At 41.2% G+C, this 72,089-nt stretch overlaps 2 protein-coding genes across 3 annotated transcripts in view; both read right to left on the bottom strand.

Annotated features, from left to right (window-relative positions):
- Nucleotides 1–36,672: 36,672 nt before the first annotated feature.
- ndufa11 (NADH:ubiquinone oxidoreductase subunit A11) lies at nt 36,673–56,967 on the bottom strand. Its single transcript, XM_072593997.1, has 4 exons — nt 56,829–56,967; nt 48,824–48,916; nt 45,097–45,219; nt 36,673–37,272 (listed from the first exon to the last, which is right to left on the bottom strand). Exons 1-4 carry the CDS (start codon nt 56,905–56,907, stop codon nt 37,160–37,162), a joined length of 408 nt encoding a protein of 135 aa, XP_072450098.1. The 5' UTR covers nt 56,908–56,967; the 3' UTR covers nt 36,673–37,159.
- A 9,190-nt stretch (nt 56,968–66,157) lies between these two features.
- LOC140494618 (serine/threonine-protein kinase NIM1-like) overlaps nt 66,158–72,089 on the bottom strand; it is a 16,036-nt gene continuing 10,104 nt past the window's right edge. For both annotated transcript variants that reach the window (XM_072593996.1, XM_072593995.1), the window contains 2 exons: nt 69,919–70,187; nt 66,158–67,139 (listed from right to left, as the gene is read on the bottom strand). In XM_072593996.1, coding sequence (XP_072450097.1) covers nt 66,390–67,139; nt 69,919–70,187 — 1,019 coding nt within the window. In that variant the 3' untranslated portion in view covers nt 66,158–66,389. The remainder of the gene's footprint in view (nt 67,140–69,918; nt 70,188–72,089) is intronic.

Raw genomic sequence — 72,089 nt, 5'->3', positions numbered from 1 at the left:
CAGTTCTCTGTCCATGTCAATACATTCCCCTCGTACCATAAGTTTTAATTTTGCTTACTAATCGCTTGTGTGAAACCTTGTCAAAAGCCATTATTCTCAACATGCCACCTGTTCTCTTGCATTAAAATGGTGGAAAATTTTACTTGTGACCCCAACCCAAAGTCATTAATCACATTTGACCTTCTTAAAATTGGCGACTCGCTTGTCTTCCTCAATCTATATGCAGTCTTGGACAAGGAGAATGGGAAAATGGCTCTAATAAAGAACTGGAGGTCCTGCTGCTTCGATTGGTCCAGAGGAGAACTATCCTCTTTCGAGGGGATTGGCAGATGTGGTTCTGCCACTAGATCCTGGCAGCCTGGTCCAACGTTGCCACCCAGATCAGTGACATATCCATAGCCTGGAGGAAAGGGTAGCAGTGCCACAAGGAGTCAATGACTTCCTCCATTCTGCTGGGTAAGTATCACATCTTTTCTCTTGTCACCTCACACTCACTCTCTCCCTGCTACTGCATCCATCTCCCACCAAGGCTCATGTTCTGCTCCTCTAACAATTTCCCTTCAACATCTTCCTTCAGCCACTCAAATCCCCAAAGTCCCAAACGGGGGAAAATGGGAGGCCTCTGCACTGCCAACTCACTCTCCTGAGACATCTCACCCTTCTTCGACCACCCACGCCAGCACTAAAAACTATGCTGTCCACTTTCATCTCAACCCCTCCCTTTTCCATGTTACAGGAGAAAGTATCTCATGAAAGGTTTAGAGAAATGGGCTACTCTGCCAGCAGGCACCGCCTTGACCTCTGTGGATGAGAATACCAAGGTCTCAGATGAAACATTGGTGGAGCTATTCACCCACTAGCTGAAAGACTGGTGCCTCAATAGCAACACCAGGGTTAGAACATTTAGGACCCACAGGTTGGTAAGCACCTAAGTGCAACAGCCAAGGTGGACCAGGCAGCTACTCAAGCCCAGGAAGGAGAGGATACTGTGGTATCCTCAATCAGGGATGTGGTCCAGACGGAACAGCAGGAGCTGCAGAAAGTTACGTGGGAGACAACGGGCCTCATTACAATGAGGCTGGAAAACTGGCTGCACACGAAGAGAATTTAAAGCTTGAGTGAGTGATTATCTAGCTGCCTCCATGGACAGATTGGCAGCTGCCATGGATGGCCAAGGAGCACTCTCAGAGGTTGCTGGAATGGTATACACACCAGCACTCTATTGACACAGCCGTTGTTCCTCAAGACTAAAGCCATGGTGACCCGGGGGGAGGAGGTTGGAGGTGGGGGGTTGGGAGGGGGAAGGGAGGTGTAGGGGAGTGGAGCTGGTGTGGAATCCAGGCACTTATTCCAGGTACTTCTTCCTCATATAAAGACATGGCGATGCCAGGAGGCACCCAGACACGGGAGGACTAACCACGTACGGATTCCCACAGAGCCTTCATCTCAGGGTATTCCAGAGGGAGCCAGGTCCCCCATCTCCACCCTGCCTGACCACCCACTCCCCACACTCACCATGGAAGTTCAAACTGAGGAGAGCCTATTTGTCTCAGTCAAGGAGACGATCAGTGTGTCTGGGCCGTCCAGACACAAAGAGGCCCAGAGTAGCCCAACCATATCTCCAAAGCCAAGGACCAACTGATAGATAGTGAGAGGGAAAGTTTAATTAGACCTTTGAGGCATACTGGTGGCATGGGTGACATTGCACTGTACATTCTCACTACTCCATAACTGTTAATAACTTTGAAATGCATTTATTTGCTGAATCTCTAAAGATCTGAATAATCTAGCTTGTAACTATGAATAGAATCAGTGCAAGAATCCCTATAGCTTGGGTATGTAACCATGTCACCATGATGCCTAACTTCATGTTCATAGAGGATGTACCATGGATCAATGTCCACATTTAGAATTGGATGCAACATATGAAAGTGAAACAGCAAGCTGTGTATAGGGCTGTGGGCTCTGCTGGCACTATTGCCCATCTTGGTCAAACATTGCATCTTTTCCCTGGCCTCCATGAAGCCTCAAGACTGACCATGACTCACTTCCCAGACTGAAGAGGCATGGACCCCTGAGCGAGATCGCCCTGACCAAATGTCTGGCTGTGGGCAATCCTCTTGACAGCGCTGGGACCCCTTGTCAGGTGCTACCAATGGCTTCAGTGAGGCCTATCCCCATAAGACTTTGAGACATGGCTGCTTGCTTACTCCCCATGCATTGTGTTCACTGATAACATCTGCTTCAGGTGTGAGATTGATATGACACGGCATCATACAGCAAGATGAACACCCCTCCCCCTTACCCACTCTTTGATAGTGCACTGCTGACCAGCTGCCTGATCATGTGATTATGCTAATTGGCATGCATGGCATGACATTGCAGGTTTACTGAGAGCATTCAGTTAGTTTGACAGATGTGAGTGCTAACAGAGAAAAGCAAGCAGCTCTGAATTGTAGCCTGGTCCATTCCTTCAAGTGCAGGCTTGGCCCTGCACACCAAATTTCCTTGGAGCAACCTTTCGATGCTAAATGCTGGTGTGCAGCCCTGTCCATCCAAAGCATCTTGCAAGTGGATTGGAGAAATCGCAGGAGGATCCTGAGGGTGTTGGCAATGATCAGATACCAGTGCCCATAGATGACACTTGTGTACAGCTGCTGCCCATTGGTTGCGCCCTGAGATCCTGCTTTTTGATGAGGAACCTCAGCCAGTGGTGAGCTGACATTGCCCAGGTCCCTGCTCTGACTCTCATGTCGAGAATTTCTGCTGTCTAGTTTACTCACGGTCTGTGGTAGGATCAGTATTAATTATGTGAACACATGCGGTTAGTAAGGCGGTTAACAAACATTAACCCTTTCCATCGGCCTTTATATTAACACACCCAGGGAGACCTCGCCTTAACACCGTTTAAAAGATGCAGTGTATTTTCCCTGTCAGATAGCCCTCATTGGACTTTGTTCATGATTCAGCCACATTTCTCACTGCAACCCACATCACTCAGGCCCTTAGAAGGAGGAAGCCCATTGTGCCCCAAAATGTGATTCTAACTTTGGTCAGAGGCAGGAAACTACCATAGCTTTCCTGCCAGGTGAAAGCTGAAAATGCCCTCAAGGTCAATGTCTGGCTTTCTTCTGGGGCCCATTTAGAGCAATAGTTTTGGTTCAGTGAGACAGAACTTTGTCACCCACAGTCAGAACTGTGACAGCAAGCTCACAGAATAGACACATCATTAGTACCAGTAAGATTATGACTACTGCTCATTTTGGTAGTGTCAGCCTCCATTCTGTGGGAGCTCCTTCACTCTGGAGTCAGATGGTCTTTGTGTAAGCGCTATCAGAGACTTGAGGAAATAATGTAGACTGAGCAGTGCTGTGAGAGGAGGCTACTACAGCAGAAACATTATTTTATAGATTAAGTGATAAACTCTGAACTGATAAAAATCCCATGAAACTCTTTGAAGAAAATCAAAGCTATTTCCTTTGTTTGCTGGCCAGCAATTATCCTTCAGTTAATACCTAATGAACGATCTGCTTATCTATTTCATTGCTATTTTTGGAAATGTTCCACATGAAAACTGATTGTAGCATTTCTGTATAGTCCACCAATGACTACTCTTGAACATCGCTCCAATAACTGTAAAGAACCTCAGGACATCCGGAAGTTCTTAAAGGCATTAAATTAGTGCAGGTCCTTCCTTCTGCTTCAGTTCATTTTGTGATATATCACAGTATGAGATATGGTGTTGTCCATTAGTGAATGTGACCAACACCCTTGTATTGTTTACCACTGAATACTCCATCACTATCAATATGTTAATGTATTTCAGGTAGTGTAAGGGGTTTTTAATGGTTGTCATTTATTGAGCCCAAAGCCATGATTAGATGCGGAGAAAGTGAGGACTGCAGATGCTGGAGATCAGAGTTGAGAGTTTAGTGCTGGAAAAGGACAGCAGCTCAGGCAGCATCTGAGGAGCAGGAGTATCAACGTTTCAGGCATAAGCCCTTCATCAGGAAATGAAGGGCTTATGCCCGAAATGTCAATTCTCCTGCTCCTCGGATGCTGCCTGACCTGCTGTACTTTTCCAGCACTAAACTTGACCATGATTAGATGTGAATGCTTTCGTTGGATGTTGCAGCTTTACTATACAGCTGACTGAGGTATGGACACATATTAGATTCAATTCATGATTAGATGTGAATGCTTTTGTTGAATGTTACAGAATTATTATATAGCTGACTGAGGTATGGGCATTTATTAGATTCAATTCATGAAAGTTATGGTTGGACAAAAACTTAGCAGGATGTAAATGTGGAACATGTTAACAAGCAGATGGCTTTTGTTCATTAGTCTTACCTTACTGAATTACTTAAAGTGTTCTACTTACTAATCCATTTACAAAAGCATCTGCAATCTTTTGCCAGGCAGAACAAACTGTTAAGTGATAGACATCACTTGAGTAGAGAGTTTAGTGCTACAAGGCCTTGATCTCTACTGGGGAATATGGGCCTTCAGCTGCTATTCACTGGGCAGGACCTTCCAAGACTTTCCACATGGTGGCTCTAGAAAGCAGCAAGAAGTGAGGTAAGGGAATATTACACTTGGAAAGAATGGGAGGAAGTGGCCAGTGGCTGAAGGAGAGAAATCCCGATCCCATGTAGTTTCAAGATCCTCCATCGATCTTGTCAAGAAAGTAAGCTTTGCTGTCACTTCCAGGCAGTATCAAGCATCTAACAGTACCCAAGGAACATTGCAATAACTGAAGGTTGGGTAGCTACAATGTTTTGTTCTACAATGGATTTGTATGACAAAAAGTCAAGCCAGAAACATTACAGTCACCCATCATTTTAATTTTAGTCTACTTTAACCAGTTCAGTACAAATAAGTAAAGCGGAATTCTATTAAAGAAGTATCACCTTTAAGAGTCTTTAGAAATTGCAGACTTCAATGAATTACTTATACACATGGAATCCTCGCCTACATAAGGAGCAGGAAACAGTCCATGGCAGGATATAGACGTATAGGTATGTATCCTTACACAGTTTGGTGCATGCTATCGCATGGACTGGTTTTGATCACTTATTGATTTTTCCAGAGTATTTTTCCACTTACTGACCTTTGATTTTTTTCTGGCTGCAAAGGGTTGTAGGAGGAAATATTTGGTTGTAGGAGGAAATATTTACTCCAGTTATCGTGTATGGGGAAACCTTGCTGGAACAGCTGATCTTTTGTTGCCTGTCAGTTTTGTACACTCATCTATAACTGACTTTTCTCTGGAGGTTTCTGTTTGGAATGCTTTGACTTTATGTATTGTACGCTGGAGGATATGTTGGGGCTGACGAATTGCACTGCTGTTGGAATTATATTTTTGGATTCTGTTCCCTGATGTTTCAATTCTTGGCTTTCTTCAGCTCATAAACAGAAACTCAAGCAGGCAGCAGTGAAACTAAATATTCAGAATGAATGGAAAGCTCAGCCGTCTAGGTGAAGTATTCCTGAATCGTAAAATGAATCAAATGTCTGCATCAGTTTCAGAAATAATATCAAACCAGAGCATCACTGCTCACTTTTTATCATTTTCTGTAGGAGCTGAATCATTCAGGATTTAGATAATCAATATTGTCTTATCTGAAGTTTTGCACTTGCCCCTCTACTTCATCTCTAGCAATTGTCACTTTTACCAATTTCCCCTCTCTACTGACTAGATCCACAGCTACTCTTCAAGCACTCAATCGTCTTTTTTTCTACATATTCAAGAGATCCACCTTGTTGTTAATTACTGTTAATTCTGGTCTCCTTCCTATTGGAAAGATGTTGTGAAACTTGAAAAGGTTCAGAAAAGATTTCCAAGGATGTTGCCAGGGTTGCAGGATTTGAGCTACAGGGAGAGGCTGAACAGGCTGGGGCTGTTATCCCTGGAGCATCAGAGGCTGAGGGGTGACATTATAGAGGTTTACAAAATTATGAGGGGCGTGGTTGGGTAAATAGATAAAGTCTTTTCCCTGTGATCGGGGAGTCTAGAACTAGAGGGCATAGGTTTAGGGTGAGAGAGGAAAGATATAAAAGGGACCTAAGGGGCAACTTTTTCACGCAAAGGGTGGTACGTGTATGGAATGAGCTGCCAGAGGAAGTGGTGGAGGCTGGATCAATTACAACATTTAAAAGGCATTTGGATGGGTATATGAATTGGAAGGGTTTGGATGGATATAGGCCGGGTGCTAGCAGGTGGGACTAGATTGGGTGGGATATCTGGTCAGCATGCACAGGTTGGACTGAAGGGTCTGTTTCCATGCTGTACATCTCTATGACTCTATGGCTGTAATTACTGAATGCTGCATCTTCCACTCCATAATCGTGGCAGAGAAGACAGCACAGACGTTAAACAGGATCAGGTAATACAGTGAGACAGACCAAAGAAGATACAGCAAAAACAATATAGAAGATAGAGGCATAGCCTTGTAGAGACAACGAAGGGATAGAGTCATTAATGATCAAACTGATTACAGCTTCCTGCTGGATGCCAAGTTTTATTCATTCTAGTGTTTGACACCACAATACCACTCACTCCAACCTTTAGCAATCACCAGTGCAATACTGAGCAATAGAGTAACAAAATATGGAAGTCAATCCCAGTTTATGTTGTCCTGAAATTTGAGGTCATCACGACACTAATATTGTCTTCACCATCTCTAATGGAAAGAAGAAGATAAATCATCCTGTGTTTGTCCAGCTGATCAAATCATTCTTCCTGCACATGTGAGTGTGTGTGCGAAAGAGAGAAAGAGAAAGAGGAGAGAGAGAGAGTGTGTGTGTGGCTGGAGCTGCTTGATGAGGATATACCTCAGCTCAGTTGTGATTTCTTAATTCACCCAAACACTCAATGTCAAAGTTCATACATGAAGTATGGACACTTGGGTGAGGTTTCAGTGTGTTGTCAGCACTTCCGGGACAATTCAGTGTCTTTTGGAGAGGAAGGAAACAAAAGAAGACATGGGTTGGAAATGGAAGCAGCGGTGGAGTGAGGAATGAAGATTTATTCTGTCATATTTCATTGTTTTGTAAAGTTTGAGAAGTCCTTGATTTTGAACTAATGCAATAAGCAGTGACTTTATCACAAGCCAGACTAAATCATACTCGTTCTGACTTTATTGCACATTGAGATTTCTTTTCTGTGGAAGATAAACAAGTACTAAAACATTCCAGGAATTCTGTGAGCTTGGTATAAGTGCTTCCAGAACATTGAATCATGTAGCACCTGGGCTTAATAATGGTTCCCTCTATACCCCCTCAACAATCTCATTTCCTGTTTCTGAGTCAAGCACAGGTCTGACCACAAATAAGAAGCACTGATCTCAGAGAGCTTTTCACTCCACATGACACGTATTGCACGTGTACCAGCAACCTGTAGGGAAATCTCAGAAAAAAAGACCAAAAACATGTTTTTGTCATTGAGAAATCAAGGAGAGCCAAATCGCTTAATACAAGATGTTGAGAAGAATAAATCAGAACATAAGATACATTGGATAGAAGAATGGCAGAGAAAGAGAAGGACAGAAATGATTCTGCAGTTTTGAAAGTCTAAAGAATGAATTAATCCAGATTATAGAAGCAACATTGATTTCAACAGAGTGAAGAAGGCATATTTAATGCCATATTTGCATCTTGGGAAGAACTGAATGGGGAAATTCAAAGGAGCAGTGACTATTCAGCATTGTATAACTGTGAATTCCCAATTTGAAACAGGCTTTCTATACAATCCGTAGAATATTCAGGCTATGATGGGCTGACATTTATCTGACCAGTCTGTAAGCTAGACAAAGGTACCTTTGTCAGTTGCATTTACATTGCTTAAGGGTTAGTTCTTCAAATGCCTGAATGAACTTAAGAGGCAAAATGTTTTCAACAGAAGCTGTATCACACAGGAGTTAATAACACTTAGCAGAATCAGCAAATTTTGCAGATCTTGTTCAGTGGTCTCTTCAAGCCAAGTAAGATATACCAGTTAACATATATATAGCTAAAACAGACATTGACACATTAAGGACAGGGAATAGAACATCTCATGTGTTGAATCTTGAATTATACATTAAGGTTTGTGAGAAGATTTGTAGCTCGGGTGCTGGTTGTTGTGGTTCTGTTCGCCGAGCTGGGAATTTGTGTTGCAGACGTTTCGTCCCCTGTCTAGGTGACATCCTCAGTGCTTGGGAGCCTCCTGTAAAGCGCTTCTGTGATGTTTCCTCCGGCATTTATAGTGGTTTTTCTCTGCCGCTTCCGATTGTCAGTTCCAGCTGTCCGCTGCAGTGGCCGGTATATTGAGTCCAGGTCGATGTGTTTGTTGTTAGAATCTGTGGATGAGTGCCATGCCTCTAGGAATTCCCTGACTGTTCTCTGTTTGGCTTGTCCTATAATAGTTGTGTTGTCCCAGTCAAACTCATGTTGCCTGTCTTCTGCGTGTGTGGCTACTAAGGATAACTGGTCGTGTCGTTTCGTGGCTAGTTGGTGTTCATGGATGCAGATCGTTAGCTGTCTTCCTGTTTGTCCTATGTAGTGTTTTGTGCAGTCCTTGCATGGGATTTTGTACTCTACATTGGTTTTGCTCATGCTGGGTATTGGGTCCTTTGTCCTGGTGAGATGATGTCTGAGAGTGGCTGTTGGTTTGTGTGCTGTTATGAGTCCTAGTGGTCGCAGTAGTCTGGCTGTCAGTTCAGAAATGTTCTTGATTTTTGGTAACGTGGATAGTCCTCTGGGTTGTATAGGACAAGCCAAACAGAGAACAGCCAGGGAATTCCTAGAGGTATGGCACTCAGCCGCAGATTCTATCAACAAACACATCGACCTGAACCCAATATACCGACCACTGCAGCGGACAGCTGGAACTGACAATCGGAAGCGGCAGATTCAAACCACTATAAATGCCGGAGGAAGCATCACAGAAGCGCTTCACAGGAGGCTCCCAAGCACTGAGGATGTCACCTAGACAGGGGACAAAACGTCTGCAACACAAATTCCCAGCTCAGCAAACAGAACCACAACAATTATACATTAAGCTATGTTATGGTATGGCAGTCAAAATATAAGGATAATGTGGAGGTGGCAGTGTTGGACAGGGGTGGACAAAGTTCAAACTCACAAAATACCAGGTTATAGTCCAAAAGTTACATTTGAAAGTACATGCTTTCGGAGCGCTGTTCCTTTTTCAGGTAGCTGTCTGACAAAGGAGCAGTGGTCCAAAAGCTTGTACTTTTAAATATAACTGTTGGACTATAACCTGGTGTTGTTTGAGTTTTAAAAGATATCAAGACAGCCTACAATCGGAAGACTTCCTATTGCCCCTGCAATTGTTGTGCAAAACCTAATCATGAATTGCAAGAATCTGTTTCTCCTCTGAACTTCAACCATCAACAATTTACTTGTTGGTTTTCTCACATGGATAAATAATCAATTTGTTAATATTCCCAGTGAAAAAATGGTGATTGACACCCATTTTCAGCCATTCAATTTGAAATGTCTAGGATTGAAAACAGGCTGTATGACATTATTTCAAGCAGTACAAAGCTTTCATTGAAATAAGAGAGAAATATTGTTCATTATTATCACACTATGAGGTTTTAACTCACTTTGTGTTCCACAATCTTTATTCTTTTCACCTGCCCTAGTTCTTTGGCTCTGTGTCAATTTCTGGTTGATTGTACTCCTGTGAAGTGACTGATGTTGTTTAACTGTGTTAAAGGGGGTTACATAAATCTCGATTGTAGATTATTTCAGGTGCTCTATAATCTTGATAGTTTTTCTATTTTACTTTTTTTAATCATCTGGTTATTATACAAGTTAGTAAATCTTGTATTATTGCAAAATATATGCTAAAACTGAGTGTTCACTCCAGAACTGGATCAGACTCACAACATCTGGGTTTGCAATTGTAAAGTGGACGGAAATCGGCTGATAACTGGGCTGTCTCCAACTTGGATCATCACCCAAGTTAAAGAAATGGGGGAAGGCTTTCTCCATCTACATGCTTTCAAACTATCCAGGATACAGAGTCATAGAATCATACAGCTCAAAAACAGACCCATGTTGACCAAGTTTCCTAAACTAAACTAGTCCCTGCATTTGACCCATATCCCTTTCCTATTCATGTATATGTACAAATATCTTTTAAATGTTGTATAAGTACCTACAACTACCACTTTGTCTGGCACTTCATTCCACATTCTATACAAATTCTAGAATTCTATACGAACCACCCTGTATGTGAAAATGTTGCCGCTCAGATCCCTTTTAAGTCTTTCTCCTCTCACTTTAAAAATATGCCATCTAGTTTTGAACTTCCCTACCCTAGTGAAAGGACCTTTTCCATTCATCTTATCTATGCCTGTCATGATTTTATAAACCTCTATAAGGTCACCACTCAACTCCAATGGTTCAATGAAAATGTCTCAGCCAATCCAGCCTCTCCTTATAACTCAAACCCCTCAGTCCCGGCAACACCTGGTAAATCTTTTCTGAATCCTCTCCAACTTAATAATACCAGTCAATAACAGGGTGACAAAAACTCCAAAGCTCTACAGTATTCCAAAAGTGGCCTCACTAACATTCTGTACAAGCACAATATGACATCCCTATTCCTATGTTCAATAGTCTGAGCAATGAAGTCAAGTGTGCTGAATGCCATCTTAACCATTCAGTCTACCTGTGATGCAACTTCCAAAGAATTATGTACCTGAACCTCTTTCTGTTCAACAACACCACTCCAGGCCCTAACATTAACTGTTTAAGTCCTGCCCTTGTTCATTTTACGAAATGCAATACTTTTGCAGTTATTCAAATTAAATTTCACCTGCCACTTCTCAGCTCATTGGCCCAATTGATCAAGATCCTTTTGTAATATTAGATAACCTTCTTCACTATATCACCAATTTTGATGTCATCTACAAACGTATTAATTTCTCCTCCAAAATTCTCATACAAATCATTTATGTAAATGACAAACAATAGTGGACCCATCACTGATCCCAATGGAACATTACGAGTCACAGGCCTCCAGTCCAAAAGCAACCCTCCACCACCACCCTCTGTCTCCTACCATCAAGCCAATTTTGTATCCAATTTGCAAGTTCTCTCTCAATCCCATGAGATCTATCTTTATTAACCAGTCTACCATGCTGAATCTTGTCAAAGGCCTTACTAAAGTCCATGTAAACAACATCAACCATTGTTCCCTTATTTATCTTTTTGGCTACATCCTCAAAAAAGTCAATCAAGTTTGTGAAACACAATTTCCCATTCACAAAGCCATGCTGACTATCTCTAATCAGTCCTTGCCTCTCCAAATCCTATCACTCAATATCCCCTCCAACAGCTTACCACCACTGATATCAGACTCACTGGTCTATAGTTCCCAGGCTTCTCCTCACAGCCTTTCTTAAATAAAGGCACAACATTAGCCACCCTGCGGTCCTCTGGCACCTCACCCGTGGCTGTAGATGATATAAATATCTCAGCCAGGGGCCCTGCAATTTCTTCCCTCACTTCCCATAACATCCTGGAATACACTTGATCAGATCCAGGAGATTTGTCCATCTTAATGTTTTTTAAAACCTCGAGGACTTCCTCTTTTGTAATCTGGACCTTTTTCAAGACGTCATATTTATTTCCCAAGTTCCCTAGCCTCTACTTCTTTCTTGCCACAAAATATACGCTTAGTACCTCTCCCACCTCCTGTGGTTCCAAATATATACGAGCTTGTTGATCTTTACGGGACCCTGTTTTCCCCCTAGTTTTTACACGAAAACAGGTCATTCAGCCTAACAATTTCCTTGTAGTGCTTAATCTCCATTTCATCCTCCTCCCACCATTTCTCATCAAAATCCTGTATTGCAGCCATCCATCCCGTTTCCTCACATTAGTGTCTAGTTTCCACATCAATGCAACTATACTGTCCACTTGAACTACTCTCTAAAGCAGTGAGTTCTGCATTCTCATCACTCTTTTGATCAAGAACTTTCTTAGGAACTCCCCCATTATCTTTATGAAGTTACATTTTTGTGTCACAATAGCAATTTCTGCTGGGTTAGTTTGCAGATTCGGACTGCAAAAGAGGTGAGCATCAGATTCAAGGACTGAATCAATCTTCCCTTTCCTTATTTCTAGGTGTCACTGCTTGATCCCAAGCTGGCCTGCGTCCTTTTAATACTGTTACAGTAATAAGAAAAAATCGCACTGGCTCCTGGAAATTGGCTTTTATGTGCACAGTTGTGAAGACTTTGGCTCAATATCCAAAGGCAATTTTTATAACCGTTCTGTTGACTTACACATGCTTTTGATACAATTCATTCTTAGAAACTGCAATAGTTGATAAGGCACTTTGAATGAACTAGTGCAAGATTTCAAGTGGTCAATGTTCCTTTCCTCATCATTCCTTCAATTTTGACTTAAGTTGAACAGAACACACCTGAGCTGACCTGAAGCCACTCTATTCAAGGCTGCAGTAGTCTGTCTGCTTCTTCGCAGGAGCTTACACCTGAAGTTGTAAAGGAATTCTAAATGTTCCTACAGGTCTGAGGGGCCTTGTCTAATGGTTGCCAACTGTTGGCTTCCTGGCTTTTGTCCAAAAGCTCAAAACAGAAAGCCTCCAGCCCAAAAGCTGGTTTAAGATATCTACAGAAATAAAATTGTTACCCCAGCTCCACTTCCTTGGTGCCTACTGGTTACCAGTTACTGCAATCTGTGTGGAGCTGGGTACAAAACCAAAGTTTCTTGGGCACTGCTCCAATGTAGCACCCAGCAAACAAGGGTGCCTAGTGGTATTATCGCTGGACTACTAATCCAGAGACCAAGCTAATGCTCTGGGGACCTGGGGTTTGAATCCCATCATGGGAGATGGTGGAATTTGAATTCAATAAATATCTGGAATTAAGAGTCTAACGATGATAGTTGGGAAAAACCCATCTGGTTCACTAATGTCCTTTAGGAAAGGAAATCTGCAATGTTCTTCTTAATGTTGATTCTTAACTGCCCTCTGGGCAATTCAGGATGGACAATACATGCTGACCTAGCCAGCAATGCCGTCATCCCATGAATGAACTTTTTTTGAAAATTGGCTGAAAGATGCTGGTATAGTCTGCTCAACTAATTTGCATGCTAATCCTCTGATGTTACTTCAGGAAATCCCAGGAATTTCTCTTCACTTCCTCACCCTTCAGGAGCAGGAGTAAACCCTTTGGCCCCTCATGTCTGCTCCACCATTCAATAAAATCTTAGCTGATCTGCTTGTGGACTCAACTCCACTTTCCAGACTGTGCTCCATCACTCATCTCCCCCTCCCCAGTAGCGTTTGTTTTGTCCCTGTGTATTCTCAGCTCTATCAGCTGGTTCTGAATGTTGTAGGCAGGAACATACCCATGAGTTGCCACAGACCAATTGCCACTATGAGGACTGGGGCACAGTGCAAGGAGGAAAAGATGTGTCTAGTTCATGGAGCCAACACAGGCAGGTGTTGCAGAGCTGAGAATCCAAGGGGAAGCTGGTACTGATTACTGACATAAAACACAAACCTGTGATCAATCTGTGAAATCAATGAAATTCAGCATGAAAATCCAATGGTAAAAACTATATTGCTGGTAAATTTTGATCACTAGAATCTTTTCACCAGATACCTTATCACAACTAATGCAATCTATAAGGCAATTGGTAAATTCTGTGACTAATAAGAGGCAATTCAATGCCATGCAAACATAGAAATCTATCATATTCTCATGAGATAATCCTCCTTCGTCAACACTTTCTGCACATTACCGTCTCTTGATGTTCTGTTGATGATTCTCTCTCAACTCCCCTATCGCCCAGTGAACTCTGTTATTGATAATCTCACATTGAGCTCAATTAATCATTTCCTAGTGTTTCCTTCATTAATCATCCAATCGTAGCCAGTTGAATTTAAATTTGATTAATGCATTTGGAATTGAAAGTAATAATGACCATGACAACTATCATCAATTGTTGCAAAAATCCATGCAGTTCGCTTATGTCTTCAAGGGTAGGAAATCTCCTACTCTAACCCAGCCTAGCCAAAGTTTTTTCATTCATTCATGAGATGCAGACATCACTAGGTAGGACAGCCCATCCGTAATTGCCCAGAGAGCAATTAAGAGTGAACCACATTATTGTGGGTCTGGAGTCACACGTAGACCAGACTAGCTAAGGATGGCAGATTTCCTTCCGTAAAGGGTAATAGTGAACTAGGTCGATTTTTAACAACAATCACAATTAGAATTGAAATTTTAATCTGCTATCGCAGCATTCAAACACTGCCCTCAGAACATTAGCCTGGGGTTCTGCATTACTGGGTTAACGACATTACCACTGCCCCATCAACTTCCCATGCAATTCCAGAACCACAGCAACTGCCCTCTGAAATAGGCTAGCAAGTTGCTCAGCTCTGGGTTTTGTACTGAGTTAAGGTGGCAATCATGGACTCAATATTCTCTCAATTTCTCATCTCAGATCCTTGAACCACCCTGATTAATTGTAGCCATTAGAACTAAATTCCAAAATGCCATCCGTAATACAATTGAATCCTGATAACTCCCCAATGACTTTGCCAAGAAATGTTCTGCTCTAATTAAAATTCCTTCCAAGTACCTAGGAAAGATATCTTGTTTGCCAATTTCATAGACTTATAGTCCAAAGCTGAACAAACTGAACAAACACAATGATCTGGGACAACGTGGTTGAGTTTCTTATATAAGCTGTCTGCTGATAACAGCTGGCAGACGATCAGTGGGACTCAAAGTAACAAACACTCAAAAATTCTGATATTATTCCTCCTTTGGGTCAGGGTTTTTTATCTCAATATTATCCTTGGATCAAAGAGTCTTGAGAAGGGGATCAATGGGAAATGATGTGGTCCCTTAGAATTAGCATTTGGATCAGGTCTTGTTTGGAATGGAGGTGGATACAGTTACACTGGTCTCAGCTCTGATCTGCAACCAACGAAGCTCTCACATGAGGTTTATTCAAAGTAACAAAGAAAACTCTGGGAACCGCACTTTTTTTCACCAATAACACATCAAAGACCTAGCCTAATCCACACCCCCTCCTGATTTAACAGTCTTATTCCCAACATTCCTCATAATTCTGCTTGTACTGTTCCATCTGGCATGTTGCTTCAAATATTCATCGCACTTTCGGTAAATAAATTCTAAATAACTATCAGATTTTCTGTCAATTTCTCACCATGAGCTAGAGGGTGCACTGTCAAGGCATATAACAGACAATATAATATCAGACCATTGATTTACGAAGGGGAAGTAAACCGTATATTCAAAATTCTTCCCTGCCTTTCATACACATCATGAATTATTGCCGGGCAAGTTCCTGCCCAACAAATCCTGGCTTTTGTGTTAAGCATACAACATAAGGTATGATGCCTTGATGATCTTAGAATCATAGAATGCCTACAGTGTGGAAGCAGGCTATTCGGCCCATTGAGTCCACATGATCCTACGAAGAGCATCTCAGCCAAATCCACCCCATCCCTGTAACCCTGCATATTCCATGGCTAACCCACCTGACCTACACATCTGTGGACTGTGGGAGGAAACCCACGCAGACATGGGAAGAATGCGCAAACTCCATGCAGACAGTTGCCCGAGGATGGAATTAAACCTGGGTTCCTGGTGCTGTGAGGCAGCAGTGCTGACCACTGAGCCACTGTGCCACCCAAGTCCTAGCCTTGGAGCTTTCCTATGTTTAGTTATTCTCTTTTCCTGGGTCTAGCGGGCACAGTAGACACTTTTGCCCACGATTACCACTCCCTGTCAGGTACACAGCACTGCACCAGTCTGAGGAGGGTGGCCCTGTCTGCAGAATTAGTCATCCAGCAATATCTCCATTTTGCCATTCCTCAAACAAGCGAGGCGAGCAGTTCCTGTGTTACTTCCATGCAAGCTTGCAATCCCTTTCTTAGGGTTTTCTTACCATATTTTACTTTACAGCTAAAGTCACGAGTATAACGGAACTCTCCCCACTTGCCTGGATGGGTGTAGCTCCAACAAGGCCCAAGAGGTTAGATACCATCCAGGACAAAGCAACCTCATTGACTGACACCCCATTAACCATCTTCAATACTCAATCTCTTCACCACTGATGCTCAGTAGAAGCAGTGTGTGCTGTTCACAAGCTGCATCTGCAGTAACTCACCAAGGCTTCTCCAACAGCATCTTCCAAATCCAGTACCTCTACCATAGCAAGGACAAAGGCAGCAGATCCATGGGAACACTATCACATGCAAGTTCTCCTCCAAAACACACACCATCTTGATTTGGAAGTATATCACTGTTCCTTCAGTGTCATTGAGTCAAAATCCTGGAACTCCCTACTGTAGGATGTACCTACAGCACATGGGCTACAGTGGTTCAAGAAGGAAGTTCCCCACCATCTTTGTCAATACACTTGGTATAAAAAGGGTGGCACGATGGCTCAGTGGTTAGCATTGTTGTCTCACAATACCAGGATCCTAGATTCGATTCCAGCCTTTAGCAACTGTCTGTGTGGAGTTTGCACATTCACCCTGTGTCTGCGTGGGTTTCCTCCGGGTGCTCTGATTTTCTCCCACCATCCAAAGATGTGCAGGACAGGGGACTTGGCAATGCTAAATTGCCCATAATGTCCAGGGATGTGTAGCTTAGGTGGATTTGCCATGGGAAATGCAGAGTTACAGGGATAGAGTACAGGTGGTGAGTCTGGCTGGGATGCTCGTTGGAGAGTCAGTGTGGAATTGTTGGCCAAATGGCCTTTTTCCACACTGTAGGGAATCTAAAATGTAAGGATGGGCAATAAATGCTGGCTCAGCCACTGATGCTCACATCCCACGAATGAGTAAAAAAGCCATTTGTTTTCCCTCTGAATGTATACCATCGTCCGCAAACCTATAAGGGGCTGCAACAGCACAGAAAATCATGAGCAACTGAACTCTGATTAGAGAATCATTAGCATGAACATGGGTAAAGCAAAGAGAACTATTGGTGAATATGATTGCATGCCCAAAACACAACCCGAGTCTCATTTAAATTAATGGGTGGAAAAAGGATATGTTTAGTTAGGCACATGTAACTTCAATACCCCATTTCCCAGTATCCCAAACCCACCCACACATACCCTCATTGTGCCAGCTGTGCATCTCCCATACAGGCAGTAGACAGCGCACAGAATTGTTGGCTTTATGTTTTGGAAGTGTCGCTGGAATGCTTCCTTTGGTTGTACTTTCCCATATCAATATTCCTGCTGGCACCAACTCACCCATTAACTGCAAGCAGAGTGGACCAAGAACATCCCACTGGACCTGCCATTGGTATGGTTAGATTTGGTTGGACTAACTCTTCCTCTACATCTCGATGAATCCTGCAGGTGGGCCGGGTGCAATGATACAACAGGCACCTCCAATTGAGGCTACAGGAAATGCATTGCTCAACTCAACCAGTACTGCTTGGTCAGATCATTAATAACAGCCCACAAGTTAAAAACCATTTTTAGCACAATAAAATGACCCAAGGCACTTGGAAAGAATTTTATAAAGAACATCTAAAAACCAAACGACTGACAAGAAAGTATTTTGACAGATACCTAATCACCAGGTCAAAGAGGTTTAAAGGTTGCATTAAAGGAGGAAAAAGAGGCAAAAGGCTTAGGGGTTTGGGGAGATTATTTCAAAATTTAGTTTCATGGCAGCATGGGTGAGACCACTGATGGCAGAGAAGTTAAAGTCAGGAATGCTCACGCGGTGAGAATTAGCGGTATTCACCTGCTTCAGAGGGTTGTGGGGTTGGAAGACATTATAGATATAGAGAGGGGCAAGGCCATCTATGGAGTTGAAAACAAAATGAGACTTTGGTTAATTGGGAGTCAATGAGCCACTGAGCACAGGGATGATGGGTGAATGGGACTTAAAGACTGAGACAGCAGAGTTTTGGATGGCCTCAGCTTATGAGAGCTTGGCAGGAGTACACTGGAACTGTTAAATGACTGACTCTTTGCTTCTGAGAATGGCACCAAGTTGTTTCATATACTGGAGTATAGCTCAGGGATAATATATTGAGATTAAAGTCACTAACATACAGAACTTTTATAGAACTAACTCACTTGAGGTAAGTAATGTGAAGTAAGTTATAGTGAGACACTGGGGAAAAATTTGTAGAATTTCAAATTTAACATCTCCATACTTATAAAAAGGGGAAGAACGAAATGGAAAAAATGGACAAAATATACATCACTCAAAATAATGAAAATGATGAAAAGAAGATTAAAACACAAGCCAATCTGTGAAGAGAAAGTCTGGGGAATTTCTCTTAGACCCATGAGGGTGATTTAAACTATTCGAGAAAATCACTTGAGTCCTGAATTCCCTAAAATGCCTCCTTTTTATAAGAGATAAGATCTTTCCCAATGAGAATCAAGATCAGCTATCACTTGAAATAATTCAGCAAGTAAGTGTTCAGAAACAAGATGGTAGACAGTTCTGAGGACTGAGAGAAGGTCTCCTCAATCTGACCTTACCAATATTAAAACTGCTGTCCAAAGAGCTCTGAACCCAGTTGATTGTCAACTATCAGCTAGAACATTATTTCAGAATCACAGAATTGTGTGAGGCCATTCAGCCCATTGTGTCTGTACTTCTTTTTATAAGCCTCAATCGGATCACACCTAAGCCTCTGCTTCTGTAGAGTCCCAACTCTTCCTCTACATCTCGATAATTAAGATGCATTACACGGTGAATTAATTAAGAGTCCCTTCTTTTCACCATTTCCAATGGTTTAATGCTACCCATCAAATTGCGCACAACGTTGTCTGTATGGGACAAACTTTCATGACTCATCTTCGTCAACTATCCCATGAATGCATCCCAACACTTTATTTGCCCTATCATTTCATGGTATTACTTATTTACATTTTGAGATCTAAGCAGGAGAATGCTCATATCCCTATCTTTCTGTAATTTAGAGTCAAAGAGTCATAGGGATGTACAGCACAGAAACAGACCCTTTGGTCCAACTCGTCCATGCTGACAAATATCCTAACCTAATCTAGACCCATTTGCCAGCATTTGGCCCATATCCCTCTGAACCTTTCCTATTCATATATTTGAAATTTTGTAGTTGTACCAGCCTCCACCATCTCCTCTGGCAGCTCATTCCATACACTGCACCGCCCTCTGCGTGAATACATTGCCCCTTAAATCCCTTTAAAGTTTTTCCCCTCTCACCCTAAACCCATGCCCTCTAGTTCAGGCTCACCCACCCTGGGGAAAAGACCTGTCTGTTTATCCTATTCATGCCCCTCATGATTTAATAAACCTCTAAAAGGTCACCCTCTTGAATGTTTTCACCTGAAAGACCCATGAATATGAAGCATTCACCCTGCCCACATGTGTAATACTGCATTGCCAAATTAAACACAATTCAAGAGCATCATCTCCCTTTATATTAGGATCCACCTGAAGCAGCTGAGCATTTTCTAGCAAGTCCAAGCACTTGCACAGATCTTTGATGTCACTTGGAAATTTGTATGTGGTGCCCCAACACCAACATCCAGACTGTCTGGTCATTGACCTGAAATATAAACACCGTTTCACTGAATGAGCTGCTGAGCCAACTTCCAACATTTTCTCTTTGTATTTTCGATTTCCAGCATCCTCAGTACTTTGCTTTCATATGCAGAAAGAAAAGACATTATTGAGGTGATATGTTGTTGGGCAAGTAAAGGACTCATGTTTCAGAAATGTTGGACTTCTTTTCCCCATGGGCTAAAGTTTTTCAAAGAAAAAATTTGGAGAGAAGAACAAAGTAAATTTGCAAAGGCATCAAGGGCCATAAGCTCCAGAGATGAGGCAAAGGGGAGCTTTTCAGGGTTAATGAGACAGGCATTGCAATGTTTCCACAACAACTGGGAGCATTAAACAATATATTATCACTCTCAGATGGCCTAAGATAACATCTGACCATGCTGGGAATGATTTTATTTGTAGGATCTCAGCATGCAATGTCTACAGAGAATATACTCCTGGCAATGGAGGTAGCTGACTTTGGGGCCAATTCTTAATCCCAGTATGGAAAAGAAGATGGAGTTCTATGTTTCCCCTACACTTCCTGTAAACGCAAGGACAGGGAAAAGAGAAAGATGACACTTGAGTGACCAGTCAAATTATAACCTGGATCTGAAGTTAAGGTCAGTTTTTTTCGTCATTAAAAAAAATTCTGAGAAATAAAAGTGATCCCAAAAAACTAGCAATTCAGCCCAGGAAAAGGAACTGTGCTGGCATTGTTATCACATTTAGGAGGTGCCAAGTGATTTGTTTTTGATTGAAGTTTATTTATAACTGTGGCTGCATACATTCACTCACAGTCCAAAATACAGCTTGTATCGTGCTTCTCAATAGAATGTTTTGAGTTGAAAGATTGAAAAAGCTCACATGGAACATGTCTGAAAGTCAGAATATTCAGCTCAGATCACAGGGGCCCTGTTTTCAGCGAGGTTACACTCGCCTATAGATAGATATTGGGCAGCCCTGGCCACACTCTTGAATAAAGAGCATTCAGATTAGTTACAAGAGTGATTGCTTACAAGGATGTTGCAACACAAATTGTACAGCAACCCTTAAGGTTGTGACAAAGGCATTCACCAACATACTGCTTGAAACAGTGACAGTTCACAGAATATTGAAAGATCATCAAATAAATTTAAGTTCTTGCATTAGTTCAGCTAGTAGCACTTTTGTTTATGAGGTAAAAGGTTGAATGTTTAATGAGGATTTGAGCATAAAAGTCCAGGCTGACACTATAAAAGATCCCATAGCACTATTTCTGAAAAAAAAAGTTATCCCTGATATCCTTTTTAAATACCAATCATTATTCAACATTGCAAGAAAAAGGATTATCCAGTTATTAGCACATGGTTGCTTGTTGAGGTTGCTATGGATAAATTGGCAGCTGCTTTGCCTACATTACAAGACTGCTGCTTTGGCTGTAAAGTCCTTTGGCCCTGAAGTTGACAGACAACTGAGTTCCTCTTTTCACTATCTCTTTTTGACTTGTCCTATGCCTCATATCATGCCTTCCATCATTTGTCAGACAAATTGCTGTCAGGTTTCTGCCAAAGTTACAGCGTCACCAGCTGCTATGACAAGCCCTGGTCTGACCTATTTACCCACAAGAGAAATGCTTGGGCTCTGTGGCTGAGACAAGGCACTCAGAATGTGCCTTCCCTGGGCTTGATTGACTAACGCATTGTGACACATGGACACATTGAGCAAGCAAATAACCATTTACAGGAACACTACTTAGAAGCAGAGAAATAGGGAAAAAAAAACCCTGAGCCAAATGGGACATTTAAACCAAAAAAAAACAAACAAAAAAAAAATCCAAAAGAACATAGTGACAGTTCACGAAATTATGGGAGCATAAACAAAATAGTAGGGTCCAGCAGAGTATGAGCAATATTAATAGGATAACCAAAAACAAATCACAGAGGATCGGATAGCTATCGGAGTGCAACAACATAATAAAATCAATGACTGACAACAGGATGCAAGAAATCATACCAATCTGGGTGGCAAAGGGAACCTAATGTATAAACAATGTCAGAATGTTTACAAAGATTTGTTCATTTAATTCACCATTTCTAATTCACAACATTTGACATGAACTTGGAAACCAAGGAGAAATAAAGTGAGATGGTATCACTCATAAATGAGCTGCTCTCTGCAAATTCACAAGAGACTGAGAAGCAACATCCCAGGAAACTGTGCAGTTGCATTTTCTAAACGAACCTTACAGCTGTGAGTCAGAGTCCCAACAGCCCTGAGCATCCATCAGAGTGCCCCAGCTCTTGACCAAACAACAACATCTGACACTTTTCAACAGAGGGATGTTGTGTCCCTTCCGTTATACTTTTAGCTTCAAACTGTTTTTCTTCAATTGCACCTTGCTTCCAAAATGTTAAATATTATAATTAGAATATTCAGCAAAAGTAACAGACATGACTTCTGCTTTTCCAGATTAATATAATAACCCAGACCTTGATATACAGGGCACAATTTCAAAATTTGCGAACATCTCAAAATTTGCAAGTATTGTGAACTGTGAAAAGGAGGGCAGTGTAAAGTTTCAAAAGGATGTAAGTAGTTAGACAAGTGGCAGGTGAAATTTAAAGCAGAAAAGTGTGAAGTGATTAATTTTGGTAGGAATAGTGTGCAGAGACAATTCTAAATGGGGTGCAGGAGCAGAAGGACAAAGATGTGTAGATTAGATTCCCTACAATGTAGAAACAGTCCCTTTGGCCCACAAGTCCACACCGACCCTCCGAAGATCAACACACCCAGACCCATTTCCCGCTGACTAATACACCTAAAGGAAACCAGAACATCCAGAGGAAACCCATGCAGCCACATGGAGAATGTGCAAACTCCACACAGACAGTTGCCCAAGGCTGGAATTGAATCCGTGACCCTGGCACTGTGAGGCAACAGTGCTAACCACTGAGCCACTGTGCCACCTGCATGTACACAGACTGTGTATGTATATAAATAATTAAAGGTTGTAAGATAGTTTAAGGTTATATTAAATAAATCCCAGAATACTTTATGCTTTATCAGATAAGAGTATAAAGTACGTAAAGAAAGGTGTTGGTTTAATGGTATTATTGCTAGACTATTAACCCAGGGATCCTGGCTTGAATTCCACCATGGCAGATGGTGAAATTTGATTTTTAAAAAAAATCTGGAATTAAGAGTCTGTTGATGACCATGAAACCATTGTTAATTGTCAGAAAACCCATCTGGTTCACTAATATACTTTAGGGAAGAAAACTACCATTCTTATCCAGCCTGGCCTACGTGTCTGGCCTACATGCTTGAGCCCCACAGCAAAACTCTTAACTGCCTTCTGGGCAATTAGGGATGGACAATAAATATTAGCCAAGTCAGTGATGCCCTCATCCTATGAATGAATAAAACAAAAGTAGTCTTGTTGAATCTGTATAAAGCACTGACTCAGCCTCAACTGGATTATAACATCCAGTTTTGGGCACCACACTTTGGAAGGATGCAAAAACATTAGACAGATTGTGGAAAAAACTTCATGATTATGGTTCCAAAGATGAGAAACTTCAGTTACGTGGATAAATTGGAGCAGTTAGGAATGCTTCCTTGGAGATGAGGTGACTAAGAGATCTGGTAGCAATGTTCAACATCATGAGGTGCCTGGACAGAGTAGATAAGGAGAAACAGTTCTGTTGGTGATTTAATATAATTGACAACAGAAGTCAGTGGTGACATGAGGAAAAGCTGTTACTATATTAAGGGTCTGGAATGCACTACCTAAAAATGTGGAGGAGGCATGATCAATCAAGGCATTCAAAGGAATTGGATTATTATCTGCAAAGGAAGCAAATGCAGAGATATGGGGAGAAGGCAAGGGAATGATAATAGGTGAACTGATTCTTCCAAATATTAGTCCAAATACCACGGGCTAAATGGCCTCCATCCATGCTGTAACCAGTGTAATTCTGAGATCCAATCCATGATTACTGGAGAATAACTATCACCCACCTAGGGTTTTGTTACATTCTAACTGGAAAATTGGAACTTTCCGTTCACTCCTGCATCCTGTTATTTTATCTGAGGCATGGAAGAGCGGAAAGGTTGTGAAGATGTTATTTTAAAGCTGGTCTGACTGCAGTGTTGTTTTGTTAGTATATGCCAGAATGCTGTTATATGTATATATACACAAGGCTGTGCACCTCTGATACATTAACCACTAGTCCATCTGCCAAAATGTAACTGTATACCCTAACCTAAGCTCTCAGTCTCAGCTGTACAATGATATATGCTTAATGCAAACCAAATACTCCAGACCCTAGAGGACAAGCTGTACTTTCAATAATGAATCACATATAGTTCTCCATCATATGCAATTGGTTCCCACTGAGGTGGATCTCAGCTGGTCACATGACCAGATGCCTGGTAGTGGGGAGCTTTAATTGGGAGATTCCAATCTGGCCCATATTTGATCTCATTTGCCTGAAGGTGAGATCAGTTGTTGGTGGCTGTGAGGCTCTGGGGGAATTGGCATAATTCTGCATGGCTTGTCCACATTAGCCCAGACTTCAACAGGTTTGTTTGTTTCCAACTTCCTCAGGAGATTGTCGTTTTTCTGTGTTATTACTTGATGATAGTTTGATCCTTACTGCTGCAAACTAATCACTTTATTTAACTGGAGTTGTTTGTTACACTGGGACTCCACATGGTTTAATAAGTTGCAGGAACACCATGTTACACTTACAAGCACAGCCTTCCACCATGGCGGACAGCTACAATCTCTCATCCACTCATCTCATTTGTTGTTTCAAACTGAGCCCAAAAGAGAAGGGTGCTATCTCCATCACAATCATTTCACCCTGTTGTAGATTATAAGTGGAACTTAAACTATCATTTATACTCTCTTTAAAGAAAAAGTTGGAGTGGGCTGAATAAGCTTCTTCTGTGCTGTACCATTGTAAGATTCTGAATACTTCAACCAGTGCAAGGTTTGTTGCTCTGGTAATATGCACAGACCCAGAGAACATCCTGTTTAAGTACAGAATAGAGACAGTAAACGATTCATGGCAGCATTCTAGTATATATGACACATGACAATGTATTGTCAATAATCCATGACTGTGATGGAGACATACAACTATCTGACAAGGATGGACAGTATACCATACTGTGTGACAAGGAGAAAGTGAGGACTGCAGATGCTGGAGACAGAGTGGGAAAGTATGGCACTGGAAAAGCACAGCAGGTCAGGCAGCATCCGAGGAGCAGGAGAATTGACATTTTGGGTAAAAGCCCTTCACCAGGATTGCGTAACTAGTATTTCTGTCACTTTTGATTCAGAGTTGTGCATTCAATCTCTACACCCACAGGCTGAATGCATAATCAGACTGATACAATTGAAATTAATGCCAAATGAATTGCTACCCAGACTAGTTTGGAGTAGTATTTTTTGCATGAATAGAGGCCACATATTTCTTGAAGCACAAATGAGCTGGAGGAGGACAGGTACCCGAGAGTACAATACAAAGCAGTCAATGTCGCTAAGGTCATAAAAAGCAAAGAAAGCACTGAGTTAATTTCTCAAAGTAAAAAATTGAAAATCAGAGGCTATGTTCAATTTGTTCAATATCGTGGTTAGATCACACCTGGAATACTGTAAACAGCACTGGTCTGCATATTATATAAAAAATGTAGAAAGACACTGGGGAGAGCCAAGTCAGCTTAAAATAGAATTACACCAGAATTTTAAAATTATACTTCCCAGGAAAGATTGAGAAAGCTGGGAATCTTTGAGGAACGAGACCTGATGGAAGTCTATATGACTATGAAAACATTTGACAGCATAGCAAAAAGAAAATGTTTCTACTTATGGGAAGGGCCAGAATGAGAAGCAAAAATATGAAATGCACAAAACTCACTAAAGGTGTATTTGTTTTAATATAGATACATTTAAGGGGAAGCTAGGTAAACAAAGGATAAAAATTGTTAAAATTTATTGGAGACAAGTGGCTCATTTGGAGCATTAACACCACCTTGGATTTGTTAGGTCAAAGTTCCTGTTCTGTGTTGTAAATGCTATGCAATATGACATTAATACTACATTGGAAATGCCATGATTTTGCTGAAACATTAACTATCTATCTCTCAATTGTGTATAAGATTCTATGATGTCAAATGAAGAACATGGAGAAATGGACATGAAACATGAACATGACAAAAATTTATCCCTCAATTAACATCAAATCACATTATTTATTTGTTTCTCTCATTGTTTATGGGATCTCACTGCACACAAATTAGCTGTTGCATTTCCCTACATGAGTACAGTGAATCTTCAAAAAATAAAAACAAAGAACTGCGGATGGAAATTTAAAACAAAATCCAATTGTTGGAGAAACTCAGCAGGCCTGGCAGCACCTGTGGAGAGAAAGCAAAGTTAATGTTAGAGTGTAGTGACTCTTCTTCAGAATGCCTTCTTCAAAATAAATTGCTTGCTTATGAAGTGCTTTGTGATTTATTGTGGATATGCAAGTTCTTTTAGTGTGAGCTGTACAAGCTAATTGAAAAGCAAGTATGCTTACAAATATGAGTCACTGACCGCATAGTTCGCCATCCCTATTTTTAAAAAATGCCTAGCCCATCTTAGGAAGTTTCAAAATTCTCAAAATATGTTTGTTTTGCCACCTCGATCTCCATTTTCAAAAGTCTCATTAAAACCTACATCTCAGAAATTGCTACAGATTCATTAAATAGTGGAAACAATAGTTTCCTATGAGACATATCAATTTTGCATCAGCCCCATTACTTATTTGATACTTGTGAAAAAAAGAAGCAATTTATCAATCTTTCTTTCATTTCTGGTATTATTCTGGTGATTGTTTGGCATCATGTGATCTTTTCCATAATTTGGTGCCCAGAATTGGATACGATATTCGAACTGACATTTGGTGGTACAGAGTTTGATAGTTGCTGAAAAGAGCAATAAGGGTTTGGCCTAACACTCATCAAGACAAATCGAAGAATGACAAATTTAAAATGATCACAACAATACGTGCAATAGGATAAAAAGGGTGCTGATTGACTGGCAACAGACTATGATTGGCAATACTTCAGCCTTGAAGAAAGAAAAACAGCACAGAAATACAGCTCCCAAAGTCCCTGGATAATTTTTAAAAATCTGCATGGATTGAACATATCCTTCTTGTTTACAGGTTCTGCAGCTGAATTTGTTTCCAGCAAATGTAAATAAGCCACATTTCGAACATGACTGATTATCTTAAATTGGTTAATAGTACAACTATTATTAGACTCAGGATGGGTTCAACTGCCCAATCACAGAATCACATTTAACTTGTAAACATTGTGTCTGAAAGAGGAGGGAACTTGAGTCCTACTTTGCCTAACATGAACAACCAAAGAAACATGCTAATAAAAGCAAATTACTGTGGATGCTGGGATCTGAAACCAAAAGAGAAAATGCTGGAAAATCTCAGCAGGTCTGGCAGCATCTGTAAGGAGCTGACGTTTCGAGTCTAACTGACCCTTTGTCAAAGCTAAAAAAAGGGAGAAATAGGGAGGTATTTATACTAGGCTGAGAGAAGGTGGCTCCAGAAGCAAAGGTAGCAATAAAGAAGTGATAATGACAGTGCATAGAGAGATTATAGGGAGATTAGGAACTGTGAATGACCAAGGCTGAAGCCAGTGCTTTGTGACAAAATATGTGGGGGATGGGGGGATGGGTGAAGCAGAGACAATATGGAAAACAGGGGAGAAGGCTAGCAAAGAGGGAAGAGGTGAGGAAAAAGGTGACAAGGGAATGGGGAGCAAGAGAAAGTGAGACACTCAAGAAATATGAGGTACAGCACAGTGAAAAAAAAATTAAAAATATATAAAAAAGGTAAATAAAATAAATGAAATAAAATTACGGAGCAGAATGAAAACAGAGAGGTCGAGATGGATAATCATCTGAAGTTGTTGAATTTAATGTTAAGACCGGCAGGCTGTAATGTGCCTCGTCGGAAGATGAGATGCTGTTCCTCCAGTTTGCGTTGAGCTTCACTGGAACATTGCAGCTGGCCAAGGACAGACATGTGGGCGTGGGAGCAGGATTGTGGGTTGAAGTGGCAAGCCACGGGAAGGTCCAGGACTGTTTGATTCAATCAGCCAATCACTCAGCTTCACACCTACATGCCTGGCAATAATCTCAATATTACTGATGAAGTGCTTATGCCCAAAACGTCGATTCTCCTGCTCCCCGGCTGATACCTGACCTGCCAAGATTTTCCAGCACTACACTTTTAGACTCTGACTCTCCAGCACCTGTAGTCCTCATTTTCTTATAATCTTGGCAGCAAAGTCCACAAACATTGTTCACTACATATTGGAAGAGCATCTTTTCAGAGTAAGGAAGCAAGGAAGTAGAAAATACAAATTGTGCTAGCTTTATGGTTTGCATCACAGTATGAAACAGCACAGGAATGCTCCCCTGAGACTGATTAATGTGTACACCCCAGTGGGTAAGAGTGAATGGTTGGCCATCCTGCAGCAGCTTCCACTGTTGCTGGCTATGTCCAGGCCAGTCATTCTGGCTGGAGACTTCAACTGTATCATTGATGCAGGTGGACAATCCGGCAGGGGGGATAATAAACTGGACGCCACATCCAGAGTCCTGATGAAAATGGTCAAAGATGCCAAGCTGCACGATGTCTTCAGCACCCCTGCAGATGGAGCGCAGCGTAGATACACCTGGTCGCGGGCAGACGGGTCTATCCGCTCAAGGATAGATTACCTGTTTGTGTCCCGAACGCTCTCGGTCAAATCCACTGACGTCAAGCCGGTGTTCTTCTCTGACCACTGCCTCCTGCTGGCCAACTGTCACCTACAGGACGAGCAGTGGGCTGGTAAGGGAACGTTGAAGCTGAACACAAAGCTGTTGACCCCGGGAAACATTGAGGAGCTCAAGAGGGACTACGCAGGTTGGAGAACCGTGAAGCCCTTGTTTGAGTCCCCAGTTGACTGGTGGAAAACAGTAAAAGGGAACATCAAGAGATTCTTCATCAAGAGGTTCTTCATCCTCAAAGGTGTTCAAGAGGTGAGAGAGAGGCGGGGAAGACTCTCCCAGCTCCAAGAAAGTATGCAGAACCTGCTCCTGCTGCAGACGATGGAGGTCAATATCACGGAGAACCTCAAGGAGGTGAAGGGCCAGCAAGCCTCACTCTTTGCCTCGGAGGCCTCCACGATAATCTTCTAGTCCAGGGTCCGCTCGGTGGAGCAGGACGAGACGTGCTCAGGTTTCTTCTTCCAGAAGGTGCACAAAGAGAGCTCCGTGCTCAGCAGCCTGAAGGAAGAAGATGGCTCGCTAACGTCATCTCAGGCTGACGTCATGAGGATCAGCAAATCCTTCTATGCCAATCTGTATGACGCGAAGCCAACCGACAGCGCAGCTTCCCAGTCGTTCCTGTCCTCTATCACGGAGATCTTAGACAACAGAATACGGAAGAGGCTGGACCAGCCACTATCTCTGGATGAGCTGACCAAGGCCCTCGAGCCCTTGGAAAAGAATAAAACCTCCAGAAGCGATGGCTTATCGGTCGAGCTCTATTCTACTCTGTGGGGCTTGATTGGCCAGGACCTGCTGGAGGTGTATGTCAGTATGCTTCGGGCAGGTATCATGAGTGAATCCATCATCACCCTCATCTACAAGCAGAAGGGGGAGAGGGAGGAACTCAGTAATTGGAGACCAATCTCACTATTGAATGCGGATTATAAAATTTTGTCAAAGGTTATCACCGGGTCAGGTCTGCTCTGGGGTCGGTGATTCACCCTGACCAAACCTGTGCTGTACCGGGCAGGAGGATCGCTGAGAGTCTCACACTCCTCAGGGATACGATTGCATACGTGCAGGACAGAGGGTTGGACACCTGCCTCATCAACCTGGACCAGGAGAAAGCCTTTGACAGGATATCACACACACACATGAGAGATGTTCTCTCCAAAATGGGCTTTGGGGAGGGAATCTGCAATTGGATCAGACTGCTCTACACCAACATTGTCAGTGCAGTCTCAATCAATGGGTGGGAATCATATAGCTTCCCAGTCAGATCTGGAGTCAGGAAGGGCTGCCCTCTCTCTCCTGCCTTGTTTATGTGCTGCACAGAGCCATTTGCCAAGTCCATCAGGAAGGATGCGAGCCTGAGAGGGGTGACTATTTCTGGCAGCAGTGGCCTACAGGTTAAGGCCTCCCTGTAAATGGATGACATCGCCGTTTTCTGCTCAGATCCGCTGTCCGTGCACAGACTCTTGTGCATATGTGACCAGTTTGAGCTGGCCTCGGGGGCCAAGGGAAACCGAGGTAAGAGCAAGGCTATGCTCTTCAGGAACTGGGCCGACCAATCCTCGATCCCATTCACCGTCAGGACTGACCGCCTGAAGGTGTTGGGTATTTGGTATGGAGGGGCTGGGGCATGCGCCAAGTCTTGGGAGGGGTGTATCAGCAAAGTGAGGCAGAAACTAGGCAGATGGAAGCTACGGTCACTCTCCATCATGGGAAAAAAACCTGGTCATCAGGTGTGAGGCACTGTCAATGCTGTTATACGTGGCACAGGTCTGGTCTATTCCCAGAACCTGGGCCGCTGCAGTCACCCGGGTCATCTTCCAATTTATATGGAGGTCAAAGATGGTCTGGGTGCGAAGGGACTCGATGTATAACAGATCTGGGCAACGGGAGAAAAAACACACCCAATGCCACCCTCACCCTGATGGCCACCTTTGTGTGTGGCTGCATCAAGCTGTGCGTGGATCCCCAGTATGCAAACACCAAGTGTCACTAGGTACTGAGGTTCTACCTGTCCCCGGTGTTGCGAAGGATGGGCCTGGCCTCGCTGCCACGGAATGCTCCAAGTAGTTGGACCGTTCCGTATCACCTGACCTTCGTGGAGAAGTTTATGAAGGAAAACACCTTTGACCACAAGTCCATCAGGAAGTGGTCAGCACGTAGTGTCCTTGAGACCCTTCGGGAAAAGGAGAGGGCAGATCCTATCGAGCGGTTCCCTGAGTAGACTGTCAAAGTCATTTGGCAGAATGCGTCATCGCCAGAACTTTCCAACAAGCACCAAGACATGGCTTGGCTGGTGGTGAGAAAGGTGCCTGCGAGATCTTTTATGTACGCCCGGACTCTCAGCCGCTCCACATGCTGCGCTCGAAGCGGCTGGGGGTGGGGAGGAACAACACATCTCCTTCTGGAATGTGCCTATGCAGAGGAAGTCTGGAGACGAATGCAGTGCTGTTTGTTGAGGTTCATCCCAAGCAGCGCCATGACATGGGACTCCGTGTTCTACGGTCTGTTCCCCGGGACACACACCGAAACGAACATCAATGTGCCTGGAGGATCATCAACTCAGTGAATTCGCTCTCTGGGCAGTCCAAAACCTGTTGATCTTCCAGCTGAAGGAGTTGACCCCGACTGAGTGTTGCAGTTTGGCACATTCCAAGGTCCAGGATTACGTGTTGAGGGACATGCTGAAGCTTGGGGCAGCTGCCGCCAAGGCATGGTGGGGAAAGACCACCATGTAACATCGGCCTGCCTAAAGAAGAACAGGGGACCCACCCAGTCACTTGAGCTCTGCTGATGCCTCAGCGGAAGAGCTGGATAGTAAATGTACAGACTTGTATAGAGGAAAAATAAATTTCGATGTCTAGATGTAAAGCAATGTAATATGTACACAAGAATGGCATGACCAATTGTAAAGAGATCCAAATAATTTTATGAATAAAGTATATTTTTGAAATAAAAAAGTGAAACAGCTTGCTTGATCTACTGCTCTGGAGTCATATTGAGTCGAAGAAATTTAGATCATAATCGTTGCTTGCATCTTGGTTTTTTTTGTGTTCTTTTTCTTTTGATGGTTTATTTCTTTCTTGACCTCTTCATGTTATATGCAGATGACTATTATATGGCCATTCATACCTCATCTGGACATGGCATTTGACACTTTAGTATACCCATTACACTGCCATTTGCGTTTCAAAACATCTAACTGAAAATAAAGTAATCACTCCAATCCACCACTCTATCAGACCAACTATTTTCTTCTTCCTGATCCTTTTATTGGCTTTTATAACTTTGATATTTCCATCTTTCTTTAGTTCTCACAGCACAAGGGATCCAGGTTTGATTCCAGCTTAGAAAATTGGAGCTGCTGCATTCTCCCTGTGTCTATATGACTGCTCTGGTTTCCTCCTAAAGTCCAAAGATGTGCAGTTTAAGGTGCCTTGGCCATGCTAAACTGCCCCATTGTGACCAGCGATGGGCAGGATTGGTGGATTAGCCACGGTCAATGCAGGGTTACATAGATAGGGTGAGTTCCAGCTCAATGGGCTGAACAGTCTCTTTCCACACTGTTGGGATACTATGATAATTCTAAAGTTATAACAATGCATCATCTATGGTGCAAAAGTACAAATTTCCTACAGTTTACATTTTTGTTTGATTTCCAACGTCCACAGTATTTTGCTATTGTACAGAGAAAATTAATGCCCTCTTCCAACCAGCTGCTGAACAGAACACCTCCTGCCATTAATGACTATCAACAGCAAAACCCAGCAAAATAAAAAGCATTTTCTGTATCTTGTGAGTCTCCATTCAATGGAGAAAGTGAGGACTGTAGATGCTGGAGATCAGAGCTGAAAATGTGTTGCTGGAAAAGCGCAGCAGGTCAGGCAGCATCCAAGGAGCAGGAGAATTGACGTTTCGGGCATGAGCCCAAATTCCTGAAGAAAGACTCATGCCCAAAACGTCGATTCTCCGGCTCCTTGGATGCTGCCTGACCTGCTGCACTTTTCTAGCAACACCGTTTCAGTCTCCATTCAATGCAGACATAATGAAATGATTTATCATTGCCTCCAATGCATTAGCTCAGCCTTTAGCTAACTGAAAGAATAAAGTATTGGAGGATCAGATCTCAAACCCAAGGCCCGGCTCTAGTAATCCCCAAACTTTGGAGAATTGGATGGCCAAGGAGCCACAAAGCACTGGAGAAGCATTAGCAGTATGTATTGCAATATATTCTCCCACACCAGCAGCAAGGAAAATGGTCAAACAGCAGCATCTTCCAAGTCAACTTAACCAGCACAGAGATGCTAGTCACACAAAACGAGCCTGGATTCTAGTCCTGACTCCCTACACAACTGCTCCATGATGAACTCAGTCATGGTAGAAGACTCCCAGGAGGACAGTGGGAACACTTCAGTGGTGTACTCAAAACATCCCAAAAGAGATCAAACATCTCTGCCAAGTCATAGAACCCCCGGTTTGGGTGTGAACAAAATGGAGAAAGCTCAATCAGCAAGGCACTGAATACGTCAAAAGAGGCAAAACCAACATGTCGGGGGAAGGCATGAGCCACCACCAACCAATCTACCCAACCTTCCAACTACAACCTGACCTAAATGTGACAGAATCTGCAGATCCTGCACTGAACATAACAGAAGGCATCAGGTTGGCAGGACTGCACAAGAGCAGACACTCCTTCACTTTTACGTAGCACATCATCAAATACTTTCAACAATTCCTTTAGTCATTTTCTCCAATCCTTATTACTCCTAATATCTATTTTAACTTGAATGTCTGAGGTTGGTTGCTAAGTTACAAGGATTCATTGTAATTGGAATGCATCCTTTTTATTGAAAATGACAAAATTAGAGAGCATGCTTCACTCAGTAGCACTGACCTACTTTACCAAAAAAGTCACAAAAAGGTATTTTAACATATTAAACATCAAAGCATCAGTTCAGTATAGTTCAGTGAAGAGAAGGAAGAAATGGTTAAAATTGAGGTCATCAAGCTCCAGTACAAACAGAACACCAGACAGTTAGGAAAATGGAGATTTAGATTAAGCAAAAAATCTTGCTCAATAAATTAATAAGAATAAAAAGCCAAGGAAGTCAGTGCTGATGTTTTGTACTTAAGTAGCTCAAGGATAACCCATTACAGAAAGCTCTTTAGTCAGTGGCGCTACTGTTATCCACACAGCTGTTATTAATGACCTTATGGAATGATGAATTTTCACTTCAGTTTCATGTGACCAGATCATGGCAGTAAATTAGCATGATCTTAGGAAAAAATAAATACAATGTGATTCCACACATGTGCCACAGACATCACTCCTCCATCCTCTGCAAGCAATTAGGAGCACTGGCTTGAAACTGGCTTCGGGGGTTAAAAGAAATATTGACAACATTCAGCAGGGCTGAGCTTTGGAAATTTGCTTTAGTTGTTGCAAAACTGGCCCCTACAGTCAGGATTCCAACAGATAAAATTCCAGCATCAAATGGAAAGAGAGATATCTCAGTGATTGAGAAATACCTCTTGGGGCTGATGCTGAGCCATATAAAGCGTAAACATCCCATTCTTGTTTCCTGCTCTGGGGTAATTTAACTGACTTCACTGGCATCACTCCCAAATACGATCCTAGCAGAGAAAAAGTTGGCAGTTTGGGATCTTTCTAGACTACTACCCAGAACTCTACCCAAACCAGACCGTGAAAGAATCGTCATTTCCCTTCAAAGGTTTACTATCCAGACTACTTTCAAGACTATTCCGTTCCCGCTCCAAAACTCCACCTGCACACAGGAACAAACCTTCCTATCACCGTCAATTATCTCTAACTTTCAGAGAAGTAGAGATTTGCTTCTGGATTCACTTGAAATCTCCATGAGTTGGAAGACTAAAACTCTGTCAGGAAAAGTTGATTTGGGGGTTGTGGGGGGGTGTGTGCAGGGTGCAGCGGATGCTCACAGGTAAAAGAATAACTGGAAAATGGAAAATGGGAAGCCTTCAGATACGAGATAACAAGAACCCAGAGATAGTATATTTCTGTCAGGGGTGAAAGACAAGGCTGGTAGGTGTAGGGAATGCTGGATGACTAGAGAAGTTAAGATTTTGGTGAAGAAAAAGGAAGCTTAGGTCAGGTATAGACAGCAGAGATCAAGTGAATCCTTAGAGTATAAAGGGAGTAGGATTATACTTAAGAGGGAAATCTGGAGAACAAAAAGGGGACACGAGATAGCTTTGGCAAATAGAGTTAAGGAGAATCCAAATGGATTTTACAAGTACATTGAGGACAAAAGGGTAACTAGGGAGAGATAGGATCCCTCAAAGATTTGCAAGGCAGTCCATGTGTGGAACCACAGATGGGAGAGATACTAAACAAGTATTTTGCATCAGTGGAGAAAGACATGGAAAATATACAATGTGGGGGAGAAAGTTGGTGACATCTTGAAAAATATCCATATTACAGAGGTGGTGGTGCTGGAGCTGGAGGTCTTAAAATGCATAAAGGTGAATAAATCCCCAGGACCTGATCAGGTGTACCCTAGAACTCTTGTGCGAAGCCAGAGCCTATTGCTGATATCTGGGACAAGCCAGGGAACTTTAGACCAGCAAGCCTGACATCAGTGGTGGACAAGTTGTTGGAAGGAATCCTGAGGGACAGGATTTACATGTACTTGGAAAGGCAAGGACTGATTAGGGATAGTCAACATTGCTTTGTGCATAGAAAATCATGCCTCACTTTAACTTGAGTGAGTCTTTTGAAGAAGTAACAGAGGTTTAATGAGGGCAGAGTGGTGGATGTGATCTGTATGGACTTCAGTAAGGCATTTGACAAGGTTCCTCACGGTAGACTGGTTAGCAAGGTTAGATCAGATAGAATACTGGGAGAACTGGCCATTTTGATACAGAACTGGCTTGAAGGTAGAGGGTTGCTTTTCAGACTGGAGGCCTGTGACCAGTGGTGTGCCACAAAAAAAAATCAGTGCTGGATGCATCATTTTCATCTATATGGATGCAAACATTGGAGATATAGTTGGACAGCTTGCAGTTGACACTAAAATTGGACGTGCAGTGGACAGCAAAAGTAGTTACCTCAGTACAATGGATCTTGATCAGATGAGCCAATGGGTTGAGAAGTGTACTTTGGAAAGACAAATCAGGACACTTAGCAGTAAGGTCTTGGGGAACGTTGCTGAACAAAAAGACTTTGGTGTGCAGGCTCTCGGTTCCTTTGAATTGGCATCACATGTTAATAGGATAGTGAAGACAACATTTGGTTTAGTTTCCTTTATTGATCAGCGCATTGAGTGTAGGAGTTGGGAGGTTATGTTGCAGCCATACAGGGCATTGGTTAGGCCACCCTTGGAATACTGTGTGCAATTCTGGTCTCTCTCTTATAAGAAGGATGCTGTGAAACATGGAAGGATTCAGAAAAGATTTACAAGAATGTTGTCAGAGTTGGAGGTTTTGAGCTATAGGGAGAAGCTGAATAGGCTGAGGCCGTTTTCCCTGGAGCTTCAGAGGCTGAGGGGTGACCTTATAGAAGTTTGCAAAATTATGAAGAGCATGGATAGGGTAAATAGACAAGGTCTTTTTCCCCGAGGTGGAGTAGTCCAGAACTCGAGGGCGCAAGTTTAAAGTGAGGAGAGAGATCGAAAAGGGAAGTAATGGGCAACTTTTTCACACAGAGGATGGTGCATGTATGGAATGAGCTGCAAGACGAAATGGTGGAGGCTGGTACAATTACAACATTTAAAAGGCATTCGGATGGGTATGCAAATAGGAAGGGTTTAGAGGGATATGGGCCAAATGCTGGAAAATGGGACTAGATTAATTTAGGATATCTGGTCAGCATGGATGAGTTGGACTGAAGGATCCGCTTCCGTGTTGTACATCTGTATGACTATGGTACAGTTGGAAGCAACCATACAGTTAAAAAAAAGTGGGTGAGTTTTCTCTATTCCCCTGCAACTTTGTACATGTTCACATAAAGCATTGGATGTTCACAGTTAAGTACACACTATTTTACTGTTTATTATCAGTATTTAAACATAAACTTACGGGAATCATGTCGGTCTTAGAATCTTACTATGCAGGTCACATGAAATTAAACATAGCATTATAACTGACTTTTTATTAGCTTATGTCAGAGACATTGTTTTGTTCGATGTAAGTTTTACAGCTGAAAGAATACTGGTTTCATGTGGAGAAAACAAATTGCATCAAAATAAACACTGTAAAAAAGGGTCCAATCTCGTTAATCAAACAAACAATCTTTAATGATTACTAATTACCTTCACCTTTTAAATGGAGCAGTTAAACCAGCTCACTTTCCACAATGATAGTTAAAAGCTCTGCTGGTGTCTAGTAAAAGCCTAAATGTTCACTGATGAATGCAACTGTGGGGTCCCACAAGCTAAAAAACGGGCATCTCACGAATAGGGCCATAACCACCTGCCCACCATGGAAGAGTCACAGTGTCTAGCACAAATATGTTGGATCTCTTTCCCTATCAGCACATCATGCAGGCCACAAGTTGCCCAAGAGAAAAAAAAATTAAAGAGGCTGAAAATGGAAATATTAAAGTTACTTTCACTCCTTCAATGTCCTGTAGCAAAACACAATACATATACGTGGCTAAGGTTTACAATTATGCTTTGAAGTGACACAGAGGCAGAATTATTTTGGTTTTATTGGACACAATACACTACAATTACTATGGCTTGTGGTGTTTTCAGCTGCTTTCAAAGTTTTGGAGGTCCTGATAAGCGCCAGCCTTCAATCGTGCCCATCTTTGTGAGAGCTGCGAGTGTGCCAAGGCCAAGGCAGGCAGAGGTACCAGTCATATAGCTATGAGCTGTGAAAAGAGCCAAGGTATTCTTGTATTAAAATTAGAAAATGCTGACAAAGCATCATGAATCTAAAACATTATCTTATCTTGACAGTAATGCTGTCATACCTGCTGGGTTTCTAACATTTTTCTGAATGCATTAGGTTGAGAAACCACGACAGTTTTTGTTTTGCAAAATTATAGCAGTACTGTTTCACATTACTGAAACAAATACTAAACCAATACATTGAAATGGAACATTTAATATGTACTCTGGAGAGATCCCCACACACCTGAAAACACTAACTGCATACCAAGAGCAACACATGCAAAACTTTGTAATAATCACAAACTTCAAACACTTACTATTAGGGATTATAACCCTGAAGTATACTGGAAGCCCTTAAAAGCTAGTTAGGATATAGGTATTAACATGCAGAGTTTCAAATGTTTGTATTAAATCACAAATCATGGGAAATAATTAGGTGAGAGAATTTTACCATGTTTGGTCCTTAATGTTTTCATAAAACCATCTAGTGCTATCTAGTGGACAACATTAGAAACAACAAGTTAAGATAGCAGTATCCTTCAGGGGCATTCACTGATGTCCTTCAATTGTAACCCCTCCAGTCGAACAAGAGAAACAGCTCTTATATCCAACTTGGGGAAAAGAGGGAATAATAAATTTAACTCTGATACCCCAAATTCAAACTACTTTTAGAATAAATCAGAGAATCATCACAATTGAAAATCTCCCAATTATACAGCCCTATCACTGTAGGGAACCTCCACAATAGATATTTGTTGAAAACTCTACCATTCTTTCTGGTCATTACTAGAACGTTTGCCACCCTGCTGGCCACTGTATAGTGTATATAATTCAAGAACCTGAAGGTAAGCAACAAAATTAAATAGGTAGAATTCCGAGGACAGCATTCATCTTAAATGAAACCACCGCAAATTTGGGAATCAGCCCATCACATTGAATGTCCCATCCAGGACTACTTAGTTTGTTTGTTAGGAAGTCTATGTACAAAATTTGGGCATAGAGTTATAATTCAACTTAATAGGATCTGTTCACCCTGGGAAATGATGGTCTCTGCCCAGACTCTACGTTACTTCCATACAGAACATCGCCATAGTGACTGCAAAGGCCAATGTGTGAGTGGGAACTCCTTTCATACTGGCACAAATGAGCAATGTTAGCCCAAAGTCAACTCTTGTTTTTAATGCTATCACTTTTCTGTCATAGAATCATAGAGATGTACAGCATGGAAACAGACCCTTCGGTCCAACTTGTCCATGCCGACCAGATATCCCAACCCAATCTAGTCCCACCTGCCAGCACCCAGCCTATTTCCGTCCAAACCCTTCCTATTCATATACCCATCCAAATGCCTCTTAAACGTTGCAATCATTTGGTCATTTCTTTTATCCTCAGCTCTCTCTGTAACTTCTTGACTGCTAGTCTCCTGCATATCGGTTAGCACAAGGACTTCCCAAGTATTGGCTCTGATCTGACTAACTTGAAGTCTTACTGTCGTTCTTTTATTGTAAATGTGGGTGGCAAGTTGGTCTTGTGGTAACAGCATCTCACCATAGAGCATGTAACTTTGGGGATGCAGCCATCATCCATTTGGCTGACATGGCCGAGCCACCAGTGACATTGCTATCCCAACAGGGCAAACATGCTTTGGAGCCCTGCATGCTGATGCACTTTCACATTCAGCACTGTCTTACCAGATGACAACCACTATTTTCAGATAATTTAATACCAACCAGTAATATTGGCTAATACAGCATATAGCTAAAAATGTGTTGCTGGAAAAGCGCAGAGGGTCAGGCAGCATCCAAGGAGCAGGAGAAGCGATGTTTCGGGCATGAGCCCTTCCTTTTCTCCTAATACAGCATATATTTGACCAATTAGAATGTGAGTTATCCCTGCCAACCAGGCTTTTATACACACACACACACACACACACACACACACACACACATCCCTAAGAATTGGTTCAATTCAAACAAAAATATATAACAAATATTGAAGGGTAGAATTGACTTTATTTTTAAAATACCACTGAGGATGACTGCTGCACTTTTCTCACTATTTATTTAATGTAACATGGACAATAAAATGAAAAAATGCAAAAAAAAATTTACAAGTTTAGAGTGGGAAGGCCCAGCAGAAAACTAGTCCAATGAAATTAGAAATCTGGCGAGGAATGCACTAAGGCCGATTAGATATAAAGATAGTCTCAGTAATGTTATCCATAATTATTTCCCCTCAACAGACCTACATACTCATGTGAAACTATCCAACTTGCAGTCCAATGTAATTATTAAGTTAACTTCTTTGGGAGGATGAAAAGCATAACACCTTTGCTACAGATTTGTAGGGTTTTGTAGTGTGTTCCAAAAGAGTGACAAAGAAAATTCTACAAAAACTCAGAGAAAAGAAAACGAGGCATCCTACACCACCCTCAGTTTAAGAAGAATCAAAGGCCTCCTCACAAAAGCCACATCAATTTGTTCATTTCTGAATCTGAACTCCCAATGACATTTTACCATCAATGATAACTTGCATAACGGAATGATTGCCATTTTTTTCGCTATACTGTTACAACATACAGGAATCTAGGCAATAGGTTGCCTACTTCAAAGGCAAGTATCTCAAATTGAAGTTTGGCACTTGCTAGTGACAATGGACATATAGGTTAATCAAAATGTACCACCAATGCAGGAACAGGATTAGGCCATTTATCTCATTAAGTCATTACACCCACGCTTTGTCCCCTGCCATTCAGCCAATTTCCTAGTCAGGTCAATAAATCATCTTCTTTCTATGAATTTCCATTTCAACTAATAGTTAGTACCCTATGATAGACTTCACCAAATGTCTTTTGGGATGCTTCCTTTCAAGTTAAAAGCCATTCAAAGATATCTTGGAAATAACTGCCAAACTACTCAGACCACTTGGCATCATGGTAGTCCACAAACCCACCAACACACTAAACAAGCAGCGAATGAACTTGAAAGACCCTATACAAGCAACACTAATGTCATTTACAACATACCTTGCAAGAACTGTACAAACATTACATTGGACAAACAGGCAGAAAACTAGCCATCAGGATACATGAACATCAACTAGCCACAAAACGACTTGACCCACTCTCTATAGTATCCGCACATACAAATGAGGAAGGACACCACTTCGACTGAAGTTGACCACATACCACCAGTGCTTCATCCGGAGGCTCACTGATGATGTTACCTAATATGGTGAAGAAACATCTGAAAATGAACCTTCTAGCTCAGCAAGCAAACATACATCCTAAGAGCCATTTCTTGTATTTTAAGATATCTTTGGCAGCAAATGGAGTTCTTAACCTTTAGGATTTGCCTGGTCCTGCATCTCGTAACATGCTTTTCTTAACACTGATCTTGTTGTTTTATCCATGAACATAATCCCTTTTGTTTGCACAGTACAGGTCCCTGCATACTAATTCACATTGCATCTACCAAGTGTTCATGTGACTAGCTTAAATTTCAAAACCTTTTGCTTTATTTTGAGTTAGAGGAACCTCAATTATACAGATATCAATTATCCAAATTTCGGATTATCTGAAGATGATCTCAAGGTCCCAATAAAAACATTACATCAAAGAGGTATTTCCAACTCTAATCGCATTTTTTGTTTACAATGATTAAAAGTGAATTCGGCTTACTGAAATGCTGCCGAGAATAGTCCTGGACGTCGATGGGATCCCAGGCACTGCCTCCAAATGACCCTCTCTCTCTCTCTTTCTCCCCATACTTTCCCTGGAGCTCTACATAGAGGTGTACTCAAAACCCCCCTTCCCCAGATAATCTCTCCAACATTGTCCGGTATAGGGCAAAGGTGGAACTTGTCAAAAAACTTGCAGTAAAAAGTTGTGTGTGTGGCTCCGTGTGTGCTATTTTGAGACTCATCGCCCAAAGGCAGCAGCAGTCTTGCTGTTGGTGTCCAATCTGGTTGCGAGGCTGGCTCACGCTGTGTGCTGCTGCCTAGTCTCCTGAGCTGACCTAGCAAGTATTCGCTGTGTCAATCCCATTGAATTGATAGGGTGGTTGGAGGTGGGATGGGGGTGCGTACAACGGAAGGCTTCAGCAGTGCTGCAGGTCCCTAACACACAAATGCGAGGAAAAAGGAAACTTCAGAGTCCCAGAGGAGAGGCATTGAATCAGTTAACCAAATAATCAATTATCCGAACAAAATACTGCCCACCCATCTCATTCAGATAATCGAGGTTCATCTGTACATGAGAACTAGGGAAGATATTGATCTTCTGCTGTTTCCCATCATCGCAATGCCTTGGCCAAAGTTGACTTGCCAACCAAACAACAGCATTTTTCTGATGTATTATAAAACTGATTGTTTGAAATATGTCAATTCTTGCATTTGCCCTAATTCAAGCCTCCTTTGAAGAATATTCAAGTTCTGTACTAGGTCATTGTGTATTTATACAATATCTTTGTGTTATCTTTGATTTTACTTCCAAAATGTTTTAATGCCCTTTCTCTGCTTTCCTAATTCAAACCCTATACTTTGTGCTCCTCCAGGTTTTTGCAATATTTAGCACTTGAAATACAACACAAGCTTCTCTTCTTTGCCTGATCCCACTCTGCTCTTTCACATTCAGTTGTACTTAGATTTCTGAGTTCCATCCTTTTTCTTTTGTGGGAGTATACTATCCCATTCATTCTTAAATGTCCCCATTCCCACTGCTCTGATTTTGACTTATCTTTGTGCAGCTGCTTCCAGTGGACTTTTGTGAAATCACATTTCAGAATAGTAAACTGGTCTTTCCCTGACTAAATACACACAGACTTAGTTAAGGGAAAGGACTGACTGAGACTATGCTGACTCTAACTGAATTGTGATCCCTACACCAAAGTATTCTCTCACTATTATATGCTCCAACGGCCCAACTTCATTTTGAATTGATGTGTTCAAGTAGATGTTAATTAATAAAACTGGAAAATTAGCTCAATGCTTTTACCTAGATAAGATCTTAAGAAGTAGACGCAGGCTTGTGCCTGAGTATATTCAATGACACAGCTTTCACCTATTTCTGTAGAAGAGAATTTCATAGACTAACGACCTTCTGAAGTAATAAATTGCTCATCTTTGCCTTAAATGAGAGACCCGCACTTCCAGTGCAGACTGCCCTCACAAATGCCTTATACAAATGTAACAATACATTCCCCTTTTATATTCCATCCTTTTGTAAGAAAGACTAATATTTTCCAGATGCCTTCCTAACTCTTTCAGGATTAATTTACAAGGACACCCAGATAGTTCTGTACTGTAGCATTCCACAGTCTCTTTCTATTCACATAATATTCTCCTTTACTGCTCAATTAGATCTCAGACATGCCCACACTACACTTCATCCAGAATTTTTTACCCAATCACTAAACTATCCCTTTGTAGACTCCTCATATCCTCAACTTATTTTCCTACCTAGCTCTGCATGATCAGCAAATTTAGCTAAATTACACAGTCTGTCCCTTGATCCAAATGATTAATGTAGATGGCAAAAACCTGAGGTCCTAGCACTTAACACAGTTTTCCAACCTGAAAATGAGCTATTAACCAGAATCGGTTTCCTGCTAGTTGGCCAATCTCCTATCCAATCTAATATACCACACCCAATACTACTAGATCTAATTTTGAATAATAATAATTCATATGCTACCTTATCAAATGTCTTTTGGAAATCCAAGTACACTGCATCAACCAGTTGCTCTTTATCCACTCAATTTGTTACATCCTCAAATAATCCAAATAAATTTGTCAGACTATTCTCCTTTCACAACTCCATGTTGACTCTGCTTGATTGTACTATTATTTTCTAAATGTATACACTACCTCCTTAATAATGGATTCTAGCCTTCTACCAATACTTGGTATTAGACTAACCGGTCTACAGTGATTTCCTTTACAGCTCTTACCTTACTCGGAACATTTCCAGTTTTCCAATCTGCAGAGACTTTTCCAGAATCTAAACAACTATGGAAGATTACAACCATTGCATCAACTTCAGCTACTTCTTTCCAGTCCTTAGGTCATCAAGCCATGGGATTGTGTCCCATCAGCCTTTAGTTTTGTTAGTTTGAAAGGCACCCTTTCTCTACTCAAACTAATTCTTTAAAAGTCCTCTTTCCATTTGTTTAAAGATTTTCTACAATTCTTGGGACATTGTGTCTTCTAAAGTGAAGGCAGTTATTGATTTTGTTTTGTTTTCAAATGCTTTGCCATTTTCTTGTTCCCCATTATTTATTCAACAAATCTCCCCACTAAAGGGACCAACTTATTTAATTAGTCTTTTTCTTTTTATATACTTGTAGAAGCACTTACATTTCTTACTAGATTTCTCATATACTCCAACTTCCCCATCTTTACTGTTACTTTTAAGTAACCTTTGTTAATAAAATGTTAACAACGTTCTGGGCTATCACTAATCTTTCCACATTGCATGTTTCTTTTCAATTGTTTTTCTCTAAATTGTTCAGCTAGCCAAAGACCCTTCTCGGAGTCTTTCCTTCTTAAATGAAGTAACTGTTGCGTATTAGGATATACCTTCTTAAATGCCTGCCACTGCTTCTCGATCATCTTACTCCACATTAGCCAACTCTATCGTCATAAAGAGTTAAGACTAAACCATTAGCTTCAGATACAAATTTCTCTTGCTCAAACTGAATGTTAATTCCTATTATGTTATATTCAACATTATCTAGAGGATCCTTTGCCAGGAGGTGATTATTTAATCCTATCTCAATATGTGCTCTAAAGATTGACTGTTCCCTGATTGGATCCAAAATAAATTATTCCAAGAAAACACTCTCAAATATACCCTATGATCTAATTTTACAGGCTACTTTTGGATTAGATAAATTAAATTGACAAATTTAAACTTTACCATATTAATTGTGAAATCTCTCAATTGACAAATCTCCCAATATACCGGCCACTGCAGCGGACAGCTGGAACTGACAACCGGAAGTGGCAGAGACAAATCACTATAAATGCTGGAGGAAACATCACAGAAGCGCTTCACAGGAGGCTCCCAAGCACTGAGGATGTCACCTAGACAGGGGACGAAACGTTTGCAACACAAATTCCCAGCTCAGCGAACAGAACCACAACAACGAGCACCCGAGCTACAAATCTTCTCCCAAACTTTGAGAAATCTCTCTTACAATCAATTATTCATTGCTTCATATACCTTCCTTTAGCGTAATTATGAAGGGAAGCTATTCCCAATAGTTACTTGCTTTTTTTGTTATTTCATATCTCTGCTGAAACTGATCCCACATGCTGATTCTCTGAAACAAATCATTTTTCACTATCACGCTGCTCTTATCCATTATTAATAGAGACACTCCACCTTATTTTCTTCCTGTCTTTCCAAAAGAAAGATCAAATACCCCTTAATATCCAGAACTTAGCTGTGGTCACATTGCAAACATGTCTCTATATTGGGGATCATATCGTACTCATTAATTTCTAATCATTCTATCAACACATTAATCTTGTTTAAAATGCTGTACACATTCAGACTGAGATGTTTTAATTCCCTGCTTTTTGCAATTTTAACTAGTCTGACCTGTTTATGCTTTCTTTGTATCATCTTTGTCCCACACATTAAAAATGTAACAAAAATAAAAGAGATTAAATCTAATGAGTTCCTTGCATTGTCAAATTTCCTTAAAAGAAAAATATTTGTTTTGAACGTATTGCTTTCCAGCAGCCATACCAAACTTTTCAAAAAATTCATTCACCAGACCACAGTAACAAGCACTCACTTCTCACTCCAAGAAGGATTCCTGAAGCACAGCCTCCAATGAAATAATTCAATGGATCATCTTCTGTTCCTCTTATTTGTGAAGTAAGGCAGGTTGTTACTCCAAAAATTGCACCAAGTGCAGCTAAAAAGCAAATGGATATTAAGGCTTATTATATTGCTCAAAGACAGATTTCAAAATATAATGTGGTAATTGCTAAATTACGAGGTTTTTGGTCAAACACCACCTGATTAGTCCAGAATTCAATCTATTGAAAAGGAAGATTGAGGATATACTGAACACAACCTGATTTCTTTATGCCGATGCCAAACAAAATTAATAATGTAAAAAGCACTGGATCAACAAAATTCTAGATCAGTAAATACTGCATGATAATCATGCAATGACTCTGGATAATGCAGGCTTAACTGTCAAGTTTCTTTTTCTATTTTACTTACTGTGCAGGATAAAGAATGGTCATCTGTTGGAACAGAAGTCTCCCTAACCATTATGGCATCATGTATTTTAATTTGATCAATTTTTTTTTCTTATTATTTTAATGTAATTGTTACAAATGTAATTTATATTCATTTCTAACCATGTATTTTTATCTTACTTTCTTGGTAGACTTAAATAATCTAGATCTATTTTACATATTGGTGTTACTTAATAAAATGAAACACTTAATGAAGTCCATCTTTGACCTATGGTAGTTTTGGAGGTCATGCTAAATCTACACAAGGTACTGGTCAGACCACACGTGGAATACTGTGAACAGTTTTGGACCCCTTATCTAAAGCAAGTTACAATTGCATTGGAAGCAGCGCAGAGAATGCACATTAGGTTGATCCCAGGTATGGAAAAGAATGAGGGGAGACTGGATTGAAATACGCGACTGTCAGAGAGCTTGACAGGATAGATGTGAGAAAGCTATTTCCCCTTGAGGGACAGTCTAAGGGCAGAGGGCAAACTCAGAGTGAAGGGTTGCCCATTCAGGCAGAAGTTAGGAAGATATTTTCTTTCTCTCTCTCTGTGCTAAATCTGTGAAATTCTTTACTGCTAAGGGTTATCAAGGCTAGGTCATGGAGTACAATCAAGGCTGAGATAGACAAATTCTGAATGTTTAAGGGAGTTAAGGGTTATGGGAATAAAGCAAGAAAGTGGAATTGTGGATTCCTGATGAAGGGCTTTTGCCCGAAACGTCAATTTCGCTGCTCGTTGGATGCTGCCTGAACTGCTGTGCTCTTCCAGCACCACTAATCCTGTATTTGGTTTTCAGCATCTGCAGTCATTGTTTTTACCTTGGGGATTATCAAGTCAACCATGATCTCATTGAATGGTTGAGATCACCTGATGAGTTGGCCTACTTCTGCTCCTATATCTTATGGACTTGTATCAGAGAGCTCAAACACATCCTGTTTTTCCATTTTCTCCTCGGGTCTCAATATTCCTCTCCTCCATTAAACTAATAATCTTCATCGAATCAAAGAATCATAGAATCCCTACAGTGTGGAAATAGACCAATTGGCCTGACCTTCCGAAGAGCATCCCACTCAGACCCACCACCACTATCCTATCCCTATAACCCTGCATTCCCCATGACTGACCCACCTAGCCTGCAAATCCCTGGACACTCTGGGTAATTTAGCATCGCCAATCCGCCTAACCTGCGCATCTTTGGATTGTGGGAAGAAACCAGAGGTCCTGGAGGACACCCATGCAGACACTGGGAGAATGTGCAAATGCCGTAGAGACAGTCGCCCGAGGCTGGAATCAAACCCAGGTCCCCAGCGCTGAGCCACCATGCTGCCCCAAGTCAATCTTGTTTTGTTCCAACACCCAATTATACTACTTTACATCAACAATCTAAAATACTGGCAGCAACAACTAGTCTCTTTCCTGCAGATCCACTTCAAAGATCTTCCTACCAACATTAGAAAAGAATGGGGATGTTGATTATGATTGCATGGTGCCAATATAATTCACAGTTCTTCAGATACTGAAGCAGTTTATGCCCACAGTCAGCAAGACCTGAATAAAATTGAAGCTCAGGCTGATAAGAGGCAAGCAACATTCAGTCAAATGCAATAAATATCTCCAAAACAGATAATCTATCACTTTCATTTGACGTTCACCACTATCAACTCATGAGGTTACCATCTTACTGAAACTGAACAAAAAAGCTACTTAAATCCTGAGGCTACAAGAGCAGGTTTGAGGCTGGGAATTCCTTAGTGAGTAACTCACCTCCAGACTTTGCCTAATTCTATCTTCTCTAAAGGTTCAAGTCACAAGTTGTGTTGGAATATTTTCCATTTGTCTAGAGGAAAGCAGCTCCAATAACACAAGAAGCAAAACCAAAGCAGTATGCTTGATAAGCACGCCACACCACCTTAAATATTCCCTTGATACTCCCTTGACGTAAGTAGCAGCAGTGTTTACCATCTGCAAGCTGCACTGAGGCAGCTGACCAGGTTCTTCAAAGCACCTTCCAAATCAAAACTCTAACACCTAGAAGGACTAGGACAACATATGCAAGGGAATGCCATAACCTGCAAGTTTATCTTCAGTCACAGACAATCCTGATTATTAGAATTATAAAATTGTTCTTTCACTGGGTCAAAATTCTGGAAACTCCCTCCTATATTTAACAGAAGATACGTTCCAATAGTTTAAGACCATGGCTTTCAACAAGAAGAAAAATGAACAGGAGTAGGCTGTTTGACCCCTTGAGCTTGCTCTACCATTCAATAGGATCATAACTGATCTGACACACCTTACCCACAAGTTTTGAGAAGATTTGTAGCTCAGGTTGAGGTTCTGGATGTAGGTTTGCTCGCTGAGCTGGAAGGTTCATTTCCAGACGTTTTGTCACCCTACTAGGTGACATCTTCAGTGGGCCTCCAGGCAAAGCACTGCTGATGATTCCTGCTTTCATAGGAAGTGATATCACCAACCCAAACATATAAATAGAAAACTGAAGATGTTACCTAGTAGGGTGACAAAATGTCTGGAATTCCAGCTCAACAAACAAACCTACATCCATTCCTTACCCACTTTTCTGTCATTTCCTCATAATGCTCAATTTCCTCCTCTCTCTTTCAATCTTAAATATACACATTTTCAAAAGGATAATTAGAGATGAGCAATAATTGCTGTTTGTCAAAACCATATATAAAAAATTCCCACATCTCCTTTACACCTGTTGTCATCATCTCCTCTGTTTGCATAACAGTACTTGCCATTTTAACATACAAACAGTTCCCTTGCTGTTACACTATCTAAAATCGTATTCATGATGGTCATATTATTCTGGTTTAGGTTTGTAAGAATTCAGCAAGACTATTGAAGTGCTCCAAAGGAGAATGATTCATAAGTCACTTCCAAAATGTTCAAACAGTATACTCAATATATTACATTCATTTCTCTTTCTTAATACTTCACTCCTACTGGTACTTTTATACTTAAGGTAAAATTTATGCTGAACGTTTCCTTTGCTGTGCTATCAATGCCCCAGCGCAGCCCACATTGATCCTAGCATTTAAGAACCCCATAGAGTGCCAATGCCTCTTAAGAATTCATGCTGCCAAATAGAACTACATTCCCCAGAATCATAAGCATCCATAGTACGGAAGTAAAACAATAAAAGTACTTGATGAAGACAGATTCTCCTGAGAAACAATGAATGAGAAAAACTTCTTTGAAAATAACAAGCATACTGGGCTATACCATACACAATGCTCCTTACCCATAGTTAGGGTGCCACTGGTTGCTGTACGCACTGCCTCAACAACATTTTTCGGTGGCAATGCAACAATATGATAGGCCGAGCCAACGAGTCCTGGAGAAGAGAAAGTATAATAACAAAATCACATCAAAATTGCACACACTGTTGAAAATAACCATTATTAACACAAACATTTTCACTTGCACTGTTCCCTACCACAAACAATGCCCAAATGTTACCCACAAACTTGAGTAACGAGATCCAAAACAGGATTGTTCTGAAGATTTCTTTGTTTCAAACACAAATAATCACATAGCTAAGTGAAAAATCTAACTTTAAAAAAAAGTGTATTCCATCTAATCAACTCATATACATGCAAGAAAGTTCAAGAGCTCGGTGTAAGATTCATGTCTTAAACTTAAATAAAGGCAATTACAAAGGTACGAAAATAGTTCAAATAGTAAAGTGGTTTTAAAAAAAAAAAATCAACAGCACACATCCAAGAAGTTTCATAACTCGCAGCAAAGATATGTTCCTTTGAAAAAATGATAAACCAAAGTTACAGATACTATCAAATTGAAAAAGTACAAAATGCAATGCTGTCAAGGTTGACGCAGTAGGCCAGAACATTGGGAAAACTTCAGATACAGCAAAGGATGCCTTAAAGAAAAGAGAAATCAGCAAGAATTAGAAACTGAAAAGAGCAGCTAAAGTAAGCATTTGCCTCTAATAGGGAAGGGACTACAAAATTATTGATGGATAACGAGGAAATGGCAGAAACTTTGACCAAGTATTTTATACCTGTCTTCACAGTAGAAATTACAAAAGCAACTCAAAAGTACTAGAAAATCAAGATTTAAAATGGAAGGAAGAACTACAATTTATCATAATCATTCAAGAAAATGTATGAGGAAATAATAGAAACTAAAGGCTGACAAATTCCCAAATCTAACAGCCTACATCCTACTGTCTTAAAAAAGAGAGGCTGCAAAGATAGCGAATGTGTTGTTTGCAATCTTGCAAAATTCTAAACATTTTGCCATGCATATTGGACAACTGGAGTCTGGAAAACCCAAGATTGGAAAACCACAGCATATATATTCAAGAAAGGCTGGAGACATAAAGCAGGCAACTACAAGCCAGTTATTCAAAAGTCTGCTATTGAGAATTCAATATTAAGGGAGCAGTAGCAGGACATTTAGAAAATCAATATACAAACTATGCATAGTCAATGAAAAGAAAATTCTCTTTGCCTAATTTATTAGCAAACAGGTGGATAAAGAAGTATTAGCAGATGCAGTGTAACTGGATTTCCAAAAGACACTCAATAAAAAGTACCACACAAAAAGTTACTAAGAAAGAAGCTCATGGTGGTAGGGCTGATGTCGTAGTATGACTAAAGATTTGGTTAACTAACAGGAAACAACAGTCTTGTTTAAATGGCAATTTTGCAATTGAAAAACTGGAAAAAACAGGAGGGCCAAAGTAATCAGGGCTGATAACATCAACTATTTATAATCAATATCAAAAATTTAGATAAAAAGGAACCAAATGCATTGTAACATCAGCAAAATTAACTACATGACAGGTCAGAAAGCAAGTGCGGGGAAGACACAAAGTTTGCAAAGAGATATAGACAGGTTATGTGACTGAGCAAAAAGCCGGCAAATAGAATATATAGTGTAAAAATATGAAGTTGTCTACTTTGATGAGAATAGGGGAGCGGAAAGGACAGAGACTGTAGAAGGCAGTGGAAGAGAGGGAGTTGGATGTCTTTGTACATGGTTATCACACGGAATCAATAACAAGGACAGATTTGTTTGCTATTGAAAGATGATTTGAGGAGAAAGTGAGGACTGCAGATGCTGGAGATCAGAGCTGAAAACGTGTTGCTGGAAAAGCGCAGCAGGTCAGGCAGCATCCAAGGAGCAGGAGAATCAACGTTTCGGACATGAGCCCTTCTTCAGGAATGAGGAAAGTGTGCCCAGCAGGCTAAGATAAAAGGTAGGGAGAAGGGACCCTCCCCCAAGTCCCTCCTCCCTACCTTTTATCTTAGCCTGCTGTGCACACTTTTCTCGAAGGGCTCATGTCCGAAACGTTGATTCTCCTGCTCCTTGGATGCTGCCTGACCTATTGAAAGATGATTGTCTAGTCTGAGTGAAGCTGAAACAACAATCATCTTTCAATAGGTCAGGCAGCATCCAAGGAGCAGGAGAATCAATGTTTCGGGCATGAGCCCTTCGAGAAAAGTGTGCACAGCAGGCTAAGATAAAAGGTAGGGAGGAGGGACTTGGGGGAGGGTCCCTTCTCCCTACCTTTTATCTTAGCCTGCTGGGCACACTTTCCTCATTCCTGAAGAAGGGCTCATGTCCGAAACGTTGATTCTCCTGCTCCTTGGATGCTGCCTGACCTATTGAAAGATGATTGTCTAGTCTGAGTGAAGCTGAAACAACAATCATCTTTCAATAGGTCAGGCAGCATCCAAGGAGCAGGAGAATCAACGTTTTGGGCATGAGCCCTTCAAGAAAAGTGTGCACAGCAGGCTAAGATAAAAGGTAGGGAGGAGGGACTTGGGGGAGGGTCCCTTCTCCCTACCTTTTATCTTAGCCTGCTGGGCACAATTTCCTCATTCCTGAAGAAGGGCTCATGTCCGAAACGTTGATTCTCCTGCTCCTTGGATGCTGCCTGACCTATTGAAAGATCATTGTCTAGTCTGAGTGAAGCTGAAACAACAAACAAGCAATCTAACAATACAATGTCAACAGACCTATCAAAAGCTCAGAGGAAAGAGCTGGTTGCTATTAATCCATAAGACCATATGACATAGGAATGAAAGTAAGGCCATTCAGCCCATCGAGTCCACTCCACCATTCAATCATGACTGATGGGCATTCCAACTCCACTTGCCCACATTCTCCCCGTAGCCTTTAATTCCTTGTGACATCAAGAATTTATCAATCTCTGCCTTGAAGACATTTAGCGTCCCAGCCTCCACTGCAATGAATTCCACAGGCCCACCACTCTCTGGCTGAAGAAATATCTCCACATTTCTGTTCTGAATTTACCCCCTCTAATTCTAAGGCTGTGTCCATGGGTCCTAGTCTCCTCGCCTAATGGAAACAATTTCCTAGCCTCCACCCTTTCCAAGCCATGTATTATCTTGTAAGTTTCTATTAGATCTCCCCTTAATCTTCTAAACTCCAATGAATACAATCCCAGGATCCTCAGCCGTTCCTCGTATGTTAGACCTACCATTCTAGGGATCATCCGTGTGAATCTCCGCTGGACACGCTCCAGTGCCAGTATGTCCTTCCTGAGGTGTGGGGACCAAAACTGGACACAGTACTCCAAATGGGGCCTAACCAGAGCTTTATAATGTCTCAGTAGCACAACAGTGCTTTTATATTCCAACCCTCTTGAGATAAATGACAACATTGCATTCGCTTTCTTAATCACGGACTCAACCTGCATGTTTACCTTTAGAGAATCCTCGACTAGCACTTCCAGATCCCTTTGTACTTTGGCTTTATGAATTTTCTCACCGTTTAGAAAGCAGTCCATGCTTGTATTCTTTTTTCCAAAAGTGCAAAACCTCACATTTGCTCACATTGAATTCCATTAGCCATTTCCTGGACCACTCTCCCAAACTGTCTAGATCCTTCTGCAGCCTCCCCACTTCCTCAGTACTACCTGCCTGTCCACCTAACTTCGTATCATCGGCAAACTTCGCTAGAATGTCCCCAGTCCCTTCACCCAGATCATTAATATATAATGTGAACAGCTGCGGCCCCAACACTGAACCCTGCAGGACACCGCTTGTCACCGGCTGCCATTCTGAAAAAGAACCTTTTATCCCAACTCTCTGCCTTCTGTCAGACAGCCAATCCTCAATCCATACCAGTAGCTCACCTAGAACACCATGGGCCCTCACCTTACTCAGCAGCCTCCCGTGTGGCACCTTATCAAAGGCCTTTTGGAAGTCTAGATAGACCACATCCACTGGGTTTCCCTGGTCTAATCTACTTGTCACCTCTTCAAAGAATTCCAACAGGTTTGTCAGGCACGACCTCCCCTTACTAAATCCATGTTGACTTGTTCTAATCCGACCCTGCTCTTCCAAGAATTTAGAAACCTCATCCTTAATGATGGATTCTAGAATTTTACCAACAACCGAGGTTAGGCTAATTGGCCTATAATTCTCCATCTTTTGTCTTGATCCTTTCTTGAACAAGGAGGTTACAACAGCAATCTTCCAATCATCCGGAACTTTCCCTGACACCAGTGACTTTTGAAAGATCTCAACCAACGCCTCCGCTATTTCCTCAGCCACCTCCCTCAGAACTCTAGGATGTAGCCCATCGGGGCCAGGAGATTTATCAATTTTAAGACCTTTTAGCTTTCCTCGCACTTTCTCTTTTGTAATGGCAACCGTACTCAACTCAACTCAATATTACAGAGGAGGAAGTGCTGGATGTCTTAAAAAGGGTAAAGGTGGATAAATCCCCAGGACCTGATCAGGTATACCTGAGAACTCTGTGGGAAGCTACAGAAGTGATTGCTGGACCTCTTGCTGAAATATTTGTATCATTGGTAGTCACAGGTGAGGAGCCGGAAGACTAGAGTTTGGTCAACGTGGTGCCACTGTTTAAGAAGGGCAGTAAAGACAAGCCAGGGAACTATAGACCAGTGAGCCTGACCTCAGTGGTGGGCAAGTTGTTGGAGGGAATCCTGAGGGACAGGATGTACATGTATTTGGAAAAGCAAGGACTGATTAGGGGTAGTCAACATGGTTTTGTGTGTGGGAAATCATGTCTCACAAACTTGATTGAGTTTTTTGAAGAAGTAACAAACAGGATTGATGAGGGCAGAGCGGTAGATGTGATCTATATGGACTTCAGTAAGGTGTTCGACAAGGTTCCCCATGGGAGACTGGTTAGCAAGGTTAGATCTCACGGAATACAGGGAGAACTAGCCAATTGGATACAGAACTAGCTCAAAGGTAGAAGACAGAGGGTGGTGGTGGAGGGTTGTTTTTCAGATTGGAGGCCTGTGACCAGTGGAGTGCCACAAGGATCGATGCTGGACCCTCTACTTTTTGTCATTTACATAAATGATTTGGATGCAAGCATACAAGTTTGCAGATGACACCAAAATTGGAGGTGTAGTGGACAGCGAAGAGGGTTACCTCAGATTACAACCGGATCTTGACCAGATGGGCCAATGGGCTGAGAAGTGGCAAATGGAGTTTAATTCAGATAAATGCGAGGTGCTGCATTTTGTAAAAGCAAATCTTAGCAGGACTTATACACTTAAAGGTAAAAGTCCTAGGGAGTGTTGCTGGACAAAGAGACCTTGGAGTGCAGGTCCATAGCTCCTTGAAAGTGGAGTCGCAGGTAGATAGGATAGTGAAGAAGGTGTTTGGTATGCTTTCCTGTATTGGTCAGAGTATTGAGTACAGGAGTTGGGAGGTCATATTGCGGCCGTACAGGACATTAGTTAGGCCACCGTTGGAATATTGCGTGCAATTCTGGTCTCCTTCCTATTGGAAAGATGTTGTGAAAGATGTCAGAAAAGATTTACAAGGATGTTGCCAGGGTTGGAGGATTTGAGTTATAGGGGGAGGCTGAACAGGCTGGGGCTGTTTTCCCTGGAGCGTTAGAGGCTGAGGGGTGAGCTTATAGAGGTTTACAAAATTATGAGGGGCATGGACAGGGTAAATAGACAAAGTCTTTTTCCTGGGGTCGGGGAGTCCAGAACTATAGGGCATAGGTTTAGGGTGAGAGGGGAAAGATATAAAAGAGACCTAAAGGGCAACGTTTTCACACAGGGGATGTTACGTGTATGGAATGAGCTGCCAGAGGAAGTGGTGGAGGCTTGTACAATTGCAACATTTAAGAGGCATTTGGATGGGTATACGAATAGGAAGGGTTTGGAGGGATATGGGTCGGATGCTGGCAGGTGGGACTAGATTGGGTTGGGATATCTGGTCGGCATGGACGGGTTGGACCGAAGGGTCTGTTTCCATGCTGTACATCTCTATGATTCTAAGACTTGTTGCCAGGAGCTACCACCAAGTTGTTATGTCAAAAGGATGGGATGGAGGCAACACTAAGAGCCTAACAGTGTAGGGACAGGAAGAAAAGCAATTACAAAGAATGATCTGTCTCGTGGGGATAGACAAAAGGGGAACCAACGGACTCTAATCTGATTAGGCTAAAGAAGGATGCTTTGATGAAGCATGTCATAGGTCACTGTGACGTTAAGGGTTATTGCACATGGGCCACCGCAAACATCACTTCCAACATTATTTGTGGCACCAGTCATGATCTCTGCTGTTCCTATCATCACTCAACAACTCAAAAGAATCAGGCAAAGAAAAGCAACGTCATTTTCACACTGACCTGGCCTCTCAATTGTTGTGTTTTGTATTAAAGGCAGACAGAGCAAAACAGATCCAAGATTACATGCACAGGACAATACGGGTTGAAAGAAAAGAAGGGACAAACACAAGTACAAAAAAAAACAAGGTTTAAGATGATAAAACTTGTGCATAAGAATATGTGAGGCTAAAGATTGGTTTTATTCACTGTCACAAATGAACGAGTCAAGTGAATCACCCATGAGAACATGCTTATAAAATCTAAAATAGAAACCATTTTGTTCTCAAGCATTATATCTGAAAACAAAGAATGTACAGTATAGGGAATCTGGAGAGAGGGTAAAGGAGTGGCAGAACATGATTTGCTCCTCTGACAGGCCAGCATACAACCAATTAGTCAAGTGGCCTTCTTCCATGTTCAATGATTTTATGATTGTGTTTTTAAACATTAAGAGCCAGCAAGTGTCCTGCTTATTTCCAAGGATAAGGGGAACTGATGGTCTAGTGGTATTACCACTAGACTATTAATCCAGAGACCCAAGCATTGTTCTGGAAACCTACGCTCAAATCCCCTCATTGCAAATGGTGAGATTTGAATTCAATAGAAATCTGAAATCAAGCCTATTGATGATCATGAAATCATTGTCAATTGTTAGAAAAATCCATCTGGTTCACTAATGCCCTTGAACGAAAGAAACTCTCATCCTTACCTTGCCTGGCCTGGCCTTGCCTAATGTTATTCCAGACCCACAGCAATGTGGTTGACTCTAAATGCTCTCTAGTCAATTAGGGATGGACAATAAATACTGATCTAGCCAGCAATGCCCATGTTCCAGGAATGAATTTAAAAAAAGAATGATACAGTCCACAAGTGACCACTTCTGGATGGAAAATAATAGTGTGGTGTCACTGGGTTAGCAATTCAGTAGTACAGGTGAGCACTCTGAGAATGACAGCTTAATTCACACATATTTAAACACAATTAAACCTGAAATATGACTACACTCACTAGCAATAACCATGAATTTAATCACTGATTGCTGTAAGTGTTCTTGAGGGAACAAAATATGTCACTTTACATATTGGCTTACATGGACTCCAGACCAACAGGAATGTGGACTTTTTAAAAAAAAAACTAAATGTTCTCTGAATTGGACAAGCAAGCAACACTTCAAGAGCAACTAGAGATGGGCACCAAACGCTGGACTTGCCCACGACATCTATAGCAACATCCACATCCCATGAAATAATTAAAACATTGGCCCAATGTGCTTGTGCCATTCAATCTCATCTCCTTTTAGGCCTGCAACACTCTTAACTTGTCAGAGGCCTAGGTTCAAGTACCACCGCTCTACAAGTTTATCATAACACATCTGATCAGGTTGAATACCTGGCCTGGCCTAATGTGATTCCAGACTAAATGCTCTCTGGTCTTTTCCTTTACAAATTACTATTCAATCTGCTTGGCAGTATCTCTTCAGACAGTGCCCGCCACACCATCCCGAAGCTGTGTGTGTCCATGACATAAAATACTCAGCGACCCCCCTGCCCCTCTGTAAAGGTTAAAGGTTCAGCTGGTGGATGGCGCTCGTCCCTCTGTTCCCGCATATAGTAAATATTTCCACCCCCCCGGATCCCAGCACTCACCGAGGCCTGCCCCAGCCTGTGTAGCGGCCCATGTTTTGGTGGGACACTGCTCGCCATCGGCCGAGTCCCAGTAGCCCATCACCGAGCGCCTCAAGGACACTGTCACTGCGGGGGGGGGAAACACCAGTCAGATATCGCGAGAGGAGGGCGGGGCCGGGAGCACGTGACCGACGGGGCGCAGGCGCAGTGAGCTCGCGCTCGGGATGCGATGGCGGCGGCGGCAGTGTGTCTGTACACGAGCCGGTGCGGCTCTGTGGAGGATTGTCGGATCTGGAGGTCAATCCGGGGGCGGGGGCGGGGAAATGACTGAGGTATACCGAATGAGTATTAAAACTATGCTGAAGTTCGGTGTGGGGGATCAAAACAGAAAATGCTGGCGAAACTCAGCAGGCCCAGCAAGGTTAAAAACAAGGGCTGCAGGTGCTGGAAACCAGAGTCAAGATTAGAGTGGTGCTGGAAAAGCACAGCAGGTCAGGCAGCATCCGAGGAGCAGGAAAATCGACGTTTCGGGCAAAAGCCCTTCATCAGGAATAGAGACCTCAGATGCTGCCTGAGCTGCTGTGTTTTTCCAGCACCACTCTAATCTCAGCTCTAGCAGCATCCGTGGGGAAAGCTGTAGAGTTTACGTGTCCCCGTGGTCTGCCAGATCTGTTTCTTTAGTAATTTCTGTTTTAATGTGTTTATTTCAGGTTTTCAGCATCCTCTCTATTCCGCTTTTATTTAAGTGCGGGATTCATGAGTAGCAGAGCATTAGAATAGGCAAGCTTACAGGTAATACAGGCATTGCAGCATTCGAGAGGGTAAAAAAAACCAGGAATACAAATTGTACTCGAACGTGAAAGTAGTGGAGCTCCTTTTCGAAATATCGATCAATCAGATTAGTATGTGTCATAGAGATATACAGCACGGAAACAGACCCTTCAGTCCAACTCATCCATGCCTACCAGATATCCCAACCCAATCTAGCCCCACCTGCCAGCATCCCACAAGTTTTACTTTCCATCTTTCTGTCTGAGTAACTGATGAATTGGGACAGGCACGCTAGCAAGGTTGTGATAGGTAGTCTTGGTTATAGGGTCAAATCTCAGCTCAGGGTTAAATGGGTTGAGAGGCCTTAGTGTACTCATGGGGAGAGGTGGAACAAATGTATTGGGAATGTCTTCAGTGTTTAATTGGAATAAAATTTCTACTCATCCAGTACTGTTTGTCAGATAAGCACTGTGATAAATGGCACTGCAGCAGTCTGGGGGTGGTGCTGATGAGGTATGAGTGTCAAAAGCAAACATGTAAATACATGATTGTATTGTGTCACTGAAGGGTGGCATTGAGACAAGATCCAGAAACAAATCAAAATTGGCTACTGATAGCCCAATGCCTCATCTGATGTGTGTATTCTCACATTTAATCTGTACACGGGCAGTTACTTTGCTGTATTGCCTGTTGAATTTTATCATGATGTTCAGAGGCAGAGGAATGTGCTTCAGCCCCCGATTCTGAATACAAAGGTGAAATAACTTTCAGACGCTTTGAAAGAAAACTAGACTTTTATTGACTGAAGCCATCTGTAAGTGACAGTTCTGTTGTCAGGAAATTAAATTCACAGACTGATTAGATATTTTATTCTCTGTACTTGTGTGAAAAATACCTATGTGTTTCAACTCAGAAGTTACCAGATGTAATCATCAGTGATGTTCAGTTTGAAGTTGTATATGTGGTCAAAGAGAGAGAGTAATCAAGTTTTTTTTATTTAACATATCACAGATACTGATCTCACTGTGTAAACTTTTGTTTATTCCTATATTTTGCAAATAAAACTATTTAATTCTTTTGTAAGAATGCTTATCAAGCCTAAGTTCATAATGTAGCACGCAATACACTCCAATACTTAGGGTATGAAGCAAGTGTTCTTTGTTCCAATATCAAGGCTGTGCATACCATTCATTTAGATATCGGGCAGCAAAAAAATGTCTGGATTACAGGGGCCAGATCCATTTGCGGAGATAACCAATGATTCAGACGTCTTATGTACAACCTCCAGAATTGTGACAGTTAAGGAAATGCAACAACCAATTTGCACACAGTGAAATTTCTAACACTGAATAACCTGAATAAGAAGTTCATTTGTTTTTGCAGATGTTAATTGGTGGAGAGGGAGATTTTAGCTATTAGACTGATAAAACTCCAAATAGTGTTACAGAATTTTTTAATATCCATCCAAAAAATGCAAGCAAGGTTGGGGTTTAATGATAAAGCAGCCCATTCTCAACCCATCTTGAGATTTCAAATAGGTTGCATGTTTTGTGATATTATCATTTTATACATCTGAACTGTTGTCTTCTCACTTTCAAGGTTATGCAATAGTAAATCAATAAAGCTTTTTTACATTTATAAGATACTAGATGAATCAACTCAGTTTCAAACATTAGAGATTGCATTTGAATAAGCTTACATTAGTGGGTTTTGAGAAGATTTGTAGCTCAGGTTGAGATTCTGCATGTAGCTTTGCTCACTGAGCTGCAAGGTTTGTTTTCAGACATTTCATCACCATACTAAGTAACAGCATCAGTGAGCCTCGGGATGAAGCATTGGTGGCATAGCCCGCTTTCTATTTGTGTTTAGGTTTCCTTGGGTGGGTGATGTCATTTCCTGTTCTTTTTCTCAGGGGATGGTAAATGGCATCCAAGTCAATGTGTTTGTTGATAGAGTTCCAATTGGAATACCTTCTAGGAATTCCCGTGTGTGTCTCTGTTTGACTTGTCCTAGGATGGATGTGTTGTCCTAGTCGAAGTGGTGTCTTTCCTCATCTGTATGTAGGGATACTAGTGGGAATGGGTCAAGTTTTAGTTGATGTTCATGTATCCTGGTAGCTAGTTTTCTGCCTGTTTATCCAATGTAGTGTTTGTTGCAGTTCTTGTGAGGTATTTTGTAAATGACATTAGTTTTGCTTGTTGTCTGTATAGGGTCTTTCAAGTTCATTAGCTGCTATTTTAGTGGGTTGTGGATGACCATGATGCCAAGAGACAGTAATGCAACGACTCGAACAAACAGCTCTGCCAACCATCCAACCCAAACTTTGTCATCACTAAACGAAACAAATTAGAGGGAACCTTCAAGACCATCCATAATACCCTTACTGGCATAAAATTTGCTAAAGAGAAGGAAAACAACAACAAACTGCCATCCCTAGATGTTGCAGCAGAGTGAACTTCAAACCAGCATCTACAGGAAAATAACGCATACTGATCAAATACTGAACTGCAGAAGCAATTATCCCAACACCCACAAAGAAGGTGCATTAGAACATTATTTCAACGAGACACTACACACTGCAGCACAGAGGAATTGTGCAGAGCAGAGGAAAATTACCGAAACAGAGTATTCAAAAAGAACAGGTCGCCAGTGAGCACAGTCTGCCAATTTCTCAGCAACAAACCCCAACAAGCAGATGAAACACATCCAGAAACCCTAGCCATTCTCCCCTACATCAAAGACATCACGAAATGACTGCCAGACGACTCAAACCCCTTGGCATCATGGTAGCCCACAAACCCACTAATACACTAAAATATCAGCTAATGAATTTGAAAGACCCAATACAGAAAATAAGCAAAACTAATGTCATTTACAAAATACCTTGCAAGAAATGTAACAAACACTACATTGGACAAATAGGCAGAAAACTAGCCACCAGGATACATGAACATCTACGAGCCACAAAAAGGAGAAAGTGAGGACTGCAGATGCTGGAGATCAGAGTTGAGAGTGTAGTACTGGAAAGGCACAGCACGTCAGGCAGCATCCAAGGAGCAGGAGAATCAATGTTTTGGGGTTAAACCCTTCATCAGCCTCAAAAAGACATGACCCACTCTAACTAGTATCCTTAAATACAAATGAAGAAGGATACCAACTGGGACAACACATCCAACCTAGAACAAGCCAAACAGAGACATGCACGAGAATTCCTAGAAGTATGGCCTTCCAACTGGAACTCTATCAACAAACACATTGACTTGGATCCCATTTACCATCCCCTGAAAAAAAGAACAGGAAATGACATCAATCACCCACGGAAACCCAAACACATAAATGGAAAGCAGGCCATGCCACTAGTGCTTCAGCTGGAGGCTCACTGATTATATTATCTAGTATGGTGACGAAATGTCTGACAATGAATCTTCCAGCTCGATGAGCAAATCTACACCCAGAAGCTTACATTTGCCAGTCCTTATTTTATTAAGAGGCACAATAGCACAAACGTATCACAACCAGAAAACTGTGAAAACATTTCGACTTGCAATACATAACATTCAAAGTCAGATGTAGATCTGCACAATTACCAGCACTTTAATTAATTAAATAATACCTGTTGTAATTCAGGTCGTGCCACTGAATGATTAATCATAAAGAATTACAATAATGACTTGTCTCTTAGCTGGGTTATTTTGTTACAGACATTATTACAGAACAATATTAAATACCTAGGATTGTGACACAGTTAGCAAGGTTAAGCTTACATTTCACATTCAAAATGACACAGAAAAATCCAGACTATTTCAAAATTAAAACATAAATAAACATAAAACCTGTTCCCTTAATAGGCACATGCATGTCGCTTTGGCTCCTGACTGGTGCTAACAAACTGCTACTTGTGGCTACTGAGAACATCCACACTGTTGTCTTCTTTGATTATCATCATCTTGTCCACTCTTAAATAACAAAGCATTCATTTCAATCTTTATACTAAATACTACTGCTTTCCTTTATCTAGGTTCGGAGATTAAGCATTAGTGCTAAAGCAATCTATTTTTGAACTTATGGTACTTCAATTCAATTAAACTTTTAACATGCACTGAGTCTTTCAGAAATGCTTTAAAAAAATCGTTCATTGGACAACTTTTCTGGAATCGTACTTAAATATTTTATGCCTACTTACGAATTTTATCTGGACTCTGGGGTTAAATTGCTTTGCCCCAATCAGGGATTGTGATTAACCCAAACTCATTAAATAGAATGCAAGTATAATACGTTCTGCTGCGTGTTCATTGTAAGCAACAACTCCATTACATTTACAGTCTAACACTCCTTACAGCTGGCCTGTAATCCTTAAAGCTCGTCTGCACTTGCTGAATATGCATTGTGTATAGTACGCTATGCAGTAATCAATAATAGAGCATGGAAGGGAGCAGACAATACGGTTTTTGCATGTTCCACTCAAGGTCCTTGTCAACAGATGAAACAGAAGATAAATGTCCAGTGCTGTTGGGGCATACTCAGAAAATAATGGCAATAAATCGCTAAGGACCCCTCCAACAGTATGGTCTGTTAGAATCTGTACAGATTAGTGTTTAATCTTGCTGATATTGCTAACCTCTGTATCTGAACCTGTTCCAAGACAAGGATGTTGTGGCTATGGTGCCATCCTAATGGAGATTTTGTCCTTAATGCAAAAGTCTTTATTCAGTAGTGTTGAAGAATCATAGAATGCCTACAGTAAGGAAAAAAGCCATTTGGCCCATCGATACTCCAAAGAGGATCCAACCCTATCCTGTCACGCCTTGACTGCAATGAAGATGAACCTTAGAGCTGCTGAATTGCAATCATTAGCACTGCACACTTGCATAAGATTGGATTTCATTACCTTTTTCAGCTAATTCAATTAGTCATAGTCTTAGAGCATAGAGGCAAGCTTTTCAGCCCAATTTATCCTTGCTGACTAGGTTTCCTAAACTGAACTAATGTCATTTGCCAGCATTTGGCTCATATCCTTCTAAACCTTCCCCATCCATGTACCTGTCCAAATATCTTTTAAATTTTGTAATTGTACCCACCTCTACAACTTTCTCTGGCAGCTCATTCCAAATATGCACCACTCTCTGCATGAAAAAGTTGCCCCTCATGTCCCCTTTATATCTTTACCCCCTCACCTTAAACGTATGTCCTCAAGTTTGCACTGTAGTTCAGTGGTTAGCACTGCTGCTTCACAGCACCCTCACATCACCAGGGACCCAGGTTTGATTCCAGCCTCGGGCGACTGTGTACAGTTTGCATGTTCTCCCTGTGTCTGCGTGGGTTTCCTCCAGGTGTTCCAGTTTCCTCCCACAATCCAACGATGTGCAGGTTAGGTGAATTGGCCATGCTTAATTGCCTATAGTGTTCAGTGATGTGTGGTTTAGATGCATTAGTTAGGATAAATATAGGATAATAGGGTAGGGGAATGGGTCTTGGTGGGTTACTCTTCAGAGTGTTGGTGTGGATTTGTTGGGCTGAAGGGCCTGTTTTCACACTGTAGGGATTCTATAATTCCCCTCACTGGGGAAAAGTCATTGGCTATTCACCTGATCTATGCCCCTCATGATTTAGAGGCTCTATTCACTCCCTAGTTACTCTTTTGCTATTAGTATTCTTGTAGAATTTCTTTGGATTCTCCTTTACCTATCTACCAAAGCTATCTCATGTCCCTTTTTTGCCCTCCTGATTTCCCACTTAAGTGTCCTCCTCAAGGGATTCACTTGCTGCCTATACTTGACATATGCCTCTTTTTTCCTTGACCAGAGTCTCAATCTCTCTAATCATTCAGTGCTCCCTACTCCTGCTACAGACTTGCTCTTTACATGCTGGCCCTGAACTCTTGGTATCTCGCTTTTGAAAGTCAGACGTCCCTTTAACTGTGAACAGCCTTTCCCAATTAACTTTTGAAAGTTCCTGTTTAATACCGTCAAAATTGCCCTTGCTCTAATTTAGAACTTCAACTTGTGGACTAGACACATCCTTTCCCTTATCTATTTTAAAGCACACAAAAGTTTGGTCACTAGTCCCAAAGTGACCCCAATAAAACCTCAGTCACTTGCCCTTCGTTATTTCTGAAGAGGAGGTCAAGTTTTGCCCCTTCTCTAGTAGGACCATGAGCAGAAAACCTGCACTGTCTTACAGGGACATTAATCCTTCCTGGAGTGCAGTATCACAGTGAGATGAAGCCACAGAACAGGGCAAGAATGAAACTGGTGATCACTGGGCCCCAAAAGCTCTAAAACTTAGATTCCTTCCAGGCTGGAATTGGCAACTTTGCCAATATCTCGGAGTTTGTCCTACATCACAGAAAGGCCAGAGAAGGAGACTTTAGAGTCTTCTTTCAAACTAGAGAGAAATAGGACAAGTGGACATGTAGTTTTGCCAGGGTGTTGAGACTCCCAGTGGTGTAAGGTGCCTCAGACTTTGCTTTGTGCTGTATAATTCAGGCCACCTAGCCTGAAGAAACAATATCTGAACAAACCAGTTTTCATGTTATCAAAACAGTTCCTTAGACTATTTTTTCAATGTCTAGCCATCAGGAAAACTTCTGATGTTGCAGCAAATCAATGTCTAAACCTGTCTTTTTATCAGTTTTATGACTACAGTGTTAAAAATAATCTACTAGCCATGGTGAACTGACGTGACTGTTTAAAGGCTGGCAATATTCAGGTCACCATTTCATGTCTTTTTGCCAGAAAGGGCTTCTTAGGTATCCAGAATGCTTCTGAATGATCCTATAGATATCCAACAATCAATCAGAATCAAATCTACACTTGAAACTCACTCCATCCCTATGTCTTGTTGTTTTACCAGTCACCCATTGTAACAATGTAAAAATGCTTATGTTTTCTTGTTTGCCGCAAAAACGAATGAGACTTGTACAGGATTGGATTTAAAGGTGAGTATTTCATATCAAATGATTCTCACCTCCTTGTCTGTTATTTTGTGATCCAATGATAAGCATAATATGAAAGCTTCACCATTAAGATCAACAATCTTTGAGTGCCTTCCACGAGACACCGTTGAAGCTGGAGATTGAGGATCTTCATTGAAACAAATTAGAACCTTCAGTAATGAAGTAACCTGGTTGTACTTTGGCAGGCTCTAAGCTCTTAGCAGCATAACTACTTTTTTGTGAAAGCTCCACACTTAGCATGCACTTTCTTACCGTAATACAGCTACGCTTAAGACAAATGTCTTCAGGCATGTCTCTTCACCATAACTGTAGAGTGATAAGACACATAGGCACAAGAGAAAGCAGAAGGAGAAAATGATGCAGAAAATCTATGAATAAATTAGGTTATGTAGAATGGGAGTGACTTGTGAAAGGAAACCTAGTCCAATGATTTTTAGAAGATCTGTAATTATTTCCTTACTTCATTTGTATAGCTTTACAGTACATAAGCAAAGGAAAACATGTTTTTCATAATTGTCAACTTTCATGAACTTGCTATTGCTAAGCAACGTGTATCACCTTATACATGTATATAAAAGTTATGATATGCAATTCAAGTTATATTCACTAAAGCAGTACTGAAGGAGTGCTGCATTGTTGCAGCTGCTGCTATCCAATCAGATAGACAAGCAGGAGGCTGGAAGAACACAGCAGGCCAGGCAGCATCAGGAGGTGGAAAAGTCAACGTTTCAGGTGTAACCTTTGTTCAGGACTGGGGTGGGTGTGAGGGGAGCTGCAGATAAAGGGGAGGTCAGGTGGGGGAGGGTTTTGGGTGGGGAGAGGTGAACATAAGTAGAGGCTACAATCTGGTTGGTCAATGGGAGGAATTAATCTGGTTGGTAGCTGGAAGGAAGGGTCAATCAGAGGAATGGAAGGGAGGGGGAGGGACTGGAAAGGGAGTTTGGGGATGGGAAGGGAGATTATTTGAAATTGGAGAACTCAGTGCTGAGTCCTCTGGGCTGTAGGCTATCCAGGCAGAAGATGAGGTATTGTTTCTCCAATTTGCAGCCTGATTCGCTGTGGCAATGCAGGAGGCCAAGGATGGTCATTCAAATTCCTCTCTGCCGACTTAGCATATCTTACATTCATGTGAATTAGCCATCACATTATCTGAGGAGGAGTCCGTAGTTCATTTCCCTGGTATCTTCCTCAACCAAACTTATAAAACCTGTCATTCATTTTATCGTTGTTTGTAAAATCTTGCTTAGAGAAGAATGCTACAATATAATAGCAATTACACACCTGAACGTGAGACATTTGAAATTTTTTGAGAGATGTGTCAACATCTCAGACAAAAGCTAGGCTGGTGCTTTGCACATGTGTTTGTTTAATCTAGCTTGTGGCAGGCAATACTTGAACACTGACATTTAAATCAATCTCTCCTATCCCAGAATTGGAATCATACCTCCACTTACTCTATTCTGAATATTTATGAAGAATAGACCTTTATTTAACTTTTTTTTAAAAATGTGTAAAAATTAAAACCTTTTTAATCATCTATTTGATTTTAAATTGAATACTTATCCAAAAAAGTTATTCATTTATATGGCTGCTGGGATTCTAATAGTATGTGACACATTGTGCAAAAAATAAATATTTTCTTTATTTTCAGAGAACTATTACTGACAGTTCCTACACAGAGCATACCTGAATCCTAAGTATTTAATGGCTATTTACCACCTGAAACTAGGAGAGGTTTCTTAATACTGTATTCACTGCCTCATCAGCCATCTCCATCTTCAGCCTTGGCAATATCTAGCTGCAACATTTCATACCTTGTTAGAGTAACGTTGGTGTGTGTACACCAGAATTAGAGTTTACAGAATTAGACACATCCGTGAAGTCTGCACACGTGCTTTGAGACGCTTTTTCCGGTTTTCATTCAGCCTGGGTTTTGCAGGACAATTGTTCATCATGACAGGACCGTCTGAATAGTGCCTCTTATGGCTCCGGTGGAGAAGGATGCGATAAGTCCCAGTGATGGGACTGTGACAGTCCCAATTAGGATTATTACAGATGTGCTCCTCTGTGATTCCCAGGCCTCTCAATGCCTTCTTCACCTCCTTTTCCTCTTCGTTTAGAGGGAGAGAACTGACTAGGTGTGCTGGATTCAAGTGGAATGGTTGGTATGGCTCAGGACATTCCATTCCCTTCAGCCATGGACTGTCCAGGATGTTGTCCAGGGTGTAGCGGTTTGTTGGAATGATTTGAAGAATTCCATGAATTAGTTTCCGGCAGGGATCTGATACATATGATGGAATTGTGTATGATCCTAGTAAAATGTACTTTTTCAGCTTCCTGATAGTTTCCGCACGGAAAGGCAAGGTTGCCGTCACCATGAAGTACAATAGGATGCCCAGGGCCCAGATGTCCACATGAATTCCAAAGTAGCTATTTTCTTTAAAGAGCTCGGGTGCTGCATATGGAGGAGAGCCACAACAAGTGTTTAATAGTTCTGACAAAGGACACACTGCACTGAAGCCAAAGTCACCCAACTTCACACAGTTAGTAGCTGAGTAGAACACATTTTCTGCCTTGAGATCCCGATGGATCACATTGTTTTCATGCTGAAAAGGAAAATGGAAAGTTAAGCAAATATGAAGGAAGGAAGGAAGGAATGGATGGGAAAAATTTGGAATTGATAGTAGATTAGTTTTATTAACATACCAGGCACACCAGAGCTATCACCAGCTCCAACTCCATCACTCCATTCCAACATTGACTTCTCCCCAGAGCATAGCCAAGATTAACATTTCTAAGGTTATTAAGAATAGAATAGAAGAAGAATCTTAACCCTGCCTCTTTATTTCTCTGACAGACGTCTATCCGGCTTCAGCGCTTTGATATTCAGATAATATGGAGAGGGTCCCTAGATATATGTGCCACTAGTGAGGCCGGGTAAGTAATTCTCTGGGAGTTGGGATTCTATATGATTCTTTATACCTTCCTTATCTGAATAAAGAGGTAATTCTTCTATAACTCACAGAGTGTCAGAAACAAATAGATCGAATTCAACAACACAATCGCAATTTGGTAATCTTCTCTTCATCTTCTGTTGCATCTACCCAGTCTTTTCTGATGGGTCTGCACTGTGGATTCCTTTCCTGCACTGGCCTCCTTTCCTGAACTCTGGATTCCTTTCTGACACTGGATTCCGTTAGTCAAGCACAGTTGGAAGATGGAGGAGGATAGAAAGCAACACACCTCCCAGTCAAGTTTAGTTGACTAATTGCTGCTTTACATTTTTTAAATTGTCACGTTTTTAACAGGATTTTTTTAATTCTTTGGGCTAGCATTTTCTCACCTATCCCTAATTGCATTTGAATTGAGTGGCTTCTTCGGCCATTTCAGTGGGCCACATAACCACATTACCGTCAATCTAGGGTCATGTCAAGGTGGCAAGATTTCCTTCAGTAAAGGATATTAAGAAGCGAAATTAATATTTTTAACAACAATCAATAATAGTTTTATGATCCATATTTATTAATTAAGTTACAATTTCTTTAATTTCTAAAAGCTGCTGTCATAACATTCAAACTTATGTTCCCCAGAGCATTACTCTGAGCCTCAGAATTATTAGTCCGGTGACAATATTACTAAACTACTGTTTCTATATCCTGTTTTGACTTCCATAAACGCTGCCTTTAAGGATTGTTTTTTCTTCCTTTCTCATGGTTGGTGCTGATGAGAATTTGAGGGACCCACAGAAGTTCTGATCCCAGATAAGGCAAATCCTATAAGCTTACTTGTGTCACTGAAAAATCAGGCCTCAAAGGACACAACTGATCGCCATTGATCAGACTGATCAATTATCATGCTGAAGGGGGCAATGTCACTGAATTCTAGAGCTGATGCGTTAGGGGCCCTCTTGCAGCAAAGTGGGGGTAGTGTCCCTACCTCTGGACCAAGAGACCAGGGTTCAAGTTCCACTTGCTCCAGCGGTGGGTAATAACATCTCCTAATAGGTTGATTAGAAAAATAAGTTTTTTTTTAAAGAGATCAAGCTGTTGGAGTAACAACAGTCTGCTACTTTGCTCAGGCCAGAAGAACAGAGGCCATGACTGCACCTGACCTGTAACCCCTCCTAAATGAAGTTTGGAGATTACATACATCATTTCTTGACTACCCTCTTTACTTTTCTATGTATCTGATAATGTTGACCTGTCACAGAAAGAGTGTTTGTTGGATTATAGCTTATAGCTGGAGAAAGCTTCAGACTGTTTGCTGAGAAACTGGTTAAAGCTATGCTGACTTTCATATCACCAATCCACCGGATTATTGCATATAATCTTGGATATATTTAGGATCACAGGGCATGGGTCTATACACCCAAATTGCTAATTGGCATATTCTTACCTCACAGAAAGTTCACGAAAATGCTTCTACTGTTACAGTTTAACTGCTATCACATCCATGTCAATATCTTTTTTTAAACATTTGGCTTTGAGATGGCTATTCATCAATAAACATCTCAAGCTGTTCAAAAATCTCAACATCCTCATTTCAAGGAGTCTCATCTGTCACCAAAGCTAAATATGATTTTCAGACAATGCATGATTTGAAGTCTTGCAATATGAACTGATGCTGTCTTCACTCAGGACGATATCATGGTAGATAACTACCTGCTTGTACTCAGGCGCAGTGTCATGTAGTGTTATGTATAATATTGTTCAGACAATCTCTGCGTTCGAATGTGTTTCACCAGCCCACTCACATGTGTCCTACTTGATAGAAATAGATGACGATGATGATCAGGAATTAATAATGCTCAGGAAACTTGCTAGCAAATACCATCTTGATCACTGACCTTGGTCCTTCTGAAGGAACCAAAGTCAAGAGCCATGGTCACATGCCAGTTGGTCATGCAGTGTTGTATAAATAAATGAGCACCAAATAAGTAACTGCAATTCATTTTAGTGAAAAATGAGTCTTTTAAGACATGAGTAATATTTGGATGAGGGCAGAAGAAGAAAAGAATGACATACCTTGTAGGATCTTCTTCATTCTCTGAATGTTGTGGAAACCTCTACACTATGCTGCTACCTGGTCATTCCATAAGGACTTTGAAGTATATAAAATTGATACTGCTTTCTTCCTCTCACAATATCCTCTGGCAGTCTGAAAACTAAATGCAATCTGGTGGATATGTCAGACTTTAGTAATGATGCAGGAACGGAAAGATTATATAGACAATCGACCTTAAACGATTTGCCTTTAATATGAGATTGTCCATTAGGTGAATGTTTGGTACCAGTCTAATTTAGTCATGTGCAAAAAAGGCAATATCAACTTAATGATGTCAATACAAGAGGCTTATTTTAAAGCCAAGACTACATCTCCACTTACCATATGTTTAACAGCTGATACAATCTGAATAAATATAAATTTACTCTCATATTCCAAGAGACGTCCCCTTGTGGAGACCTTGGTAAAAAGATCCCCTCCATCTGCATACTCCAAGACCAGGTACAGTCTAGATTGTGTTTCCAGCATCTCATACAGCCTGATGATATTTGGATGATGAAGTTGCTCCATACTCAGAATTTCGTTTATGAACAGTTGTCGTGACTTCTGGGTTATTTGCTTTTTATTCATGATTTTAATTGCCACCTTTTCTACAAGTTACAGAGAGAAAGACACTCAATTATATTAATAATTCATAATATTTCAATATATCTGCAGAAGACAGGTGTCTGAATATTTGTAGCTTCTATTAAATGCAAGTAGGCTATATTACAAACCTAACTGATAATCTTAAATTCGTTGTTAATGTAACTCTTAGCACACTCAGAATTATTTAATAAATACTGCCCAATACCATAATCACATGTAACATGAGAGATTATACCCTGACTTTTGTAAGCATGGATTCGTTGAGTATAGCCTATTGAATATGTAGAGACATATCCAGACATTGTACATTTTTAAGTAAGTAAAAGCATGAGGAATAATAGTCCCTGTGCATTTGCCATTGGCAATCTCACAACCAGTAAGATCTGAATTGCCAACCAGTCAACATCACTTTTCTCATGCAGTACAAAATATTCTACCCATTTGAGACTTAACATTTTTCTATCTGTCCTGCTGAGTGCAAGATGAAAGATTTTAACAGCATATCTCTTTTTGAAGCAATACTTAAGTCTTGTTCCAAGCCAATACTCATGGACTATATATGTAGAGTTTTCCAAGCACCACTATACATCAGGGTGTATTGTGCGTACTAGGACACAAACAAAAATCTTTAATTTACTGAGATTGTGTATGCTGACTGGTACTATACTAGAATAAGCCAAGCAGTTTTTAATATTTGGATGTTTTTATGTTGCTTTAATGTTGCCCCTTTCAATTTAATCACTATTGGTAATCTTCAGGACAATTTTATGTTAATGTTTGGATATAATGTAATTTTCGAGAAATGAGAATTGACAGACCAATGTTTCTTTATGATGTTATGCTGTAAACCCACATTGTTATGTAGCTGAGTTAAGGAACTTAGGTTCATAGGATTGACTGTTATAAATTTTCATGGTAAAATGGTTACTTGTCAATCTGATAAATTTCCTCGTATTGAATTATGCATTTGACCTCATCACCACACAGATACAGCCGAGTACACTATCAGCTGAGTGGAAAAAGCAAAATGCTGTGAAGGTCATGACTGCTTTCTTTTCATAGTGTTTCTTGAGTAAAATTTGGAAAATAGGAACCATTTTAACACCATTTAGAAACTTAGTCAATTGGAATGAATAAGTTCGATGGGCTGAGTGGCCTTTTATTATTCATATATTCTATTCATAATACTAGAGACCTTACTTTACAGCATCTGCTTCCGTTATTTTATTCAAACAAGCAAGTACCAGAGTAAGCTTTTGCAATGACATTGAATGAAGACCCATGCTTACCTCTAGCCTTCAATTTTCCAGATTATTAAAACAGTATCACCTTTATCTTGATAGCCCTAGTTCACATTCTATGTTAGTAAATAGGATAGCTCACTGGGGTGTGGAAAATGGTGTGAGGGGTTTGTGGAGGCGGTGATTCAGTGCCTTGGTGAATAAAACCCCAGGAGATCATTGTCCCAGTACCAGGCGTGTGCTTTAAATTAATATGACTACAATATGTTGATTTATACTTACCTAATAGCTAGTGTGATTTCCATTCTGGTTCCAACAACAGACAACTACACCTTTACCAGCTCAGCTTTAATTTAGTATTCTTTTCTTCATAAACTTCAATGTTCTAGGATTTATGAATTTTACCTGTTTGAATGATTTTGCCTCTTTTTAAATTACTGACCTCATCATTATTATAGGTAATGGGTATTTTGGAATTTTGCCATTATCGTTTTCCGCTGCTTGACATCATGTAGCAGGTAACCGCAGTGTACTGAGGCACAAAACACTTCATAACACAATCTGATTCTACATCAAGTAACTGGAGCTTGCAAAGCAATTGGATATCAGATTTATTAGTTAGGGTAAGAGTTGAGAGTTTACTCAAGAGGCTGGAGTCAGGGG

This window comes from Chiloscyllium punctatum, chromosome 24, assembly GCF_047496795.1.
Source record: "Chiloscyllium punctatum isolate Juve2018m chromosome 24, sChiPun1.3, whole genome shotgun sequence".
Taxonomy (NCBI): Eukaryota; Metazoa; Chordata; class Chondrichthyes; order Orectolobiformes; family Hemiscylliidae; genus Chiloscyllium; species Chiloscyllium punctatum.
This window is presented reverse-complemented; position numbering and strand designations above follow the sequence as displayed.

What these genes read in the sequence shown, in the direction of transcription:
- ndufa11 (XM_072593997.1), bottom strand. Translation starts at nt 56,907, where the DNA reads ATGGGCTACTGGGACTCGGCCGATGGCGAGCAGTGTCCCACCAAAACA. An exon ending in CAGTGGCACCCTAACTATGG is followed by an intron (nt 45,220 to 48,823) that starts GTAAGGAGCATT and finishes TTTGCTTTTTAG; the next exon opens with CTGCACTTGGTGCAATTTTT. An exon ending in AATCCTTCTTGGAGTGAGAA is followed by an intron (nt 37,273 to 45,096) that starts GTGAGTGCTTGT and finishes CTCTTTTCACAG; the next exon opens with CTCATAGCTATATGACTGGT.